Genomic DNA, 65230 nt, shown 5'->3' with positions numbered 1-65230 from the left:
TTTCCCTGTACACTTTTTCAGGACAGTGCTATGAGACTGTACTGGGCACCAAATGATGACATTTTGTGAGGGGCGCGACTAGCCCCTCCAATGCCTGGCTTCTGAAATTACATATGGCAGCCAAGTCTATGGACTTTTAATGTTTGTTTAGAGCACTTTTAACTAAAATCAAATGCCAGCCTTTTCATGTTTGTTTGGGGCAGCAGTTATACAAACACTGACGACGTGAGACAGCATGTGGCAAATATAAATACATCTTGTGACTATAAGGATGGAGCTCGATACCCGAAAAAAATCCGATAACAAGCTTATTGAGTACTCTTTATCAATAAGCTTTGGGCTTATTAAGCCTATTATTGAGCATAGTGGCCCATGACGTCATGTTTAAATAATCAAGACAAGAGGCGATCAAGAAATAAATGTAATCATCCATGTTGGCACAAACATGTCGGTCTAAAAGTGTATTTGATACCTGCCAAAATTACGCTTTTAAAGTGACGGTACACATGTTAACCAGTTAACAGTTTCTTTAATATTATTTTATTGGAAAAAAGGTCAATTGCCTTCCGTCTGTTAGAAAAGTACTGTATTTGAAGGCATTAGTAAAAGATACTGGTTCTGTTCAGAATGTATTGTCTCCTGTCTTTCCACAAAATAATAGAAAATGCTCGATAAGAACCCGGCTCGATAAGCCTGATTGATAAGGTGCTGATTATCAATAAGAATTAACAGGCTTCATATACTCATGTCTTGTAACGTAAGCAGACTCACTCCCAATCTTCCGCTGTAGTCTAAAAACGCACCTCTTGGCCTGGGCCGTGGCTCAGCGGTCCAGGCACCTTGGCTGGTAATCCAGTCTGGCAGTGTGCCGCGGGTTGGACTCCCGATCCCGACGGCCTTCACTGCATGCCTTCCCCCCATCTCTCTCCCCATTTCCTGTCAGCCTACTGTCTGTCCCTCCATAAAAATATAAAATAAAGGTGAAAGCCACAAAAAAAAAACATTAAAAAAAGAAAGAAAAACACACCTCTTCAGACTCCATCTTAGCCTGTAGTAGCACTTGCCGTAGCACTTGCACTAGCCTCAATGACCTTAAATTGTAACTATAATAATTACAACCTCTCAGAGATAACGTATAAGTGACAGTGAATCTGCAATGAATGAAAGTGACATATACGTGCAGGCTTCTAAAAGTCAAAATGATGCTTCATTTTAAAAAAATCACACCCGTGTAAAGTGATGGGCGCTCTTATCATCAGACATCATCATACATCATCTCATTCCGGCCAATAACAATTTGCGTCCTCACTTTTCTCTTCAGTGTTTGTGTTTACTAATGTGTGTGTTCACACAAACACTCAAAAATGGCCATTCATTTTCAATGGCATTTAATGTTTATGTTAGGACAATGTTTGTCTTTACACACCATCAAAGCTGGACATAGGAGGGGCTAGCGCCTAGCGCCCCTCAAAAACTCATGCCCCTCACAGTGAGGGGTGCCACAGTGGGCACCCCTCACTGCACATGCAAGTGTGATTTATATTTCCATAAAGACATTTAAGACAGTTCCCTGTTAGTTACAACTAGGATACGAAATTAAGTACCAGGCATGGTGATAATGATAAGTAAATAAGTAAGTACCATTGGGGAACCAACCGTTGTGGAGACATGTGGCCCAGGTCAGGAGCCTATCTCCTGTTTCCATAGCATGAGGCATCTTGATGACCTGATGCTAATACGTCAGAGAGACTTACCCTCATTCTAATCTGAGATCTTATTCAGTAAAAAAGGGGAGACACTGGGTAAAAAGAAATGTAGTCTTTGACTCTGCCAAGAATTGAACCTCAACCTCTTAGTTTCAGGGTGGATACTCTCACCACTAGGCCACTGGGCTGGTTAGGCATGGAGATATACCATTAAAAAGGGTTTTAGTCAAATACTGAAAAATCTGCCCCAATTTTAAAAGCAGATGTTTTGTAAATTAGACACACACTGCATTCACTTTTCTCAAGGTCACTCAAGAAAGCCCTTTTGAATAGGTTTAAAAACAAGATCAATGGACATGCAGGCCACGAGAATAGACAGGGAAGGATATGACATTAAACTTTTATTTTATTTTCAACATCTTATTACATAACTTCTTGTACAGCATGCTGATTCTATGGTTTACCAGTAGAGGTAGTGCTTTCCCTAATCATACTGACATGGTGTAATTGCTAAAACAGGTTACTCTACAAGAATTTGTTGTTGCTTCAATCCACAACAAACTTACTAGAAACACTGTTCAGGAGTCTGTAATGACAATATTACACCAGGGACCATTTGTGCTGCTCCCCACTAACTTTTAGGCTGTGTAGCGGAAAATCTAGTAACAAAAAGGGACAGCCCATCGTGGGCTGCCCACGATAGCTCACTGGGAGGTAGGCAAATGGGTCAAGAACCCCAACATTTCAACAGTAGGCTAAGCTTCTACAATTATGATTTAACATCCTGAAGAATGATCGGAAACGCAAATTAGAGTTTATTGTTCTAGCTCCAAAACTATGGATAATAGCTCCTTAGTATCCTGTTTTGGCGTTGTTTTTTGTCCAACTAAGACCTATGTCCTACATATTTCAAGATAGGATAAGATCTTGATTAATTGCCTATAGGCTATTTTTGCCTATCACAGAAAGACCTTGAGTAGGCTGTAAGACAACGGTCTAGCCAGAATACTATAGACAGAATGTGGCATGCGGTAGCCTTACTTAATTGAACAGCAAGCAGTTAAAAAATGGATATGAGTAACATTATTTGATAATGTTAATATTTGTAAGCAAATATCTCAGGCTTGCTATCAACCTAAATCTAGCACCATTTATCTGTTGTTGTTATTCAAATTGATATTTCAGGCCTATTATAGGCAATCATATAGTTTATTTACCTGGGCGTGACAATTACACCTTTTATCATCATACTGTCACTTTACAGATTATGTGATTTGTGGACAGGCTACAATGTGGTAGGTGTCATATGTAATTCCATACATTTTAGCGAGACAAATCTTTCATACCTAAAAAGAAACTATTTACATTCAGTTAAATGATGGTGCATAGGATAACTCCCCAGAGTTCATGTAGAGTACAATAATTGTATGACTCCATCGCACAGGTAGACCAACAACTTGATGGGACCTGTCGGTGTGAATCTTGCATTTGTCTTTGTGGCACATTACACATTTCAGCACACAATTTTGTACTGAAGTACAGATGATGAACCACAATTAGTTTTCAACTTTAATTCTGGAACAAGTGGGATTTGAACTAGCAACGTTCTGATGGTTAGGCATCCTTTTAACACATGAGCTATACGGACATCTGTGGAAAACTTCTTTTCCACAGGCAATTTCCATAAACTGATGGAGAAGTCAACCGAAATCGTTTAAAATGCTATTTAAATTGTTGTTATTCAAATTAATATTTCAGACCTTTTAAAGCTAATAATAGTGGACACTGGACAGGCTAAATCATGTGCATTTGATAACTCCATGGAGTTCTATTGTGACATTTTCAAATGTATTCTGTATCTTCCTGAAAAGCTCATGAGGCAGGAAGTAACCTAAATATGAAAGTTTAGGTGCTGGCAAGGAGATGCCTCCTGCCTCAGATTTTCCGCCATTTTGAGCAGTTTGAAAAATGCTTATAGGCGTATACCTGATTTTCTGCCTGGATTTTTGAGCAATTTGCGTGAAACATCCTAAACACAATCTATGGACCATTATCTGAAATCCCAACAAGAGAAGTTTGTACGTGAAAACATGAACATCCAACACACTGTAGAAATGGATAGTGACATGCCCAAGACGAGGACACACATACTTGTTACCAAAAACACTGAATGATGTTACTGTTTCCAATGGAACAAGTGATTGTGTTCAGCTAGCTCAGTCATTACAGCTCTTGACTTTGGACCACAAAGTCATGGGTTCAAATCTGGTTACCGACAACTCAGTGTATGAGTCTTCACAAACCCTGCCCCCCACAATAAAAACTGAACCTGGCTCAATAACATGGTCTTCTTTTTCTCAAATTCAGTCTTCAACGTTTATATGGCTAATTGTGCATATTGTTCTTATTGCTAATTTCCTTCTTTCTTGGTCCCGCCTTATCGCTGCTTGCAGCTATAGGCCTATATATTTTTTTCTTTCTTATGACAATTAGAATAATTCTTAGTTACAAATAGAAATGCAGATATGGTGATAGAAATCATACACCATTCAAAACGGGTTTAAGGCAGACTGTTGCACACAGGTCACCCTGAGGAAGTCCTTTGTGCCAGACAAGGATTGTACTGGTTAGTGCACCAACTACTAGTGAAGTCTATGAAATTAAATTAAATGAACTCGAAATATATAGGCCTTGGAATATACTATTCTAAACACACCAAACGTATTGTTCATTCTTCATCACAATCACTCCCTGAACAATGCCTAGCATATTTTACCGTTATTGTTCTCAAATCAAATTATGATTATCATCATCATCTTCTAAAACTTTCATAGATTTTTGTCTTCTACAGGATGCTGATTCGATTGATTTCCAGCAGAGGTAGCGCTTTCCCTAACCATGCTGTCCGGAAGACGAAAGTAATTTTCGTGACGTACTGTACCATCCAAGGATGGTACTGTCACATCCCTGATCCACCCATTAAGGGAATATCACTGCTGTCTGATAGACGATACTCATCATATGATATAGCACCACTTCGGTTATTTTTCTAGTAAATTCAGTTGCATTCATTTCATCCCAAATCTAGCCTCCCGAGTCCCGACGTGGGTTATTTTTCTGACTGCTCTCGGTCTCTGAATTTCCACCTCAGATTGTGAGAACATGCAGAAGAGGAGGAAACCAGAACCGATCCAACTTAACCCGATTCCCGATGGGAATACTATAAACGGCACCGGGGCCACGGAGTGAGTATTATTAATTTTCAGTAGGCCTATATATTTAATACTGTCTTGTGAATGCTAATATTCAGGCGGTAGCCAGTGCCACTAGCCAGCTATGCTGTAAAAGAGAACAATCTGTGACTGTGATATGAGTCTGACTGTCTGTGACATCTTTCAAACAAGATGTCTCACTATTAACATGCATGTACACCTGCGCGCGTGTGTCTTTGTGTGCGTGCTCTGCGCCCGTACGTGTGTGTGTGTGTGTGTGTGTGTGTGACTGTGTGTGTGTGTGTGTGTGTGTGTGTGTGGCGCGCGCAGGGGTGGCCAGGTGTGAGTGGCTGACTTCAATGACTGCCTACATGTAATAATAATAATAATAATAATAATAATAATAATAATAATAATAATAATAATAATAATAATAATAATAATAATAATTTCTATACCAACAATTGACCTTGGACTGGTTTCATTATATTGCTGAAATTTCCAATTTAACTGCCTATAACAGACAGAAAGTGACTGTTTATGTCTGAATGTTCTGCACTCAAAGTATCATGCGTGCAGCTGCAAAATATAGTCAGGTCGGATTCAGCTCACTCCACCAGCCAAGTGTGTGGTAACCTTCATGTACAAACTTTAGAATAATATACTGTGTTTTGTGTGCTGCCTTCACAATCCTCTGAATCACAGTAATGAAGATGATGAATTGTTGTGACACCGCGGTCTAGGTCTCAGAACGCAGTGAGCCCAACTGAAGAAATTCAAATTCAAATTATACACACACACACACACACACACACACACACACACGCACACACACACACACACACACACACACACACACACACACACACACACACACACACACACACACACAGGTTTCTATCCTATTCCTAGTCCTATTCCAATAACATTAGATAAGCCTCTCAAAATCACTTTCCCTACAAAGAAAACCATATTGTGCTCAATTGCTGTACTTAGCTTCTTCTATATAGGAAGTTCAGCAACGGAAAGCATGCTGCTATACATCTGGTAGATGATTTGCTCTCTTCCTTTGCTCTGGAGTTGTACTTGTACCACGCAGCATAATGTACTGTATGGCTGGAGCCATAGGTGCCGGAGGAGGGCTCATCTGGGTCTGAATGTCCCCGCACTATTGGGGGATGCCTGGTTTATTTATTTATCCCGACCGGCGCTGGTGCATGCCATAGTTTGCCATACTAGCACAGTTTTCATTTTGCTGCATAGTCGTCGTGTATTGGCTGCATACGTGCAGTGACTGCAGTTGCTCTTAGTCTCAACCCGATCAAGGTGTCAGACACAACAATGTGAATAATGACCCCCCCGCACACTTTTTCGTCCTGATGGCGCCACTGGCTGGAGCAGAATGCATTCCTTCTGTGCTGCCGGGCAGGCTGTGGCCGGCTGAGCAGCGGAATGTTACAACAGGAACTCTCTGATTCAGTCCTCTGGAAGTTGACACAGAACTTTCGGGAATCCCTCTTGCTCAATTTATATTCTGTCGTATGACGGTGTCGGTCGCCAAAAATAGCATATAGGCCTATCTACAAGCTCACAACACATCATACAACAAAGTTTAAATCAAAGTTTTACCGGCAGGAATAAAAGTAGAAGTCACAAACTTACACACAGTTACTACAGTACAGTAACTTTCTTGAACTAGTTAGTAAACCCTATTTTCCAGTCTACAGTGCAATCGTCTGAGAGGCTACTAAAAAAAGAGGTGTTTGTTTATTGTTGTTGATTGTTACACACATCAGAGATGACTCGTAGTGCTGAATTGCTTTGTGCATGTCGCACGCATGCACACATATTGCACGAGCGAGCATGCACGCACGCACGCACTTAAGCACACATGCACGCATGCACACACTCGCACACACGCACGCACTCGCACGCACACACTCGCACGCACACTCGCACGCACACACAGGCACATCAGTAAGCAGCTGTCTCAGCAGGCAATGCCAGGCAATATCTGAAGCAGGTTACTTGGACTGGGGGACCACTCTTCTGGGCTATGTCCTCCTCAGGGACTCTTAACAGCTCTGAGACACAAAAACACTGAGATACAAATGGACTACAACACATTCATCACAATGCTCCACATTACATATAGCCAGCCATCCCGGAACGGTGATGCCATTATTGTCTGGAGAAAGAGCTGATTTGCACTTGGCTAACTTGACAGATCACATCGTGAATGTATTATAATCTGTATCATTAGTAGTGGGGATGAAGAGTAATATTTCTCTTTGACAGATTTTAGTCCCAGCTCTCTTTGTTGGACCACACACAGCACTACCAGGGAGGGGTAAGGAAATCAACTAACCAATGATTAACCACAGATACTGTAGCCACAGTATCTGTAGCAACTACGTAGATTCTTACCAGTACACAAAGGAATGTATAGCAGTCATATTTTATTCAGAAAATAACATGTAAGCCATATCAAGTCAACACTAGGAATTTAATGATGGCTTTAAGGGCACTGGCACGAAGCTAAATGCTTATCTATGCCTGACACCAGTCCTACCTGTTTGCATTTAAATGCACTTTGTAGGCCCATACTTTTCACCAAAAGCTAAGGCTTCATCATCAGGAGTGTGGATGGCTCACAAACCACAAACCTTTACTTATGATTTTCGTTCTGGAGCTTTTTAGACGAGGCTGTGACAAGACTGTGGGAAAAGATTAACATATTGTGAGTTGAGATCGGCTGGATGTCCTTGGGCATTGATGGAACACAAATAAGGGCCTGCGTCATGCTCACTTCCTCGTGCACTTGTAAGAGTGGTGGCGGGGCAGCTATTGTATGCTCTGTGGAGAGGATGAGTGCTGCCAGGCAGCTATCTCTTGCCTCCTCTACGTCCAGCTCTGGTCCTCTAGAATAAACGCCTACACCACCCACCCCCCCCCCCCCCCCCCCCCTAAGCTCAGCACCTCGTCTCCATGGATATGCAGGCTCGCTGTAGAAAATAACAACACTTGTTAACCCTCTTGGCGAATGCAGAAAAGAGATGCATCCTCTCCTCCTCTACAGCAGCTCTCCACTGAGTTGTGGTAAGCTGCAAAGAGATTAAAAAAACATAATTACCACTAAACAGAGCAATGCTATTATCATCTAATGAGCAGAACATGTTACGATGCAAATACAGAACAGCAGCACTCAAATGGGTGAAAATTGGTTTTGCCTCTCTGTAGGCCTCTCGGAAGATGAGAGATTATCTTGGATGTTTTTGATGTGAATAATTCTTATCAGCATGCATGATTCTTCTGGGAAGTCGATTCGCAGCGAGAAGATTGCCATGTCACATCATGTCAGACTAGGCTTTTTAAAAGGTCATTCATCATTACTTTAGTAATGATTAATGACAGAGTTGGTGTCAAAGTGTCCTTGAGCAAAACCCTGAACCCCTAATTGGTCCCGATGTGCAGGTTGGTGCCTTGCATGGTTTCATCTGCCATCGGTGTATGAATGTGTGTGTGAATGGGTGAATGTAATGCACAATCTCTGAGAAGCGCTTTGGATAAAAGCGCTATATAAATTTACACAAACATTTACTATTTTACTTTCTACCTTTTTCAAGAATTCTTTGAGGGTCTTTATGAGATCAGTCTGCTGGAGTAGTCGAAATGTTAACAGTTAAGACTTGTTTGCTTGCTGATTGTCTCTGGGGATCTATCTGTTCAGCCAGCAGGACCTGCTCAGACCTGAGATTGGGATTGCGTTGTTAGTAATAAGCTCTGGGAGCCGTGGGAGGAGACAGAAAGGCAGGAGAGCAACAGGTCACATGAGATAATTCCGAGAGCAGCTTCTAAAGGAAATGCATCACCATGACAACAGCTTTGTCATGGTGATGACAACTTTAATAAAATGGAATTGAACAGCACCAGTGGTGTGGTGAGGCATCAGATCCAGGAGGATGAACTCCCAGCTTCCTCACACTGGGATCTGGAAAGGAACTCTGCACTTCCACCCCCCACCCCCAGATCCTGGGGGTGGGGGGTGGCCATCTACCCTTCTGTGGTACAGTATTCCTGTGGGTATATGCATTGACCTTTCAGTATAGTAGTACTTGTTCAGCAAGTTGTGCGTTTGCATAGTGTTTTATGTTATAGTATAGCTAATTAGTGTGGTGGAGAACGTATATGTATATGGTCAGTGCAAGTGACTCTAATGTCACTTGCACTGACCATATACAGTACATATACCAGTATACCAGTAAACCAGATGCTCACTCAACTTGAGTCTACTCATCCCTCAACAGTGAAGGGTTAGATTTGAGAGAAATAACTTGTTCTTTATGTACATCAGGAGAGCCAGAGACCCAGAAGAAGTTGTCAAGTTGTGTGCTTTTTGAATTTATGTAAGATTGTAAATTCACCCAAATACCAATAGTAACTTGAATGAATTTATCATCCTCCCTGCATCTGTCCGCCAGAACAAACTTGGAGGCTCTGCAGAAGAAGTTAGAGGAGCTGGAGTTGGACGAGCAGCAGAGGAAACGTCTGGAAGCCTTCCTGACACAGAAGCAGAAAGTGGGCGAGCTGAAGGATGATGACTTCGAGAAGATCTGTGAGCTGGGAGCAGGCAATGGAGGAGTGGTCTTCAAGGTCTCCCACAGACCATCTGGTCTCATCATGGCCAGGAAGGTGAGATACAGAGCTCCGGAACATATCAAAGTTCCCCATCTGAGGGGCGCCTGCTGGCCTAGTGGTCCAGGCGCCTGCCACATAGGCTCTGGCCTGACAGCACATTGCGTGTTCGAGTCCCGTTCATGACGACCTTTGCTGCATGTCTCCCCCGTCTCTCTTTCCTGTCATTCTTCACTTGTATCTATCCATAGAGACACACGGGGACTACAAATTTCATGCCCCCAAATGAGACAGCGGCCCCACTTCTGGTCCGTTAGAACGGTGTACTGCAGGCCAGCCCATAGAAGTCCATTGAAATTCAACTGTAGTTAGCCTACTTTTAAAATAATACCAAATGAACTGAAGACTATATTGATTTGAATAAAAATATGTTTCCAAATGTATGAAGTGTCTTTGTCAACATATATTGTTGTTTTCTCAATAGAGGATGTATTTCACATTTAATTTACCACTTGAATGAGTTACCCATAATGTTAACAGAGCAGAGGGGAGACGGCAGACAGAGAACCTGTCGCTTTTAAGGACGTCACTGCCTTTACGAGGCAACGAGCGCCGACTTTGAAGAGTGGAATTCTCAATAATACATCCCGATCCCGACTGACTTTGTTCATTCAGTCTATATTTTGAACATGTCACGGGCTTACTAATATGTTCTACCTACCTCAGAGCTCCGACGGTGTGTTTTACCGTTGTCAACTTGTTGTATAAAATTAACTTGACTGAATAGTTGGGAAAATAACCCAGCTAAATGGAGGAGTGATATATCCTGACATTTTCAACTACCTAGTGAATTCCCCAGATGAGTATTAATAATTATTTGCAAGATGCTGTTTAGATCATGTTCAAGAAATACATAGCATATAAAACGAAATACAACAAAATTAATATATCTGGGTATTGAAAACCTCAAGGGATGCGACCGTGACGTATATACCGTGCGACCACTTTGACTTGAGATTTACAATGCTAGCACTTTTCACAAACTGATGGAGTATATTATAGTACATTGTGGGTTGTATATTGAGATGGCAGGTATGTGACATTGAAAAGGACAAATCAAATATATGGGACACTTTATTGGAACACAAAAACAAATTGTAATGTTTTTGTGTAGTGAACCAGTGAAATTAGGGTATTTTATGATGCCTCTCATAGGGATTGCATTGGCAGCTGCAGTACACCATTGAAACGGACCAGAAGTGGGGCCGCTGTCTCATTTGGGGGAGTGAAATGTTAGTCCACACGTGTCTCTATAAAGGCAGAAAAGCCTAAAACAAATCTTTAAAAAATAATAATAATAATTAAAGAGTAAAACAATATTGAAGCATCAAAATTTTTGTTTTCAACATAACTTTTACAACGCCTCTCCCTCTATCTTGCTATTGATTTACAATTAACTATTGACCTGTCCAAATACAATATACAATATACGTACTGTAGATAAATTGTGAAATAATGCTTTTGTTGAAGAAACTTGTTTGAAGCCTGTTGTGAACAACCTACTACTACTGTACGGAAGCTTTGGAACAATCCTATACTCTCTAAGTCTAAGTAGATACAGTATATGTGTGTGTCTGTGTATCATAACTGTGTCCCAGCATCACTTATAAGTCTGCCCTGAGCTTCTTTCTGCAATAGCAGAGGCACAAGCATTGTTTCTATTTTATTGCACGGGATCCATTCTTTTTTAGAAGCACTGTTTAGATGATTTATCTACCTAGTTTTCCTCTCGAGTATGTTTGTGAATAGGGTGAAAATTAGGTTACTGGAACTACAGCATATATTCACTGTCTGACACAAAAAACTAAAACAAAGGGATTAATAACTTCCTTCATTGAATCCTTTTGGGGTTGTGTGTGTGTGTGTGTGTGTGTGTGTGTGTGTGTGTGTGTGTGTGTGTGTGTGTGTGTGTGTGTGTGCGTGTGCGTGTGCGTGTGTGTGTGTGTGTGTGCGTGTGCGTGTGCGTGTGCGTGTGCGTGTGCGTGTTCGTGTGCGTGTGCGTGTGTGTGTGTGTGTGTGTGTGTGTGTGTGTCTGGGTAATAATAGCCTTGTGTTTTCTCTGTTGTAGTTGATCCACCTGGAGATAAAACCAGCAATTAGGAACCAGATTATCAGAGAACTGCAAGTGCTCCATGAATGTAACTCCCCCTACATTGTGGGCTTCTACGGGGCCTTCTACAGTGATGGAGAAATCAGCATCTGTATGGAACACATGGTATGAGCAATTAACTACTTGAACTGATGTAGTTGATTTTAGTAGGCTACCGCTACACTATCTGTAGATACAAAGTAAGTACAATGATGAAATTAAATTAGCAATCATGGCATTACAATGGTTGGCAATGGAGTAGCAAAAAACATGCAAAACAGATGGTATGTAGTGCAAAGTTGAAAGAGCCTGCTTCTTGTCCTCTCTTTGTTATAAGGATGGTGGTTCTCTGGATCAGTCACTAAAGAAAGCAGGCGGCAAGATCCCAGAGCAGATACTTGGCAAAGTCAGCATTGCGGTGGGTAACTCTGATACCCCGCCCACCAGAAGTATACTGTATCATAGTCATACCCACAACATGAGAAATATATTTTTCAGTGTTTCTCATCTCTTTTGGACTTGTATATGGTGCATATGTTGTATGTAGTTTTAGGACCCCTGATAGCTGAGAAAGAATGCAAGGTGTTCTTATAGATCGCACTATATCCTATGTGGGCACTGATATGTAATATTTATCTTTCTAGGTCATTAAAGGGTTGGCATATCTGAGAGAGAAACATAAGATTATGCACAGAGGTTAGTAGTGATTTCAAGTACTGAAAGATACAGTATGACTACATAATGCAGTGGTGCCCTCTGGTAGTACAGGACTATTGGTACTGCTGGTTTTATGCTGGTTTATGGTTGTTAATTCCATATGGGCAGTTGACTTCCTGGTAAGATAGACAACCAACAGTATTAATAGGGCCCCTATTAATACTGTTGGTATTAATTACGGGTCCTCAGGCACCCCTAAGGGGTGCCTGAGGACCCGTGTTTTGGGAACTAGTGGAATAATTAAATGGGCTTTTTATCTCTAAAGGCCCTTTTATAAAACTGGTCAGCCTTTAGAAAGGCAACATTTAGAGCACCTTCACACCAGGATCTTTTACTGCGATTAAAACTAATCCTGCTGCGTATTGTAGGAAAGTGCGCTTCGTTTGGCAGGTGTGACTGTGAAGGCTCATTTGAATTCTGGAGCGCATCAAACAAGCGCATTCTAGTTCGCCAAACAACAGGGGTTTCGCTTCCCTTCCAAATTCCAAGCGCACCTGACTTCGATTCATGGCAGATGTGAATGCAATCCGCATTAAATAAAGGAAATGAAGCAAACTACAATGTGGGCTGGGCGTAACATGGATAGAGCGCTGTCACTGTGTGTGGGGAGTGAGGACTTTCTTCATATTGTTTAAATATAAATACTAAAATACTAAAAATTAAACAAACATGTTTAGCTCAGCATGATCTATGTAACTGTAGCTAACATGTCAAATGCATAATCATTTTATATGATGATCAGATCATCAATACAGTACATATTGTAAACGGCTGATTCATTTTTGCGCTGCCGTCTCCACTGTGCCTCTGACATGTGCCCAAAAGAACAGTGCGCACACACACATGCACGTACGCACGCAGTAACGCGCGTAAAGTATAATTGTAACCATAGATTTCACTTTGTTTATATTTCAGGCTTTAATTATACCTCAGTAACTACAACTTGATTCATATTCACCTTAATTCCCCTTTTACATGTATTTGAAATATAAATTTTCTCTACTCAAATATGAATGAGATTAAGATATGGCTGACTCGCACCGTATTCATGTGTTAGAATCTTGTTTCTATGGCGAAGGCTGTTGCACGCTGCCCATGTGATCTCCAAAATACTGTAAATGTATGTTCTTTTCAGATGTCAAACCCTCAAACATCCTAGTAAGCTCCCGTGGTGAGATCAAGCTGTGTGACTTTGGGGTGAGCGGACAGCTAATAGACTCCATGGCCAACTCCTTTGTGGGCACTCGGTCTTATATGTCTGTGAGTTTACACACACGCATGCACACACACACACACACACACACACACACACACACACACACACACACACACACACACAGTGCACCTTCTCCTTCTGCACTCAAACGCAACACCGTTTTCTGGTTTTGGTTTGTGTAGCAGCATGTAATGTACTGCTTCTGATGGTGTTGTTGAGGAGATGAATTGCTGCCCACTTGCTCATCTATTATGTAATGGTCCATAAATCACAGCTTCTGCGCTCTCAAACATGACAACACGTGCTGAATGCTCTCTGACTGTTATTGTTATTTTCCTGTATTAAGACTAATGTCTCATGTGATTGTGATGTCTCAAGGGGGCATGCTGTGCCCCCTTTGCTTGCCCATCCAAAATCTAATTTCTGGCACCACTAATGCCTCACATCACTGAGCAAATGGAAACACATTACCCAAAATACTGTTATAACGCCAAAGCAGGCATATATTGGAGTCATAGACTGACTTTTGCATCTTCAACTGAATTTATTTCACCAAGTGCATATTTGCTAGTGCATGTCCTTTCTCTGCCACTTTTCCTTACATTTATCAAGATGCAGAAATGTTCATCCACGTCTGTTGAAAAAAACTTTACTCCAACAAGGCTACATGTTGAAATGGACATTTAAAATAAGCTTGCTTCCTGTGTTACACAGCCAGAGCGCCTACAGGGTACACATTACTCTGTACAGTCAGACATCTGGAGCATGGGTCTATCCCTGGTGGAGATGGCCATTGGGCGGTTCCCCATCCCACCGCCTGATGCCAAGGAGCTGGAACAGATATTTGGCTTCCCAGTGGAGGGGGAAGCAGCCTCCAGTGAATCCTCTCCAAAGCCATGTCCCCCCGGGCGACCGGGCAGCTGTAAGTCTGCAAGCTCCAAATACAGTACATCGTTTATTGCTGTACATAGAAATTGCAAGCTCTATGAATTTCTGAAGACTTGACCATTGGCATCAATCATCTTTGGTGAATCACTTTAACAAAAAGCAAATATTATTGAGATTGATGTCTGTAGTGTGTTCTCCACCAGCGTATGGACCAGACAGCAGACCTCCTATGGCTATTTTTGAGCTGCTCGACTACATAGTCAATGAGGTGTGTAGATGTCCCTGCTGCATTTGCACATTAAGTCAGGATCGTGAGCTGAACTGAATTGATTTAGCCGTTTTTAGTTGCTTGTCAGCATGACATCAAAATCATGCTCTAGTTCTTGCTGATTGGAGCCTCTCTTTTTCAGCCCCCACCCAAGCTGCCTGGGATATTTGGCTCAGAGTTCCAAGACTTTGTGAATAAATGGTATGAATGATATAAAAATATAGTAACTTAATAGGCAGCACTCAATTGTAATGTTAAATCAAATACTCCAATTCACATGCCATCTAGTGGTGTCAACAAAGACTGCACTTTGCAGTAAATCTAATTTTACAGTTACTCTTTTACAGTTTGATAAAGAATCCAGCAGAACGGGCAGACTTGAAACAGCTGACGGTGGGTAAAGCCTAAGTTGGTCAATCAAATCATTTAATATTCTACATGCATAAAATGACTTAAGACTGTTTGTTTTAGGTCCACCCCTTCATCAAGCAATCCGAGGCAGAGGAAGTTGATTTTGCTGGCTGGTTGTGTATTACCATTGGACTCAACCAACCAGTAACCCCAACCCACAGTGGAGGCATGTGAACTGTCCATGTGCTCCATGTATAAACTGACCATTCAGTGGTTCTGCCAGTCAACTGCCTGCCAAAAATCATGTTCCTCCTAAAGACTGGATCCATTATGGGATAACAAATCCCAAGTACTCAACTGGATATTACCTCGTCTCCCTCTTGACAGAAATTTACATCTACTTCTAGTATCCAATCCACCATCTGCTTCCAATAATTTTAATCAACCACTCAGTGTTCTACCAGATACATACACCTGCCACAACTGCATAATTAGTCAGGAAATGTGAAAGTCTAAAATGCAAGCTCACAAGTTGAACTTTTAGATCTGCCATTTCCACTACTTCGCTTCAACCTTGTACAATAGCGTGTCAAACAAGTTGAAATATCAAAATGCAAGGTTCTGCCAATGGTTAACATGCTACAGACTAATAAGATTGGTCATCAAGATGTATTATTCATGAACAGTCCCAGACTAGCTGTACAATCACTTGGATTCAGTACGTTACCTACTTGCTAAGTGAATTCAATTTAGTATTGAACAATCGTATAGGCTGCACCACAGGCCTCTCTGAAAGCCATTTTTTCTAAATAGTGATCCTGTATTGCAACAACTGCCGTTGGCCTTTTGTTAAACACCATGCTGCTTTAGGGCAACCCAGGTCATGTCTTTGCTCGCTTTTGTGAAAATCTTGTGAATTAAACACTTTTGACAACTGAACTACCTGTATTTGAAACATGTTTTTATTTTTAAGCCAGTATTGAACCCAACAGTCTTTATGATCCAATTTATGCTTTGAAAGATGCAGCAGCTGACTTCTTGACTGGTTTCTTCTTGGGCTTCAGATTCTTGGCCTTGACCTGTGAAGATAGTTTGAGATTCTTAGAATATATAGTAGTATGATACACAACACAAGATCGCTTAAAGTATGTTTTTATACTGGCTGTTAACTTTATCAAGTATGTGCTCAGAATCAATGTTCATCAGCCATCTGTGCCAGCCTATGACAGCAGGCAATCTGTCACTGGTCACAGTGTAAGACGCAAATTACACCATCATAGCACAGGTTGTATAGATCTAATATTGCTGCGTGGGTACTTCCTTAATTACAGCCAACTGGAAACCGCTGCTCCTTGTTGAGGGTTATCGTATAGAAAACTTTTATACTTTTTTTTAATTCCTTTCCTCTTGCACATGAACATGCAGGTAGTTCAGGCCAATTAAGTCCATGGCACACTAGTCAGTTGAAACTGCCAGCTTCATTGGGGTCCAGTTGGCCTCATCTACAGGAAAGGAACTTAAAATATGTAAGTCTACTCTGGTTTGTCTACTGGCTGTTAACTTACACTAGGGTCGTGCTGGAGAATGCCACGGCGCCTGGCTGTCTTGGCATAGGGGTTCAGTTTCCACATGATTCTTGCGTTCTTCAGAGGGTTCTTCTTCAGAATTCTGCGGGCGATCTTCTTACTGCAATGCACATAGAACAACAGATCAGAATTTGACCTTTACTGCAATACATGTAAAATAAATTGGCTGCATGGCTCAGGACTTCCCAATAATCAGGATTCAGAAACACGGACCAACGTGATTGTGGAAACTCATCATTGCTTTAAATTGCGATTTTAACTAGAATTAACCCTCAATTTGTGCATGCTTACTTTGGTGCACGAAGTGCTTTCTGGATCTCCTCACTCTTCAGAATCCTGCTCAGGTCAGTGTTGGTCATCTTATGCATGGGGAGACTGAAATAAAAAAAAAAGGTTTTGACAACTTTTATACCTTTCAGCAAAAAAGGGGAAACAACAGGTGTCGCAGTACTGAAAGCCATTTGACTAAAACATGCACTGCATTTCCTCTGCATAAATAGCTCAGTACTTCCATTAAAATCAGGATTCAGAAACACGGACCAACGTGATTGTGGAAGATCATCATTGCTCATAATAAAAAGATCTCACAAGTTATCAAGTTCTATAACTTTCTGCAATACATTACAATGTACATCTTCCCCCACTCCAACACTCACTTGTAGTCCACCTTCAGGGAGGCAGCTTTGCGCCCAGTTCCATACAGCTCATCTAGCTTACGGAAAGCACTTTCTGTCCAGATGCAGAAGCGGCCCACATGTCCACCAGGTGCGAGCCTCAGGAGGTTCAGTTTGTTCACATTCTGAAGGTTGATCCCTAAGAAAATAAATGTGGCTATATTTATGAAGTCTAACACAAATCAAGTAATTTAGTCTAAGTACTTTTAGGTATTAAGGACAGGCACAAGCTTTCACATCTAAATAGCTCAGTAACTTCCATTAAGATCAGGATTCAGAAACACGGACCAACGTGATTGTGGAAGATCATCATTGCTCATAATGAAATTTGTATTTCCTCTGCTTAATAGGTATAACCATAGACAACTTCATCAAGTGGCGAGTTAGACCTAATTTATTTTATGCCACCGACGACTCGACAACGTGTATTGGCTTTGCCTTCCGATTAATGTAAACTTGACAGCTAAGTGGAAAATCATCATTGCTCATTAATAGTGCTAATGCTTACTGAAATTAGACAAACTTTACTTAAAACCCACCAGGGATATTTCGGAACGCTTTGGTGACACCGGCATCTTGGTTATAGATGATGCATGGTCCTCTGCGCTGGACTCTCCTGCGATTCCTCATTTTACCTTTACCGGCACGCATGCGCTGGGAGGCGTATACCTTGTGGGGAGAAAAACGAATTATAAACACTACTGTCACTGGAAAAAGATGGGACATTAATAAACACGGTCACATGGACACAGTCTGCACAAACAGCATTTATATCATCACTACTGCTCACAAGCTTTCACACCTAAATGGCTCAGATATCTTACTGCAATACATAAGTATGTGCTCAGAATCAATGTTCGTCAGCCATCTGTGCCAGCCTATGACAGACGGCAATCTGTCACTGGTCACAGCGTAAGACGCAAATTACACCATCATAGCACAGGTTGTATAGATCTAATATAGGTACCTACATGGCTCAGGTACAGAGTTCTCAAACTCTGCCCGACCAGACGTTTTAGGGCCGGGGCCGGGCCTAAAATCTATGCCAATTAGTCGGGCCGGGCCTCAAGCCTGATCAGTTAGGGCCGGGTCTTAATTTTCAGGCACTTTGAGAACTCTACTCAGGACTTCCTAATAATCAGGAGGATTCAGAAACATGGACCTCAAGTAGAAACTCATTAATCAAATTTGAACAACAGCTCCAACTTTGACTTACCCTCTTGATGTCATTCCAGGCCTTCAGCTTTTTAAGCAGAAGCACTGCATCCTTGGTCTTCTTGTACCCTTCAACTTTGTCATCAACCACCAGTGGGACCTCAGGGATCTCTTCAATACGGTGTCCTGATGACAGACAAGCTCATATGAACAACAGTCTTATTTAACTCGCAAGTGTAAAAATGTGTCCATGTGAAAACTAAAAGGCAAGAGTTTTGCAATTTCAGTAGAGCTTGCTCAGAATTCAATATCATCAACACCCTTTCACAGCTTTGAGACAGCAGGCAACTGTCACTGATCAGGGTCAGACGCAAATTACACCATCATTGCAAGTTCAGTGTTTGCACGCTACAGGACAACACGGTACTCCAACAATGAAGATTATACCAATACTGAGTTAAGATTTACCCTTTGCCATCACCAGGGCAGGCAGGGCAGAGGCTGCCAGAGCAGAGCAGATGGCATAGCGCTTCTGGGTTGTGTTGATCCTGCGGTGCCAACGACGCCAGGTCTTAGTGGGGGCAAACATGCGGCCTCCACGACACATCTTAATGTGAGGTTAAGGAAGCATATGACTCAAACCCATCACTCTGTAAAACCTTTATCAAGTATGTGCTCAGAATCAGTTTTCGTCAGCCATCTATGCCAGCCTATGACAGCAGGCAAGCAGTCACTGGTCACAGCGTAAGACGCAAATTACACCATCATAGCACAGGTTACTTACATGTTAGTGTTTGCACCGATTTTATTCTCTTGACAATAGTTTCACAATAACCATGTTCAAGGATACATTTCCAAAGGCTCCCTGGCCAGAACGGTGGGTTCCACCACCCCTCACACGAGGAATACGGGCCACAGCTCTTCCTGTACCCCAGGACTCAGCACTGGTCTGGTGACCTGGAAAATACAATTATGAGGAATTTCATTAGATTTACAAGAAATTGCACATTGTATTTATATATAGTATTACAAGGAAACAAAATTGACTCATTTGCTCACCTGCCAGCTCACTGACTGCATAGGGCTGACGGTTATTTTTGCGCATGTTAGTGTGCACAAAATTCACAATGTCAGGGCGAATTGGAGCTTTGAACACCGCTGGCATGAGAACATTCTTGCCTGAAGCTTCTCCTTTCTCGGAATAAACCGAGATCATCGGTCTGGCACAAGCCTAAGGAGAGACCAGATCACAGTACTGAAAGCCCCACTAAAAGTCAAACTGGCCTAAACATGCATTGTGCATTTCCTCTGCAGATCGCAATAGCTCAGTAACTTCCATTAAAATCAGGATTCAGAAACACGGACCAACGTGATTGTGGAAGATCATCATTGCGCATAATGAAAATTGTATTTCCTCTGCTTAATAGGTATAATAGACAACTTCATCAAGTGGCGAGTTAGACCCACTTTCTTTTATGCCACGACTCGACAACGTGTATTGGCTTTGCCTTCCGATGAATGTAAACTTGACAGCTAAGAGATGCTAACATTTACCACGAAGATATCGGGTTAAATTGTTGGCTTACATGCTCCGCAATGGCTTACATACTCGCAATGTCAGTGTTGAGCTACATATCGTATACATAGCGAACATGGAAACCGTAAGAGACTTGTAACAATTTCACAGTGCGTACTCTTGCTAACTACCATGCTAACAATGTACCATTATAACCACACGTGTAACGTTAGCTCAATTATTCCAAAATGGCTCCTCTAGTTAGCATTGCTCACCGCATCTCATGACGCTGTTAAACTAAATTATGAAGTAATGTTTTACTCAAAAAAAACACAAGAGTTGCTCGGTTTGAAACAAAAACAACCACAGACGGCATATGATATTTGAACGCCACATTTATATACATTCTCACCATTTTGGGTAGTTATTTTACGGCTCGCCGGGAACTACGCTCCTCACGCTATGGCGGCCACAGTAAAAAGGAAGTAAATGCTGCAACCTCAGTTCTATATGCATCCGCTGCGGCGAAGCACCACTTCCGACCAACGGAATAAACACAATTTTGTGTTTCAATACTATAATTACTTAATAGATAAATACACGTATGGTTTAAACATGATTGAAAAAAAATATAAGAGAAAAGTCCGAGCTCTAAAATGTCTGCACGTAATCCCTCTCTGTGGCACTAGTTTATCCCGTTGGCGGAGCGTGACGTGATGAAAAATAAATACCCCGAACTACTTTCGGTGCAGAGCAGAGCAATGTTTTCCTATAATAATAATAGTAATAATAATAATAATAATAATAATAATAATAATAATAATAATAATAATAATAATAATAATAATAATAATAAATATATAATATATATACAGGTATAATTTCTTGTCAAATGACCAAAAAAATTCAACAGTTAATAGTGTAATTTGTCCAGCATTATGTAATGTACTAATGATATTATAATTATGCATTTAATGTATTGTTTATTATTATTATTATTATTATTATTATTATTATTATTATTATTATTATTATTATTATTATTATTATTATTATTATTATTATTATTATCAGTAGTAGTAGTAGTAGTAGTAGTAGTAGTAGTAGTAGTATTGATTGATTGATTTCAAACGAAAGCACAAGCCAATACAAAAACTGTTACTGTGGACGATTTTACAACAGGGTCCACCATTTTCAATATCAGAGATGTAAAAAATTACAAATATACAAGTATTAGTACAAACTTACATTGAATACAAGCCCCCAGGGCTTTTTGTATTATTCTTTTCGCTTTTTGCATCATTGTATAATCGTACAATGTACTATTTGTACTATTTATAAGAAAGTATCAATCAAAATCTATTAGTATTATCATGTGAAGTAGTCCTCCTGTACATCAGATGGCAGAATGTCACATAGCAATGGTTGCAACGCGCACGCGTGCCTGAGAAGAAGGCAGACGAGAGTGACGTCACGTACTGACTGAGCGCGCGACTGTCAAAACCACAACAGCACAACTTTACAATTTTTATGTCAAAATCTGTCCGTTCACTAACGTTAAACCAGTTATTATCTAACCTTCATCTCCCGTAACGTTAACTGTTACTACATTATGTCTAAATTGATAGCCAATGGGAGGACGTTTTTTAATACGCTTCGGTGAGTTTACAGTGAGTCTGTTTTTGTTTTATCACAGTAGATGATGTGATCTAATTAACATGCATGCTATTTTTGTTCTAGGTCTCTACAAGATGATGAACATAGAACATCAATTTCATATGAGGTAGGCTAATACTGTGATGTTGATTGATTCTTTGATTGATTGAAATATGTATTAACAGTTTGCAGAATTACAGTACATTTCAAGCACAACTCAATACAAAGAATGTTAACTGTGAGTGGACGACTGTGAGTTGACGTTTTGATTGGCGTTTTGATTGGTTGATTGATTGATTGATTGAATACTTTAAAGTATTATATACAGTTTTCATGGACAAGCACAGGAATTGGGGTCTTTTTGTACTCAATTCATCAAAAACGTTAACCACTTTCAAGCTGGTGTCCTTCCTGTTGGGCATGTCACATTTAAAAAAGCTCAAAATATTTACAAAAAATGTATATATTTAATATCTGGATTGGAATATAGAGTTACAATATACCAATCATTGACAGCCAAGAATACATACAAACAGAAATCTTGGATTATCCTCCTTTATATCTACCATGGTTTTGTTTCATAATGAGCAACTTTCTGCCAATAAATTCCGTGCAGGTGATTATGTGCAAAATATTGAAACAGTTGGTGCGCAGTACCGCTGAGGGATTTCCAACAAGTGCCAACACTTGGCATGCAGGTGAAAAATAATCAACTGCATAGAATGAAGTAGTAGCTCATAATAAAATGACCACTCTATGGTGGGTGGATTTTTATGAAACAAAAATACAATCAAATCAGACTTTTACGTTTGAATGTATGGGCTGTCAAGGGTTGGTATTGCAACTCTAGATTCCAGATATAAAAAATTTGAGGCAGATTTTACACTCCATTGGTAAATTAGGGCCTAAGAGTTACTTGCGGTTTGAAGTAATCTATGGCTGTGTATCTGGAATACATTAAAATGTATGTAATATTACATCCAGGACTATAGGCATTGGTGCTATAATGACAATGTTTTGCATTTCAGGAAGACATTCAGATATTAAAGATCAACGGAGATTGCTCTACTGTGCTGAATATGTATTATGGCAATAACCCAGTCTTCGTTTGTGAAAAAATGGTAAGCACCTAAACTATCGAGACCAAATTGATGAAGCAGCGACCTGTTTGTTGGAATTTAATAATGCTAGCGATATTTGAAATTAATGACTGATTGGATTGGAGCTCCTTCTATTTCACTTTAGTAGGTACAGTATAAAAATGTGTAAAACACGCATCACATTTGGGAACCTTTTGTTGAACTCCACCAGCTGTGGCTTTCATTCCAAATCCCATTGTTGACAGAATAATGGAAAAATATATAGTACAAAAATTATAATTTACATGATTATGTTGTAATTTGTATGCGTTTCAAAATTTAAAAATGAAAGCATGTGCCATGCGTGACTGTGACATCAGACAGACACCTGATCAAACTGACCTTTGTTTTTCTCAAATACGTTTTATTTAGGTTATAACAGGTTATAAAATGTTGTACAATTTGTACAGTGAACATGTTTTTCTTTTTTTTTAATACTGTTTTTATTAGGCATTTTGTATATGACATAACTTCAGAATATCATTGACAGATAATGAGTAATTAAGTGATATAAAATGAAAAAAATACACAGGTAGTGTAAATGTTCCAAATACAATACATAATAAAAAAGGTATATAAATATGATAAACAAGAAAAACCAGTTAAACAGTGACAAATGTGAACAGACAAACAAAACAAAGACAACAGGACAGACACTCTTGCTCTCAAACTTTCCCAACACGTTGTAAATCAACTGAATTACAGACATTTTTCTTTTTAAATGAGAAAAAATAAAATAAAGAAAAAACACTTTTTTTGTTTGTTTTTTTCTTTCCTTTCCAATTTTCGATTATGTTATCTATTGTGTAGGAGGGGTTAGCGTGCACCTATTGAAATAGTCAATGAAGGGTTGCCATGTCTGGTAAAATCTATCTTCACTCCCTCTCAATTCAAACTTTATCTTTTCCAATTGCAAATAGTGCATAACATCTTTCATAAGTGTAGTGTGAGTCGGAACCTGTGCTTGCTTCCAATTCCAGTGTACATGTTTTATCATGTGAATCAATTATTTTGTTATGGTTCATCATCAATAGTTTATTTTTATTTGTTTCGTTTTGTTTAAGGTCACAAAAGTTGAAATTAATGATGAGAACGTGGATGAAACATCATCAGATCTTGACAATGAGGTTAATACCTCCCACATGGACTTAGGACCACAACCACTTACCATCATGAAAGCCAGGTAACATTTCGCACCCAATAGCAGATTTATTTGCAATCTGTCTTAGTTATAACCATTGGAAAGTATTTACATTTTTTTGTTTTTAATATAATTTTACAGACAACTCCTGTCATGGTACACAATATTACACAACAGTAATGTGTGTTCTGTGGACAACTCAGCCCTGCACCCTCTGTGGGTGCGCTGTGACATGTCTGACCCTGATAGAACATGCTGGCTAGGAGCGGAACCAGTTTGCAGTGGCAGTAAAGTGACCGGGGGCAAGTTATACTCTGTCACTTGCAAAGGTAAAACATGGACAGACACCGATTCATTTTGAATAACACATCCTTAAAAGATGCTTGACTGGCTCTAACCCCCTTAATTGCACTCACTATAAATATGAAACTATATTATATTATAATTAAGTATTCTGACATTAATTTTGTTAGGTCCAACTGTGGGCAGAGGATCCTTCGTTACTTTAGAGAAGCTAAAGCAAGAGCACAAGAAAAGGCATCATCCAAGCTTGGTATGTCATGACTCTTCCTCTCTTTGTACACTAAATGAAGTTAAGCTGAATTGACAAAATCATTGGTTTCTTTTCAAAACACTGTTTTAAAGTCACCTACACCTTCTTTCTTTTCAAAATCTTTTTATTTCCTTTTTATAACAGTATGGGTGGTCACAGGTTCATAGAAAAAATAAAAAATAAAATATCAGATTTTTGTATCAGTGACTGAGGTAAACAAACGTACTGTATAAATCACAGAGATCGTGGGCAGACATAATGAAAAGACTGTTAGTGCAAAACATGCCCCTTCAAGATAAAAGAAAAACATTTTCTCCCCTTCTAGTCCCAATTTAGTATAGCCAATTCCCAATTCCCCAGCCTCTCTACAAGTACTCCATCTCTGCTAACCCCCACAATCAGTCATTGGGAGGGTGAAGAGAGCCTCGGGTCTCCTCCGATACCCGGGCCATCAAGCCAACATCTTCTTTACACCCGACAGTGAAAGGTCTCACTAGGGGGGCGTAACGCATGTGGAGGTACACGCTATCCCCCCCACCTCCTCCCTCCCCTGAACAGGCGCCCTGACCTACACCTTCTATACACCTTTCTATATTGTCCTTAGTTTAATTGATTTATCTTTATCTTTCTGCCGTTGACCTTTGCACTGTATTAAACTCAAGTGTCCTTGAGCTTGAGAAAGGTGTTATACAAATTATTATTATCTTCACTTTTCTTATGTGTCCAGATGGTGATAAAAGGCAGTGCACAGTACAGCTTATTTGGTGCTGTTGTTGTTGAAAACACCACTATTGGGTCTCCGAACAGCGTGACTGCTGATTTTAAATGGAGCCATGTAGAGAGCATCCTTGAGATTCCACCTCTCTCCTCTACAGCAACTCTGGTAAGCAGCAATAAGAAGCACATCTAGCCTACATGTATACTATCGCATATTTACTTCAGGATGTCTGCATGTGATCAAGCTTTGCTTTACTTTTTCCCTTCACAATATTTTGATGATTACATACAATGATCATCATTTAATATTCATATACCACAAAACATGTTTTTCACTATTAAACACAAACTAAACATCACTAAACATCACTAAACATCACAATCACTAAACATCACTTTTATTTATTTTATTTTATTTTATTATTGTATTTATTAAACACAAACTAAACATCACTAAACATCACAATCACTAAACATCAGTTTTATACAATATGTATAAACACAATGTGTTATAAATACAATGTGTTTATACAGGAAATTATTGTTGCAACTGGTGTGCTGTGTAGATGACTCAACTTGAGGACATGTGGGACCTTGGATTCCTTCCATGTAGTGTAGTGCAACATGACTTTATAGGACATGCATAAAGAGTCCTATTCTCTTTGTGAAAATGTTACCAGGAAATGAAAATTACAAGGCACAATCATACTGTAGGAATCCATAACTGTATATCGGTATATCACACCCTAAAGCAACAGAGAGAGGAAGAAAATAAATTACTAAAGACATGAAGGGAGAAACTGAATATATAAGGTTACCCTTTTACAAAATAAAAGAGTCACTGTTCTTCATGTTTGTAATTATTGTATACTTGCAGAACATCAAGGTTGCCAGTGGAGATATGAAAAGTCCAATGTACCAGGTGTACCGAGAGCTGGAGTTCCTGCAGGTGGTTGTTCTACAGTAACAGTATTTGAATAAGTATAATAAATGGACAGAAATATTATTCCAAAAACATGGACACACAATATAGTATTTCACAGTACCATCAGTAAATGTTTATAAGCGATACAGAATATTTAAAACTAAGAACAAACTAAGAAATAGTGTGGTTGCCTATCTCAATAGGAAACCACACTATTATAGGCAAAAGAGTTTAACTTTGTTTGGTGTGTTTGCTATTCGTCCACTAGATGGCAGCTATGACAGATTGGATTGTACAAACTGTACTGATGGAAGCATAGGATTAGGAGACGATAAATTATACACAACTATCAGAGCTTGTACACACTCTGTTCTCCGCTGTAATTCCGCAGAGTTCTCGTCTGAACACCGCAGCCGCGGATTCTGGTGTCTGATAATCACCAAGGCTGGACTGGGTCGAAGATTCATCCCTGACATTTGGCCCAAAAACATATTAAAGCAATGGGGGCGGCCCATTCATTGGGCGGCCCACTGGACATAACGTCAAGTGGCCAGTCCAGGCCTGATAATCACAGACGAACGATGATGTCATGTTGTCCTGTTTAACTTTCAATGTGATTTATCCATGCCGATCGTGTTTACGTTTACAACAAGGGGAGATATCTCTCACCCTCCGTTGCTTAGTGCTTCTTGCGTCAATTACGTTCGACTCTGTAAGTGGTCACATGTGTGGGCAGCATGCATTCTCATGTCAATATCAACTTATTGTGTTCCGGCCTCGATGAATGGAACTAACATAACGATAAATTAAATCTAATTTCAAGGTTTTAAAGAAAAAAAAATCCTATGACAATTTGTTTTTACATTGTTTTTAATAGTAATGTTATATTATCATTCAAATCTTAGTGTTTTGTCAATTATTTGGGTCATCAACTTGCAATATCCTCACGGCCCACCAGTGGGCCGTGAGGATATTGCAACAGGTTGAGAAATGGTGTGTGACTGTGTGTACAGTGACTCAAAATGACCACCCTCTCTATGTTGGTCAGACTCTGGCTAATGGTTTGAGAACTGGTGAGACGGAGTGGATGGAACCATTGGAGACCACATCAGCTGTAGAGCTCATCAAGGACTACCTGGAAGGTTTGAACTCGCATAATTATTTCACCATCTAACCTCACCTTGGCTTACTGTTAACTGGTAGCATTAAAAAGACTCTTAATTAAAAATGCTCTCATACTCAGAACTCAAGGACATTGGAAAGACACTACAGGATCAGGCTGCAAAAACATCTGAGGTATGACTGTGTGTGTGAGTGCGTGCCTGCACCTGAGCATGGGTCCTGCAACTTTGTGTGCAAATCTCTGGAAAAGAGTTCCTATGGTTCCTCAGTGAAGCAAGGGTGAGGAACTGTCTTCTGTCTTCTTGTGAGGCAGCGGTGGCCGAACGGTTTGCGGAGCGGTCTTGATACCGGAAGGTCGCCAGTTCGAATCCCCGGACCGGCACGTTAAAATTACCACCGCTGAAGTGCCCTTGAGCAAGGCATTGAACCCCAACCATGAAATGTTCTATGAGCAGGGCGTGGCTGTAAACAAGCATCTCGAGCTTAGTCCACTTACCCTGGGTAAAGAAAGAACTTTGCTTTGCTTTGCTTTCCTTTGACTTCACCAGTCTCACGAAACTTGGCCATAAATTTGGAAATGGTACCAGAGCTGACACAAAATAATGCTGCTATTCTGCATAACGGAACATCAGCTTCCACTTGCTCTATTGCAATGCCACGTTTGCACGACAAATGTGGCATCTTTCCATGTAATGGGGGCAGTGTTGCTGCTTGGAGCATACACAAACTCAACAAATTTGCAGAACCCATGCTCAGGTGGCAGGTCGCTCAAAACTAGAGCGATTGCCAACAGAAGCATATTCAGTGATTGTGACAAATGTTTTAGGGGTGCCCAGCTTTGTGTGTCTGTGTAGTGATTATTTGATTGGCTGAGCAATGTGTGCACACCATAGCGATGATTTTATTGGCTGAGCAATGTGTGTACCCCATAGCGATGATATGATTGGCTGAGCACGGAATGTGATGTATGGTGATAAGAGCGTCCCTAACTTGTGTGTGATTTTTTTTTTACAGGCAACAAAGCAGAGACTTGAATCAGAGAACGTTCTTTTCAACTCTTTCATGCAACGAGGTGATCTGGATTTCGTTGAGCAGCTGTGGGTTCGGATGAGAAAGAGTGAGTCCAGATATGATGTGTGTGTATACCACACGTGCACACACACACACACACACACACACACACACACACACACACACACACACACACAGAGACTATTACCAGACATTGAAGATCATCATCCATCTGTTTCTATTCCAGGCGTGACTTCGTACCAAGACATCGGGGACTGTCTGAAACTGATTATCGGAGCTTTGAGATATGGTGATGTCAAACCGTGGGTATGTGTCCCACGCTTTGTGAAGAATAACTGTTAGCATTCATGATCAACTTCAGTTATTGCACCAGTCAGACAGTCCTACACAGAATGCAGGTTCACCGGCAGCTGTAGGATAGATTCTAATGTAGTGGGACACCCCGAGGCCATCAAGGGGAAGTGTAGTGCCCAAGTCCTATACTTGGGTGCTACTGGCTGCTGACGGCTAGGGGTTTAAGATTCAGACGTGTGCAGAAGAACTGATGTCCAAAACGTTTCCATAGAGTTGTATTAAATTATATTGATTCTCCGTCCAAATATTTCAGTAAAACAAATACAATAAAATAAACAAATACAGACAAACGCATACAGACCACCAGCCTAACAAACACAGTATAAAACTGTATGCCTCCCATCAGCAACACACACACACACACACACACACACACACACACAAAACAGTACAACCAAATCAGTTTCTCCTATTCACCACAGGCTGATCATAAACCACACAGTGAAAATGTCTTGACTTTATCAGTGAATGACGTGTAGGAATTGCGATAGTCTACCTGGTGGCTATTTCACTTCACATCATGTTTTCCTTCAAGATTCACAGGGACAGCAGTAGCTCACTCAGCAAGCTAATACTACAGTCCTACCGAGAGCAGATGGAACCCGTGTCTCTGACAGGTGTCACCCCGGTCCACATGCTGCTGGAAATGGGTCTGGATAAGATGAGGAAGGACTACATTAACTATCTTATTGGTACGCACATTAAATGTGACAGAGGAAAGAGAGAGAGAGACTCTTATGTTGCCACATTCACAATACCAGACATTTGCTTAAGATTATTAATTATTATGTTTAATGTGCTTATTGGTGCCTTTCATATCTTTGGCCGTGGTATGAAATGTGAAGGTCACCTCTGTTTTTATGTCTATTTCCAGGTGAAGAATTGACAACTCTAAACCACTTGGTAAGCTCAATACAATTCATTATAGAGTTGAAGATATTGATATTCACCTTAACAGACAAATTTGCAACTGTGTGTGTGTGTGTGCGTGACTGCGTGTGCGTGTGCGTGCACGCATGTTCAGAGTTATTTCCTCAGCACAGAGGTTGACTTGCAGGAGCAGGTGCTCAGAGTGAGGAAACTGCACCACCTGCTGGAAATGGTGGTGACCTGCAGTACCTTCCTCGAACTGCCTTATGATCGCCTCTTCTTCCTGACACAGTACGACCAACTTAACATGTTGCTCTCATACATCAATCCATTATGTCTAGTCTCGTCACTACTGACACTGAAATCATGTACTACTTTACTGTATAAGCTGGTTTCACCCCATCTCATAGGTCATGTCTGCAGTATTATAAGACGTGTCCATATGATGAAGATCATGAGTTTAAACTGCAGATCAAACCTACCCTCATCAGCCATTTCTACCAAAAGTAAGGAAAATGTCCCTTTGCCTACAGGAATAGATACCATATAGAAGAAATTGTACACAAGATGAACGTGACCTTAATGTGGCTTGGTTATTTCAGTTGTAGGAGGAACTTAAAGGAAGACTTCACCAATTTACAACCTATCTTCATATAAGTGGTTCACTAATGCTCATGATAATAATGGTACTATTTTTGTCTACTCGTCTCGGTCACATGTCTCAGAAGAGGGCTGTGGACAGTTCAGAAAACCACCTACCAGTGACATCATCGCGCGCGTGTGCGTGTGTGTGTGTGTGTGTGTGTGTGTGTGTGTGTGTGTGTGTGTGTGTGTGTGTGTGTGTGTGTGTGTGTGTGTGTGTGTGTGTGTGTGTGTGTGTGTGTGTGTGTGTGTGTGTGTGTGTGTGTGTGTGTGTGTGTGTGTGTGTGTGTGTGTGTTCGTTCCAGAGAGCACCCGGTGGTGTGGGGGGTGGAGGTATCCAGCGGTCACAGCCCCTGCGAGGTGCGGACGTCCCTTCAGCTCAGTGACAAACCTCTGGTCGATCACACAACCTCTGAAATGGGTATAGCTTCCTCTTAAATTCATGCCCCACATTAGACACATTCACTGCCGTTAACTGAGATCTCCGTCAAGTCTAATCCAACTCTTCACTGCCGATGATGGAGATCTCCCGCCATGGCTCCTTTTCTATGATAGATCCTGCTCTATGCCAACATATGAATGGTTTTAGGTTGCCAAGAAACGGATACAACCGGAAAAAAACCGGAAGTGAAAATGTCACCTGCCGTCAGCCTCCACATTATCAGATTTAGAAAAATGCATTTATCTCGAATTCCTTCACCAGATTGCATTTTTGGCCAAAACAAGCTTTATTCAACGACCCTGAATGCCACAGACGAATAACAGTCTAAGTCCACACTATTGATCCATAATGTATAAATGATAGATAAGGGGTCAGGACAACGAGGCCTTTTCGTGGAGGGGTCAGTCTGAAATTTGGACTTAGACTGTTTTTCGTCTGTGGTACTTACTAAAGAACCCATGTTAGACATTTTATTTTCCGGGTGAAATAAAAGGTCTTGGGTCCCGGTTGGCTTCAAAATAAGGGTTTCACTGAAAAACACTTTTTGGAAGAATTAATGAATTAATACCTGGCAATGAATGTGTTGAAAGTGATTATGCATACAATGAAGGACCCCCTCTAAAATGAGATGATGCAAGGGGTTTATCCTTCCAATAAAGGTACTGTAGTCATATTATTGTTCTGATTTTGTTTGCTCTTCAGACATTCAAAATGAGACCGTGAATGTGAGCTGCCTACTGGACAAAAAAGAAGAAGGGACCGTGAATGGGGACCACGAGGAGGAGCCATCTTATTTCAGCACTATGGTGTCCTGCAGCCTTGTGAGCTTTACATGAACACCGCTCGAAATCAAACCAAACTGTTTTATTGACGCGGTTGCATGGCATTAAAAATTGTTAACAATTAAATCAGGTTTTAACATGACACTTTATTTTCATGGATTATATTCTTCATCATTAAAAATAAATCTTGGATTGAACGGCGTCTTTTAATTTAGAGGTAAATTAATAATGTACTTTTTAAGACCATGTCTGATCCCCTCTGTGTATCTGGTTGTACAGCAAACCCTTCCAGCTGGAGTAATAGTCAAATTATTTGCTTCCACGCTAGACATTAAAGTTGTGTGTGTGTGTGTGTGTGTGTGTGTGTGTGTGTGTGTGTGTGTGTGTGTGTGTGTGTGTGTGTGTGTGTGTGTGTGTGTGTGTGTGTGTGTGTGTGTGTGTGTGTGTGTGTGTGTGTGTGTGTGTGTGTGATATAGATATGTTTGTGTGGTACTCTAAACATGCACACTTTGAGAGCTGTTTTCTAGTTCCTCCTCCTCAGCAGGAACATAAGAAAGACGGCACTGAGCAGAATACACAGGGTACACACAGTGGGGACGACTATCTCCGTCACCATCTCCATGTGGCTGGTCAGGGGGTCTGAAAATACACAAACAAACAAACACAGTAATGTAATAATGCATGACTCACTGTGTACTCATGAAGCAGGCTAGTTATGCTCAAGCACAGCACTCAAAGGGTTAATCATATATTCTTTACCACTACACTTGTTTTATCAGATTAATGACGAGGGATATCTTACCATGTATAAGTCTTAGAATATTGGCAGCAGTACTCCGCTGTTCCTCTAATAATGAAGAGAGAGAAGATACTCAGAGTTGAACCCAAGGCATATTAACCCTTTGAGAACTGCATGCACGTATGGCACAGACGATACTGTATTTTTAAGGTGGCCTTACACTAGCCAATAATTGGGCATTTTTGACGCTTGGGGGGTGCCCGACCGCTCAAAGTGCGATCGGGATCGGCCCGATCAACATCAAGAATGTTTGATATTTGCTCTGCCCCGCTCCGATTATCCTGTAGTGTGTGTGGTGCTATCAGATTTCAGATTGAAAAAAATGGGCTAGTGTAAGGCCACCTTTAATGCGTGTATGTATGCTGATAGTCGTCATGGCAAAGCTGCTGCCGGGGGTGAAAAGCACAGCTGAAGGTGGCAAACTGAATTTAAGGCACACTACGAAGTTGTTGAGTCAGGAAAGAAAAAAGCTGTAGCACAATGTTAATGTACATAAGAGGTATACAAAGACGCAACATTGTGTTAAGTTCAGATACCAACACTTCACCCCAGTATCTTAAAGCCACACAATAATTTACAGTAGCAGAAAAACAGGCAAGACAAGGCAAAAGATCTTCCATACCCAAGATAGGTCAATGAAAGACATGCAGCCCTTAAGTTCCTAAACTTCATCATGCACAGGCCAAACCTTTGGCATTTCTGCATGTTCCTTGGACCTTCTTCTAGCTGGAGGGGCAAACAAAGAAATATCCTGTTAGAGATTTTGGTAACTTTAGTTTTTCTTTCTTTTTTCAGCCTTGCCTTCGCACAATTTGTCCATTGTGTTCTAAGAAGGGACATGAACACCTATTACTGATAATTGTATTCATATGATATGATTTGATTTAATGATTTGATCAATTTCTGTTATGAATGTTTTGAGTCAGAATCTTTATTTGTTTACCCCAGCTAGTTACCTCCTTTTCCTGCTGAAGAGCAAAGATATTAAAGAATGAGATACTAGATAGTTGCACTGACCTGCAGCTAGGAGCTGGTTGCTAGAGGAGCATGCCTCAGTAGCCTTCCTCCTCCAGTTCTCAACCTGGAAGGAGTTCAAAGCAGTTTAGACTCATTTAAACGTTTAATCAGAACGAAGTTACTCATCATTTCATGCAACGTATGGAAGGTCCTAATTTTCAGGAAATACATTACGTGTACACATGTTCTAAGTGTAGATAGAAAGTTAATTCCAATAAATAAGGACAAAGTAAAGAGAGGGAATACTATAACCTCTTACCTCTCTCTGATTGGGGAATCCGTTTGAGCTGATGATGCGCTTGTAGTACTGGACAGAGGCCTTTGGGTAGCGGGGCTTGCTCTTGTCCCTGAAATCCACGTAGTACAGGCCAAACCTCTCGGAGTAGCCCTCGTCCCACTCAAACTTGTCCAGCAGGGACCACGCAGTGTAGCCTCTCACATTGACACCATCTTTGATGGCTGAGAAGAAGCAGAGCGAAGAATAGCTGCGATGACATTTCAATAGCCAAATAACGTCAATACTTAAACGTATTTCTTTTCATGTATCACTCAATCTCAGTATAATTAGAATGCTTTGATATCTGCAGGAACATTTCGAATCGCATTAGTAATACAAATTGCATCCAGTGCAAAGTGCAAACTGTTGATACATTCAGACAAATAGATCAGCCTTTTTTTGTCTAGCTGGAGAGATTCATTTGGGATTGTGTTTAAATAAATGAAGTAAAACCCTTTGTTTTAAATATTCTTCATGAAGTATTAAAATATTGACACATTGCATTTGTGTCAAATCCCACTATGGCGTTAACTCACCTTTAAGCATCTCATTGATGTAGTCTTTATAGTACGTTATTCTCCAGTCATCACAGAGCTCTGTGCACACCATCTTCTCTGACACTCCGTTCTCTGTCACATAGATCATTGGGTTCCCATACTGAGTCTACAGAGAGGAACACATCGCAGCATACTGTTAACTCATCTTATATTCTATATTCATGACATTGGTTGGGAATGATCAGTAGACTGCTCGAAATAGATTGTGGGGTCGGTCAAAAATAATCAGGCGTCAAGAACAGAATCGTGAGATGTAGAACAAGAGATGTTGTTTTGTTTTGTTTGTAATTGTATCTATATCTTTAGATGGAGCCCACTTTCTTAATTAAAGTTGTACATGGAGTGGGGTGGAATCAGATTTTCACCCTCCCCACCTTGACAAAGTTGAGCAGGCGCCTGAATCCCCAGGGCACGGCGTACAGCCACTCAGAGCCTGGGTCTGGCCAACGCGGGTCCACCAACTCTGCCAGGTCACGGTCTGTGAAGTAACTGCTGCCGCTGCGACCTGAAGGGTAGTTCTTCTGTGTGATGTAACGGGTGGTAAAATGACCAATGCCGAGGAAATCGCAGGTCCCTTTGATGTAGCCCTTTTCTTGGGAAGAGAACGTGGGCAGACGAGACGTCCCCAGGCCCTGCTGAGCACTCTTTCTTCCTGGACAAGCCAAAGGAATACACATTAGTTAATGATAGGTTCTTGATATTATAACTAATGCCACTGTTCAATGATGTAATTAATCTCTGACAGGCTGCAGCCTGCATGCAATGTATCTTGCCAATAAAGTCTTTCATGACTTGAGGGTAGTCTCCATGGAAGATGGGTGTGGCAAACCAGCCCAGGTAGAACTGGACGTATCTCTCAGCTGCCTCAATGTCTTTCTGGTTGGTGAGATCCACTGGCTCTCCCCAGTCCCCGGACAGAGAGATACCGAGCAGACCTGCAAACACGCAGGCAGTAGCTCTTTAAAGTACCCATATACCATATACAGGGTATATTCATATTGTACTGCTGATAGGAAAATACAGTACCAAAGAATGCATACTCTCTGAATGCAGTTGTCTTGGTTTACCTTTTTGTTTGCCCCTCCACTGTGTATCGTATGAATGCCAAACTTTAGCATGTGCCTTTTGAGAAAATAAATAAATCAAATATTTTGTATCAATAGCATTTCCATTTCAATGTAATATGAGTTATTATTGAATTATTATTATTAGCAGTTTTTTTTAAGGTATAGAATCAATTTCAAGTGTCCTACCTTGATCATGTGATGAGCTGCCCTGTAGGCCCCAGTTCCTCTAAGCTTCATTCCAGGAGCATGCTCTCCAGTCTCATAGCCTTCAACAGCTACTGACTGAAGTGGAATGGAATGTCATTGCATTACAACATTAAAATACTTGCAATTATAACCGTGTGTGTGTGTGTGTGTGTGTGTGTGTGTGTGTGTGTGTGTGTGTGTGTGTGTGTGTGTGTGTGTGTGTGTGTGTGTGTGTGTGTGTGTGTGTGTGTGTGTGTGTGTGTGTGTGTGTGTGTGCGTGCGTGCGTGCGTGCGTGTGTGTGTGTGTGTGTGTAAAAACTATCTGTCCTAATGTAATTTCTCAAGATTCAGATTCAGAGCTCTGCAAAAACAAAATAGTTTTTTCTTTTTTGTCAATGGGTTCCCAGATTGGTCCTAATGTTACAGAATGAGAATGTGAAGTGTACATACCCACGGGTTGTTGAAGGTAATCCAGTATTTCACTCTGTTGCCAAATCTTTCAAAGCACAGGTTAGCAAAGTCATTGAAATGATTGACCATGCTGATATTCTGCCAGCCACCATATTTCTCTTGCAAGAACTAGAAAAAGGATCAGGAGAAAGACATGTCAGTCAACGACAAATGAATTATGATGCAACAGTATAAGTCAAATAGGCTGGGGTTATTGAGTTATTTTTTTACAGCAAAAAACTGCTCCTGATGAGCAGGTTGGTGCCTTGCATGGTTTCTGCCACCATCAGTGTGTCGTGTGTGAATGTTAATGTGACTGGGTGAATGTAATTGCAAAGTGCCTTGGATAAAGGTGCTACAGTATATGTGTGCGCAATTTACCATTTTCTCGCCTGAGGGCGAGAAGCGACCTCGTCCTTTAGGGCGAGGTCACGTGCACGCATCCGCCTGGGTGACAGCAGACTGCTGGGCGAGCGCTGGCACTTTGGAATGGGGGGTCAGATCAACATATCCACACTAATAACTTTGGGGCAGGCCCGTCTAGAGTTTAAATGGACAGGTATCAGTCAAAAGGGAGACGAAGAGGAAGGATGGATGGGGTCAGCTCCATATATGGAGATCTAAGGGTTTGAGGTCAGATGTGGAGTTGCTGGCCAATATTGATGACATCAGGGATCTTCATAATTGCGCTTAATATTGATGACATCAGGGCCCGACCAACCAACAAACCAACACACACACTGACGGGAAATGCACGATTCCATATAACTGCGACCTTCGGCCGCAATGATGTTGAAGTGTCCAAACATTTGTCAAATAAATAATAAACATTTATATATATTTTTTTACTGTATGGGATATGCCCACCTGTGGAAGATCCCAGTGGTACAGGGTGACAATGGGAGTGATTTTATTCTCCAGCAGATTGTCAATCAGCTCATCATAGTACCTAATTCCCTTTTCATTCACATGGTCAGCTGAAAAAGAAGTCACAATGTAGAGTACACTTAAACATCAAGCTACAGATAAATAACTGTAAGACAGTGTATTGATGTATTCTATAAAGACTTGGTCAGTCATCGGTCACTCACACTTGATCCCAGTGGGAATAAGCCTGGGCCAGGAAATGGAGAAACGATAGTGGTTCAGCTTCAGCTCCCTTATCAAAGACACATCATCCTATACAGCAGACAGACACACAGAGCAGTGGTTTACACTTACAGAAGAGAAGCTTTACTTTATTTTAACCCCCACCCTCTCTTCTCTATCTGACACATACACGCAGGGCATACATTTAAAAAGTACGGTAAAAAAGTGTCTGTCCAGTGTTTGCATAGTTTGTTTGTGTAGTCATGATTGCACCTTGAGTTTGTAGTAGCCCTCACAAGAGGAGTCTCCAGTGTCATTCCGTTGAACTTTGCCTTTCTTGTGTGAGAAAACGTCCCAGATGCTCAGTCCTTTTCCATCTTTGTCCCAGGCTCCTTCTGTTTGATAGGCTGAACTGCCGGCACCCCACGAAAATCCTAATAACATCAGCAGCAAAATTAATGTTAGCAGCAGCAACAGAGTTAGAAGACTTTATTGAACAGTGGTTCCCAGGGAGGACATTTCAAAGTACATTTTTCACATATCTGGGAACCTAAGTAGTCACTATTCAGACCAGTGGGCACTGGGCAGCTCCTGTGCTGTGCCTGGGGAGCAGTTAGGCGCTTATTAACAGGTGGCTGCCATAACTTTTCAACCACTGCTGTGTGGTGCCTTAGTTGCATTAACCAGCATAAACAACTAGAATGACAAGGAGACTGTAAGTGAATGCAGTTACCTGTTAGGACAAGCCCTAACCCTAACCCAATTTTTGTTCACATTTTCAAAGTTTCTAGCCTAAAGATCGCTATTTACTTGTGGTAAAACAAAGCAGACATGGGCCTTGGACTTGGGACTCGACTTGGACACAGTCACAAATTTGATGACTTTAGACTTGCTTGATCAAAAAAAGAATTGGACTCGACTGGGACTTGAATGCGAGTGACTCATGACTTGCCTTGGACTTCAACCCCAATGACTTGTGACTTGAGCGCTGAAAGTCTTTTCAAGAATTCAATACCTTCCAACAAGCCCAAATATTAAAATGTTTAAAATGTGGACTGAAAGGAACCTAGTTTAAAAATGAATACAAATTGTGATTTATATATTTATAATTAAATAATATGTAAAGATCACATGTGATCTATACATATTATTTAATTGGCATTGTGACTTGTTTGGCACTCAAAATAAAAGATTTAGGACTTGTTTGTGACTCGAAACAAAAGGTTTAGGACTTTATGTTGTTTTAGTGTACGACTTGATGGTCTTTTTGATTTTGTAACCCTTTTTTTCAACCTGTGCCAATTGCCTAAACTGTAATCCTGGGTGCTATACTCTCCCTGCCAACCTGGGGAGAGCCTCGAGTGAGCAGGCCGCTTCTTATCACCTGACAGGGAGGGAGTTTCCACGGTAGGACGTAGCGCGTGGAAGGAACACGTTATTCCAACCAGTTATCACTTGCTATCACTTGCTCAGAACTTTCTTGTGTGTGTCATACCAGTTGGAAAAGTGCCATAATAGAAGGAGCCTCGTTCGTTCTTTGTCCAGTCGAACTCCTCAGCCGCAGACAGACACAGCACCAACACAAGCACATGGCACACCGTGGCCGCACAGCGGGGCAGCATGGTACTCCTGAGCTTGCAGCACAGTCACTGTGTCGTTCTCCAGTAAATCACTGACCTTCACATACAGAGGAAAACATCTCAGCATCACCACAACTACACCTTATAATAATGGCCTGTATAACAAGCCTGGCCTGGGACTAAAACATATTAATGTATGTTATTTCAAAGAGTGTACATACTGTATATAGGCAAGGCACATGCCTGCAATGCCCTGCATGCATGCAGAGTAGACTCAAATATTATATTGGAACTACGTATAACTGAGCTGGTTCATGTATAGACGCACAGACATGCAGGTGTACACACAGTCAGTCAGTCACTCACACTCTCTTAGTCTCTCTCTCGCTTAACAGAAAATCACACTTGCGTGAAGGGAGGGGGGCCCAGATTCCTGGGGACATGTTGATGTTCTCATGCAACACACGCACGCACGCATATACTTAGTCTGTATACTTGGCTGGCACGAATTACATCAAAATTTACCCTAAACAAACATTAAAGTCCATAGACTTGGCTGGCCTATGACATAATTTCAGTAAGACATGCATTGGAGGGGCTAGCAATCCCAAATTTGGCTGAACTGCCATCAAACAGCCTAGAAGCATCTAGCGTAGTTGACTATACAGTGGGTCTCATGTTCATAATGCAGAGCTAAATGCTCCTATTCAGACTCAATGGACTGTGAGTTAATTTTGCTGAGGTGGACAGATCCTTTACAAAGTACGGTTTCACTTCTGTAAGCAAAGTTAATGTTGGAGAGGCCGATATGTTTATTGTATACTAGCACATAAACAATGGAGGAATAAAGTCAGATTTATACTTAGATGAGCGACACCATCGTACGACTGAGTATAAATTAAGCTCAACTGCACAACAGTACACTGTCACTGAATTACTCGGATAGGACAATTAGTCGTGAAGTTGCCAACATAGGCTCATCTGTTGGCAGCAAGCTGATCTATTTTCTATGCTCAACAAATGTGAATGGAAATGCAAATTATTTAATCTATGAATCACAAATCCATGAGTGTAATTTCTAAATGAAAAAAATCTACTTTTGGAAGCAAAACCTATATATTTCATATATTGAAAAGATATACTGTATATAGGTATGTGCGTCATTTCAATTAAAATTCATATAATCAGTTATACTAATGGTTAAGTCCTAGAATAGAGACACAAGTGTAGATACTGTAGAATTAATTTGATACATTTTGGAATCATTTAGCAGAGCTCTGGTAAGTTTGAGGCCATTCATCAGAAACCAATTGAAAATGTGCAAAATTATGGTTAAATTAGTACTGTACAATGAAAGTTGACCAAACAGTATTGCCACTTGTTTACAATCGTAAAGCCACACAATCACAGCAAGGCAAGGCAGAAAAGGGCACTTCATTCATGAGATGTACCCTTTTCTCTCTTAACTAATATTTTGTCTGTTTTGTCAGCTCTTCTTAGACTCTCTTTATTACTGAAAGGCAAACTTCCACTACATGCAAACACAAACTCTAGAGAAGCAGCCCTACAGTAAGAGAAAAAAAGGAAAGTAAAAGTCTTGCTATCAACAATACTGTGAATGCCAATCACACAATTTCTTTTCAGCTATAGTGAATAAGTCATCAAGAAGAGTTGTTACCCAGTTAGCTGTGTGCCTTATGAGGTGTTGACGAGCAGGAGTCCAACGTATACACTGAAGTCCCTGGGTTAACCTCAGGACAATGTGGAAAGCTGTGTATATCAATTGGTGGAATCTCTATTGTACATCACCTGCTGCACCACCCTTCCACAGAGCCGTCAAAGCAAATCTCATTGTGAGGCTCTCTGCATTGTTTTGGCTGTTTAGAAAATGCTGAACGGTTTGCTGGTGGAAAGTGTTTGCACTGCATTATGCATTTGCAAAACATGGTGGCTAGGCCACGTTAGGGGAGGAATATCACACAAGTATAACACAGATTTTAGTAACTGTGGAAAGGAAGCTGCGATTTGTCTTCTTAGCCTGCTTGCCCCATGATGCATCATTTATGCATTGTAAATTATTATGTGCCATAATGTTGCTGTCGGACAGAAACCTTATATCCCATTTATTTAATTATTCTAATTCATTATTTATTTATTCAGATACTACAAAAGAAACATAATATCTAATATGAACTGATACCATTGTCACAATATGTGGTCAATATTGGGTAAGACTTTATACTATGGTCGGGTCTATAATGCATTAAAATGATTCATAACACTAAACAATAAACAATCAACTGAACCCAAGGTAAAACATTTTATTTTGTGCTTATGAATATCACTAATTACATAAGGCAGATTCCCTGCTTTCGTAAATATGGCCCTGCCATACACTTTCATGCTCGGAGACACATTCATGCTCAGAGACACATATCAGGCTCTTTGCTGTTCAAAATTCCCATTTGTCAGAATCAAGAACAGGCTACAAGCACTGCATAACACTGTCTTATGGCATACCAGTGAGAGACACTATATAACAAGAAAATGGGCACATCGACTACCACGTGGCGGTATGCAACAGACTACCACGTGGCGGTATGCAACAGACATGACATGCCTTAATGGGCACATGGACTACCACGTGGCGGTATGCAACAGACATGACATGCCTTGACTTCTGCAAAGGAGAAAAACACTACTTCCACCTACGTACTTCATCACACTGTGACAGTTACCATGTATTTGGGTGGTATTCTCTTACATACCATGGAGGTACCAGCACATTGTGGCACTCATTCTGACACTATATCAGCTGATTCCACCAGTTAGGTCTCTGGTTGACAGTGTGCTGAATGGTGAAATCAGCTGGTGTAATGAAATGAATGAATACTGCATGAACTCCATGACAGATAATGGAACACCACTGCACTGGTATATAAATTCCACTTACCATCAGCTTATCATATGGAACCGCTATCACTTCCACCTGAATAAATTAAACCTCTTTAAGTGACATACAAAATAAATCAACAAGAAAAGAATAGTCTGTTAATGTGTGGTTCTTTGTTGGTGCAAATGTCAGAGTGCTACTGTCTCAATAATCCTCTTCATCTCCCTCCTCCTCATCATCATACCCGCCAGGCAACTCATCGATCAACTCATCGTTGTCTTCTTCGTCGCCCTCATCATCCTCATCCTCCTCTTCCTCTTCCATATCGTAATCTGTGGGTGCACTCAGCAGCAGTTTGGTCTGGTTGATCTCACTTTCATTGTCCAGACTTACACGAACCTGGTATAACAATAACAATCAATTAATCAGGCTTTGCATTAAACAACGATTTCATCTACACAATTATGTTAACTACGGTATTAGAAGTTCATTCATTTGACATTGGCAAGATAAATAAACATCACAGTGATGTAAATAGGTGTTCAATGTAATGGGTCCCGGGACCCAGGGGTGGTCTTTTAGATGGGTTCTACTTCAACGACATTAGAGTACAGTACTGAGTAAAGTATTGCATCCTAGGACCCCTGGAGGGTGACATGATTGCATCCATTCTCAATTTAGTGAGTCTAGGTATGCCTTCTGCTCAGTGCTAACACTAAATACAATTTGCAAATAATGCTATATTTGTTTTTAATATTGTTGAATTCCAACACCAACCATTGACAGCCCATACCGGTCATTTTGAAACACAACCTCCTGCATTATGTGCAATCTCAGGTGGTACACAGGGCTGTTGAGTGATTTCCGAGCACATCCAACTCGAACACTTAATTTATCACCGGCACAGAATTTCTTGACAGAAAATAGCTCATAACATGTCTAGACTCTACACACTTTAGTCCATGTTGAGTACACCGTCACCAACGTTTATGTTAGATGTTGAGTATGGGTCCCCAGCATGTAGAAACTGCCGGATGCTAACTTGCATATGTTGAGCAATTTTCATAATTGGCATATGTGACCATACCATTAACAACCTATAATTTCCAGCAACGTCTCGTCATAGAGAGCCCCCTCTCTCTGATCTCCGCCCCCTCGCCGTGTTGTGGGGCAAACTGAACCATAGCTGAACGGTGTGAATGACAATTCACACGCTTTACGTTTGTAAAATTACTCATTTGCCGACTAAAGATTGAACGGAAAACTAATGGAAAGACGAGGTACAAGCTATTAGGAAGAGAGCTTTAACTCCACAAAATCGGGGATATTATGAACACTCGTCACTCACACACAGAATGGAAAGATTTGACAGCTACTGCCCCACTATCAAGGCTACAACTGATGCGCAGCGCAAACTCTAGTTGTGAGAAATCATTTTCGGACGGAACAAATAATTAGAAAGAAGAAAACAGCAGGTTACAACACTTTTTTTCTTGTTTTTCTTCTTTGTAATTATTTGTTTGGTCCAAAATATTGTGTTTATTGTATTGTCATGATTTGTCACAACTCGAGTTGGCTTTGTACGACACTTAAAAGGTCTTTAAATAAATACTTTTTGAAATGTCTATGGGAAAAATGCATTGGGAATTATTTCCTGGGCCTGGCGTCGTCATGAAAGGGGGTGGGACTGCGACGCTCTATAGGGCCCAATGTATAATAGTTATTACATATTATACATATTATGAGCTACTTTCTGACAAGAAATTCTGTGCAAGTGATTATTTTTGTGTTATTATTTTTCATTTTTATTAAGGGGTCGCGCTGCTGCCTCCTGCATTATGTGCAAATGCGAAACAGATGGCATGCAGGGCCGTTCAGTGACTTACGACGAGCGCTTCCAAACTCCAGCACTTAGAAAAATAATCACTTGCACAGAATTTCTTGACAGAAAGTAGCTCATAACATGTCTACGGTGGATTTTTATGAAAAACAAGCTCGGCAGATTGAAAGAGGATAATTCAAGCTTGGTCTACAGCTGCAATGTTGGTGAATTTAACGTCAATTAAGACAAGCAGATCGCAAACGCAATTTGGATGAGTGGGGAGTCAAATAGTCAATGGAGGGTATTGCAACTCTAGATTCACCACATTATAAAAAATCTAGAGTTGCAAATTGCGGCTAGGGGTTTTCATGATGCTGAATCCATTCCAAGCATTAGTTTTGCACAAAAAAACTCCTTGGGCTAAAACCGGGCATATCCGTCATCACAAATTGGCTATGGCCGTTTTTAGCTCAAGGAGTGTTTTTTCCCAATATTTTTGCAGGATAATTCAAGCTTTCTGTTCAGCTGCAATGTTGGTGAGTTTAATGTTGTTACAATCAGATAAGACTTTTCTGTTTGGATGTATGGGCTGGGGTGTCAATGGTTGGTATTACAACTCTAGATTAAAAAAGATCCAGTGTTGCAAACATTCTGACAAAACTACAAATGGAATCTTTAAAAATATATGTTAAAAGTATTCAATTTACATTTTACACTAATCTTTAATTTATTTATTTTGTATTGTTACCTCAGTTTCTGGGGAAGAGGGCTGAGAGGCACCTTCATCTGCTTGAGCGTTAATGATCGATTTCAAGGCACCTTCTTCGAACTGAAACACAAGTGAAGAGCAGAATATGAGGTCATATTATGATATGAGGCACAGAAAGCCCAAAAACATGAACCACCCAACAGAACTCGCACCTTCAGCCTGTTCAGCTGGTCCTGTAGCATCACTTTGATTTTGAGAAGCGTTTCCTCTTCTTTTCTCAGCTCCTGTAGGCGACTGTGCATGTTTACAAGGTAACGTCACGGCCAGACCATTCCTCGATACTGAATGCGGAAAAAAATTATGTCTGAAATTAAAAGAACCAGTCTATTGGCTATAAGCACCCTGTATATCACCACAAAGACGGTAACGTTACATGTGTACACGCCGGGTATTGATGCTTGCTAGGCGAGGAACGTAGCTTCATTCACAAAAACACGTGCAAAGCAAAATAGGTGATAGCTTTCGCTTGCTATCTCGGTTTATATTATGGGTACTGTAACATATCAATGTATGCGTTGATAGTGCAATAACTGATGTGCTACTCTCGGCTAGTGTTGTTTATAACAAGCATTTGTTTTCAGTAGCAGATGCTAAACTATAATAACCACTTGTGGTCCCAAATGTTTTGCTGGCTGCCATCTAGTCACGTGTTTCCGACTTCCGACCGGAGAACATTGCGCACGCCCTCTGTTGCTCAATGTTTGCCATGCTTGTGTAGGTTTTTTATCTTTTATACATAATGGCTACAAATCGATGCATTACTTTTAACCCCGAATGCCATTTAAAGTAATGGAATATACTATCTGAAGGGTAGTTTCACAACGTTGCCCATTTTTCTTTATATTTAACTTTATTATTTGCTATTAAAGGCAGCAAACGGCCGGGGGAGGCCATCTCGACTAATAACAAACAGCGAAATCAAGTTATTTTGGCATTGCACATTTTGCCAGGTAAAATCAATGTGCTTGACAGAAAAATAAAAGAATGATTCAAATTATATCATCATACAATGATATAAAAATGCTAATGTCACAATTTAAATGTAATCATTTAGATGGTTAAATCACACAATATAGTGGTACCGTGTTATTATTTTGTGTTTATACCTTTTACAGTCTATGGTTTGGTTTGTACTTAGATGCTGATGTGGAGAGTCCCTGGACCTGGTCCCGGGTCCCACTGAAGACCACCAGGCTGATTTATACCTTTTGTTTTAGCGACATCTTGTGGCATGACTGGGCATCTTCAGTGTGCCTCACTAAATATGGTGAGTTTCAGTGTTAAAGCTGAAAAACACACACACACACACACACACACACATACACACACACACACACACACACACACACACACACACACACACACACACACACACACACACACACACACAGACTGTCTGTCTGTCTGTCTGTCTGTCTGTCTGTCTGTCTGTCTATCTGCAGTATGTATCTTAATCAGTTTAAGCACAAGACCAGAGACTTCTGTGTATCATCAATTTGTCATGTGTCTGTTTTGTATTAATTATACTGTGATTTGTTGCCTTATATTGACCTATTTATTTTCTGTTGTATTTATTTTTTCTAAGTTGTGCACTCGGCCCCACCAGAAATGAGGCTCTCCTTCAATGAGCTCAGGGTTAAAGTTACGTTTAAATAAATGCTCCGGGGGGGCAGGGGCGGCATAAAACAATCTTTTATACAACACTGAATTATATTAGTTAAGCTAATCTCTGTTTTGGCCCAGTTCTCAATGCTCTCTCCTCCCCTCCAAGAGGTTTGAAGTGGCAGGTGTCAACTTTATGGCACTGGGAAGTCTAATTTGTAACAAATGTAGTTCATGGTGTTAGTCTCCCCCATAAAACATAAAGGTCACTCTATTGGAAGACAAATAGGCCCTAAAGAAGGCCTGCTTGCTATTTCAGCAGACAATATGCTGGCCATGATTTAACAAATAGTAGGTGCTACTTTTTACAATTTAAGTGAAACGTGCACGCACGCACGCATGCATGCACGGCACGCACACACAAACACACACCTTTTATGTGCCAGCCGAAGCATTATGGCACCAATGGATTTCAAAACAAAATTGTCTGTAAAACATGCTCAAATGAAATGAAAGTTGAATCTATTAGACAGATATTCAGGCCCTTTCACGCAGTTTCACCCAAACATGTTTTGAATTACTTTGAACCTGGGATCACTTACACAGCACAACAGGAGAACACTTGTATGATCTGCATGTACACTTCTTTCACCATCAAGTGGACTGGCCCATTGCTTGTCTGTCCAATTGTCCAAATTAACCCCCAAAAGCAAACATGCAACGGTGGCCGCATACGCAAAAAGAAAAAAAAGCTTCCCCCACCATCACTACCACCACCACCACCACCATCACTGCCACTAATATTATAAGGCAGCGAGTAAAGTAGATAACGAATTCAGTGAAAACTCAAATAAATCACAGAAGGAACTCATTGATGTGAACCAGATCTGAAGCGGCTCTTAATCAGTCTTCAGAAAATGTTAGAAGAGCCCATTAGGGTCTTTATAGGATTCCTTGACTAAGTCCATCCAGATGTGTGCATTGATAATCACAGCATGCAGGCACGACAGGAGACTAACAATGGAGCCGGGCCAAAAGCAGAGACATTACCTGTCTGTGTTCACACACATGAACAAAGGCTGCTGTAACATGTACGCTCCTCAAATTTCCTGAACTAGATACCCTCTATTGTCTTACTAGACAATCAATTCATTATAAGAAATGTTTTAGAATGGAAAGTGGAATGGCAAAAAGTAATTTAGGCTTTGTATTTAAGAACTACAGTAATGTGTTCCCATCCTCTTCATCCGTAAATACATTTACCTTATTCTAAATATCCTGTAACCAAAATATATGTTTCTTACTATAGGGTAAACACAGGATCATTCATAGCCCTATCCTTTGTTTAATGAGTTTAGGATACTGCCTACTTGCCCTAAGGCCCCTTTGTGGCCTTCCTGTATGTGAATCGACGTACCTTTTTCTATGCACAACTATGTCCGCTTACATGATGTCATTTTGTACCGGATTCCAGCTCTCTACTGATCCATGATCTGCTCTGCTCTCATCATCTTTTGTCTCTGCATGCAATCTGTCTTGGTGGAGAGATATATGTTCACTCTGCCTAAGGTGGAAAAACAACAGCCTGCCAGTGTTGCGCAGTGCTCAGCAGCGCAGACCGAGCAGTACCCACAGATAACGCCCCACAGAGCTTGTCTGGGAACAGTTATGGGACTGCAGATATAGCTCTTGATATCCAGCCTGTCTGATAAGATCACTCTGGAGCTAGCCTGAAGTCCAATTTATACTTTGGCGTAGGACTGCACCGCTCCCCAAAACATTTGACACATTTTTAAGTTGAAAATCTGTTATTTCTGGTAAGCAACACAGTCCTATGATGAAGTATAAATTAGGCTTAAGTCAGGCTATCAAATGTGCCTTGATGTGGTATGTGACCCCCCATCATAGAGTTTTAATGTTTGAAGAGCAGAGCACCCAGGAGCCTTGGGAGGCTGAAACTGGAGCTGTCTGTCAGTAAAGGGGAGACCTTCAGGCTTTGGGGGTCAGGGGAAAGGTACTCTGGGGCCTGTGCCCCAGTAACACAGCTGCCAGCCTCCCAGCACAGACATGAGAGGCCCCCGTAGTGGCGGGAGGGGGCTTAACTTAGAGCTGGTTTCAGCAGCATGAAGGGGGCTAATGCGCTACAGATATCACTCTGCTCCTTCATAGCCTGCAGTTGCTTTCTCCTTGTCATCACACAAGCCGTGTTGCTGCTGCTCTGTATTTTCTCCCAATCACAGCTCTCCTCTGCAGGGCCCGGGGCCCGGCGCTGAGGCCTGGTGGCAGCTGAGGTTGGGGTTCGGTTGCTCTCCCTGCCTCAGTGCCTGCCACTGCAAGTGGTGGTCTGGCCTGCTGGGTGGAGAGATTGAAGGTGCTCCCACTGTCTGTGGAATGCGGTGTGGGGTGTGTTGGAAGAGGGGCCTCACAAAGGGAGAGGAGAGGAAAAGGGAGGGTGGGGAGTATGGGAGGGGGCTGACCTTTGAACAGCGCCATCAGGAAGTTATGACTCAATTTTCAACCAGAACGGTGAAGGAGAAGAGCAAGAGTATGAGGGAAACAAAAAGGACTAAACGAAAGATGGAGAGAAGGAAAGAGTATGGCGATGTGGTAAACCACAAGAGAGGCCCTGGCGAGATAAGATTGTGAGAAAGCAGGGAAGGGTTCGTGGAGTCAATGGGGGTAGGCGAGCCACTTGGGAGTTGTAGGTTCCCAGCAATCACAGTTGAGGAAAGCCAGATCACAGTCGCTGCTGCAGGTCATGTGGCTCCAGAGCCAGAGGACCAGGCTGAGAGAAAGAGCCTTTCTCTCAATGTTGTTTTTGAGTAATGAAACATTCTATTGGTGGTCAATATGACTGTCATCCACTTGGTCAGCCTATGTATAGAATATGGAGGGGAGGTGGCGGCCATGGCTCCAGGATGTTCCCCCTTAAGCAGTTCAGTGATGTTGGGAGAGAAGCCCCGGGCGCCTAGGAAAGGAAAGGGCTTGCATGGAGAATGAGATGCCGGAGCCTTTTGTTTCCAAGGAACTACCTCAACCTTTACCTTTCCTGTCTGGCCTCCCACACACATATGCATGCAAATTGGCACGCACACACAACTCGCACAGTGGGACAAACACACTGGAACGCATGTACAGCAATCACTTCCATCTCCTGCACGTACACAGAGCTGCAGAGATCTGCATGCATACCTTTTAGTTTTAGCCGGTGAATGGTTGGATGTTTACAGTACATGATAACGCTGGCTGATATGGATCCATGTGTGCATAAATGTAGTCTACATACATAATAGTTTATGAATAGCACTGTAGACATTCAAATCCCTGCATGCTGTGCACCGAAGAAAAAACAAATGCGTCCATATTTCACATAATGTAACATGATCTATTGTATCCAGGGGGAGAGTTGCTTTCACTGGTATATGTAAAGATATAGTTATGGCCTGGTGTGTGCCTACCTCTGTAAGACATCAGAGATTGAAGACCTTAGAGAATTTATACATTGGAACCTTTCACACTAAATCAATCATCTGCTTAATCCCACTGGGCACTGCTGTCATTGAATCAAAGGAGATGATTGATCATAGCCCTAATGATCAGATTAGCCGCAGAAATGTGGTTTGGCCTACAGAGTGGCCTGTGTCTATCAACACTGTGTGTGTGTGTGTGTGTGTGTGTGTGTGTGTGTGTGTGTGTGTGTGTGTGTGTGTGTGTGTGTGTGTGTGTGTGTGTGTGTGTGTGTGTGTGTGTGTGTGTGTGTGTGTGTGTGTGTGTGTGTGTGTGTGCGCGCGCGCGCGCGCGTGTGCGCACATGCAACATGTGTGTCCATGTTTATCTGTATGCCAAATGCCTGTTTTTATGTGTACAGTGACAGTCGGCTTCGTCAGCCTTTTATGACTTTATGCACTAATGGGATATCTCAGTTTCCCTATTCTAGGGAAGCATAGACAATAATTCAGTACTGTATGTACTATTTCCTATTCAGATTTAATTTCAGTCAGCTGATATGGCCCGTCCAGTTTCTGGTAACAACCATTACTTATATTGTGTCAGTGGTAGTTGCACTAGACTCTCTGGATAGGTGTATTTAGTCAAATGGGACAGGATGCTGCTTAGGTTGTAGTAATCCCAGGGAAGCCAGAGGCTTGTAAAGTGACACATTCTTGGAGGTCTGACTTTCAGAAGTACAGTGAAGGGATGGAAAATTGAAAAGGACTAAAAACCATGGATGTACGGGAATCCAGTGTAACCACAGTAAAAGCTGTTGATTTAGGTTGGGCTAAATGGAGTGGGCTTCTTTATGCTCCAGCCTGGGGAATGCCTTAGATCACGGCATGCGGTTTGGACCCTGATATGATGTGGTTTGGTCGGGGTGATGGGGAGGGACTCTGGGGCTGGGGCTGGGGAGAGCTGCCTCTGTCACAGCTGAACTCTGTAAACTAATTGACCACCCATATACAACATTCCTGTTCCACTGGCCTCTCTCGGGACCAGCAACCAGACCCCAAACTCAAGCCCACCTCCCCCCCAGACCTGGCCCACTGTAGTGTGATTAATTACACTTATTCCCTCTCTCTCTCCTCTCTCTCTCTCTCTCTCTCTCTCTCTCTCTCTCTCTCTCTCTCTCTCTCTCTCTCTCTCTCTCTCTCTCTCTCCCTCCCCAGGGCCTGGTGTGTAGTATGTATAGGTCTGTCTAGTTCACCTCCCTTAGCACTCTAAGTTAAACATCCTTGTAATGTCAGCGCAGCCAAGAGGAAATCCAAAGTGTTTTCTTTTTCTACTGTCTTTTTTCATTTTCACAATAATTCGTTAAGAGTATGGCTGTAAACCATAGGCTAATTTTTCTCCTTTCTTGTGTGAGCCTTTTTAGTCTCAAACAACCTACTGCATAGCTGAGTAATCTGCAGAAATATAAGAAGAAGAAGAATACATGAATAATTCTCCTCGCTATAACCCAAAAGAGTGAAGAATGCAGGGATTGTAAATTACCAGGCAAATGAGCATCAATAGGCTAGTGATTTCAAGACCAATGAAGAAGTTAGGTCAACTCCCTGCATGATCAGCCAAGGTTACTCCCAGTGAAAGTATATTACACCTTAGGTAGCAGTTAGTGATGGTCGCTAACTCCAGTACAACGCTCGTTGCACTGGAGTTCTAGGCAAACTGACTGCAATTGGCCAGTAGTCGCTGTAATTTACAATTCTTCCTTGAGTCCATCTTCTTCCTGGCATGGAAGCCAGTTGGAGTCGGGGTCGGTTTGCCAGGTTTGCCTACAGCTCCAGTAAATTTTTCACAGTTTTGTTTATTCAAGATTTCAGGGTATACAGTAAATCAAATCAAATAACATACCACAATATATGTGACATACCAAAGATGATGATATGTTTACATATATAAATATATGACCACCATATGCAAAATAGTGTGGTAGCATAATAAAAAAAAAATTATAGTCCTACACTAACAGGCAAGTGACAGTTACAAACAGCATATCCAAGTTTTGAAACAAAACAAACAAGACAAACATACAATATGGCATGGTCAGCCCTCAAAAACATATAATGGTCGTAGCAGTGCACCCACACATAGTTCCTCATAATACATATATTTGGATAACCTCACTTTAGTGAAATGTACACAATGGATAATTTATCTTCCCAAACATCCGAGATTTCTTCTCCCAAATCCTCTTCCCATTTATTCTTAATATTTTGTATTGAAGTAGGCCACAAAGAGAAGATACAATTGTACATACTAGATATTAGGCCCTTTGTGCTCAACAATGGAGTTAAAAGGAATCAGCCTTTGTGACCTATGGAAGGTTTGGAAATGCAGGGTTAAGGCTGCGCACCAAACTGCAAATCTGAAGATATCGAAAGAAGTGTTGATTTGAAAGGGAATATTTTTTAGATAGCTGTTGAAAGGAGGCAAATACATTGTCAATACAGATCCCTGAGATTTGCTATACCAAGTCATGACCATAAAGAGATGGCACTACCATTCAAAGATGGATGGAATAAAGGTTTTGCTGCTATTGGGGCCAAGAAGGACTGAGTTTGTAGACCAAAGTGGCATCTGAATTGATTCCAAACTTTTTGTGTGGATTTGACAATAATATTCTTGGGGGGGTAATATAAGGGGGGTAATATAAGAGCAAAACTAATGGGGTAATGGACAAGAGCAGTTAACGAGGCGGCCTAAATGAGGAAGATTCCATGTTAATCCACGTTGGACGATGTGACACCATACATTTGTAAATTATTATATCAATATTGTCATATAGGATGATTTTAAATGTAGGCTGACCGTGGATACCTATGGGCTGGCTAAATAATACCCTATGGAAATAGGCCTACCCGTGTCGTGTGTAGCTATTCCATCCGATATTAGGCTGTATGTTCTCTACTAGAGATTCTGGCCCTCGCATAGAGTTTGGAGTAAGAGAGACTCGATAGGACAGATTCAACAACAGTGACACAGATGCAGAGAAGGCTATACCTTCACTCAAATACACCACCAGATTAAGGCCAAGTGTGGACAAGGACGGATGCATGCACACCGCACAGACAGTCTGGTGAGACGTAGGAGGACCCTCGTCAGGAAGCAAACCATAGTCCTAGAGACCTCTGTCTGCAATCCCCCAAAAATACACAAGGCAGAGAGAGCCTCCAGTTGGCTCTGGCATGAGACAAAGGACAATAGACAGGTCCGAGGGGCGGGGGGGTGCCCTGGGCGCGGCAGTTGCTGGTGTGTGGTCAGCACTGGCTGGCTGCACCTGGCCGGCAGGGCACTGCTCCATGATTGCGCTGCCCTGTTGGTCAGGTGTGGCTGATGCTATAGCTGGTGCTGGATGCAGCTCAGTGATGGCTGCACGCCTGCACCCAGGGCGCCCCTCCGTTGATTCGTCTATAGCTGGAAACCTGGATGAGAGGGGCAGTGATTTGGCCAATCACTGCTTGACCCGCCAACTGGAGAGTGTAGTGGTTGAGGGTTGAAACACTCTAAGAAGGTTGGAGACCACCTGATGACCTCTCCAGGCCAAGGCTTCATCCATTAGAAATGGAATATAATCGCATCGCATGTCTTTACAAACTTTACACACTTACACACCGCCGATCCGACCAATATGCCTCACCGTGGAGGTGAGGCACCCAGGAGACAAATCGCTGTTGTTCATTGTCATCATAATTTTCTTGTTGTGTCTGACATCAGTGCATGTTGAAAAACTGCACATTGTGTGTGTGTGTGTGTGTGTGTGTGTGTGTGTGTGTGTGTGTGTGTGTGTGTGTGTGTGTGTGTGTGTGTGTGTGTGTGTGTGTGTGTGTGTGTGTGTGTGTGTGTGTGTGTGTGTGTGTGTGTGTGTGTGTGTGTGTGTGTGTGTGTGTGTGTGTGTCAGACTGCCACACCAGCTTCGTTCGCTTCCCGCGTTTACGCGTCTTACTTGTTATTTATCATCAGTGCATGTTGATCTCTCTCATTATGTGCATGTGTGGGGGCTATATGTGCATTAGCACATTTGACATTTGATGGTGGGATGTCACGTTACAGGGTTGACCACGCTGCTTAATGCACTCTGTGTCTGATGTGCACGCGTCTGATGTCATGATTGATTGCTTGGGTCTGATGACACCCATAATTGGGTGTAGCTGCAGTGGGAACTCTGTGGTTATGCAATCTGGGGGTACCCATTGGCAAAACAAAGGAAAAACAGCACCCTAGTGGTTATGCACTAGGGTTTCTCTGCACTTTTTTTCTTTTTCATAATGAACTCTGCGGTTCAGGACAAATTAGCCATTGGGCCAGTGGGGCCGTGGCCCAGGGGCCCTTGGCTCTCAGGGGCCCTTCAGGAAAATTGGACCGCGCGGTACTGGGTTTGACGCCCTGAAAAGGGCTCCTGTGGCCCTTCATTGGCCATTGATTTTGTTAAATTTAGGTCAAAAAGATGATAAAAACACGGAAAAACACAACAAATAAAAAATAAAATAAATGGTACATACAAATAAGACACATTCACATTGATTTGGCAAGTGCATTTGATTTTTTGCACACACGCAGGACGTTGAGTGCAATGAATCAAAACGGGTGTCAACTTAGCCATAACGAGAGTTCCCACCTATGAACAAACACTCCCAGCAACGATTACTATCAGAACACAACAACAACAAAATATGCTACAGTAGAACCTCACTGGCTACTACCACTACTGGGTGTGCTATGCATCACATGCTATGCATCACATCACCATCATGAAAAGGAAAACGGAGAAAAGACTAGAAAAAGAAAGCCTAAATGCATAAGTATGCAGGTATACAATATTGTTTAATTTAAATTCACATTCAATTAAATCACATTATTGATCATGATATTAACACAGTAGTCAGTTAGTTGGCAAAAATCCTCCTCTAATAGTAGCAACAATATCACAGACAGAAATGTAATACTGGACTTTCACGCGGGAGACCCGAGTTCGAATCCCGGGTGTTACATAACATTGTTTTCTCGTGGGAGGAGGTCAAAAGGAGGGTGAGTGTAGCAGAGTGGATATCCCTTTGGTCTAGTGGTTAAGATGTTGGACTTTCACACGCGAGACCCGAGTTCGAATCTCAGGCTTTACATGAACAAACTATCAACAAAAGCTATAATGTAGCACCCCTGGTCAAATAGCTTATGATAAAGCATGAGAACTAAGGTTGGCGTTTAGTGCCCAGTGGATTTCAAACTACTTTAGGCTAGGCTATACATGTTAAAATGTTTTTATCCATCCATCCATTTACGTTTTTTTATGTATTTATTTTGAACCAAATTGCTATCTCACATGAGGGCCAGACCCATGGGCTCAAATATCTGATATATGTTTGGGAAGAACTGTTCCTATATATAATTTAATTTATCAAATATTGACTGAGGATGCTTTCTTCCTCAAGGGAAGACAGGATAGCTTCTGAGCTCCATGCAGTGTTTCTACCCTCCTAGATGTAAAATAATGTAATCTGCATTGCACACAGCGTGGCAGTGCACTGATATTCATCAATTAGTAAGTTGACGGCACAAATCTTGAATGTATTAAGATTTCCCATGGGTTTCGATAATGAACACAAATGAGAGCACAATGCCAAAGATTACCATTTGTGTCGATGTTCATCTTAAGTTATAAATGTCTTCTCCACAACACTTCCAATTTTCCCAGCTGACCTGCACGAGTGTGATGTCTAGTAAGCTGTATAAGGACGGTAGACTGCAGGCGACATGCACGCCAAGTAGTATGACTGGAGGAATGTGTGAACACAGTGACAAAACCATTTATTTACAGTCACTTCCACCGTGAGGTCTAGCACCCGCAGCCCAAGTGCAACCCTGGGGAAGACACAGCTGTGTGAGAACGGTGTTACACCAGCGACGCCGACTTTGATCGCTGGACACACAGGCAGCCATGATCTGCAGCAACACCACACATCTTGTCTGATATTCCGAGTGTACAAACTGAGACATTCCAGACGTGCGAACTGCCCATGACAAATGATCGCCCTTTGGATTTTCGGTTTTCACATGCCGTGGGCTCTTGGCAGAGCCAAGAGGTACTAGGCCTGAGAGTTTTCCATTCTCACCAGCTCCAGTGACTAGAGCAGCAGCATAGAGTTTGTAGTAGTCCTGGTGTGTATTATTAACATTAGTGAAAACCTCCTGGGTGGGGCTATGATTTAATACTGACCTTTTTCAACACTGAACAGCCTGGACTGGGCATAGACCTGCCAAGGCAGCAGGAAACTGTCATTCAGCGTACTGTGTTGACTGGATATAAATGTGAATAATATACGGATCCGAGGCACAGCACAAAACAAAGTTGTTGTTTTTGTTTGAGTTTCAAGCCATGGCTCTCAGAGAAGCGAGAAGTGAAAACAATATATTACTGCCAGATTAGTCACTACACATTAGCAGGTGATGTTGGTTTTGATTGGACTCCAGCCCCACTCCGATTTCTCCTGCAATTGCATGAAATATGTCCTTTTTCAATTCACAAGCGCAAGTCTCAAAGTGTGCTGCATGTTTTTAAAAGGGCACTATAGAAGCCCATTGATTTCTCCAGTTCATTAAACAGGCCCCGCACTGTGCCATAACTGATGTCATTCTACTGTTTCCTGTCATTTTCCAGCCCAGGCACCATTCCACATACCTTCCTGTTAAGAAAAAAATAAAGAAACTTACACTACAGTCACATTCAGCCATGATTGATTATTTTACACTTCATTTCTAACAATCGTCAAACTTCCACTGAACCATGAAAACTCGGCTGACTACTATCCAAATTGAACCACAGTAGTAGAAATGCTATGCTGTTCTTGTTGACGTAGCTCCATAATGAATTAATTTCATTTTGCAAGTATGCAAAACATCAGACCAGTCCATCCAAATTCATAACTTTGTAGAGCTGCAGCTATCGATTCATGTTATTTTTTTTAGATTATTCGGTTACTTTTCTGATTAATAGAATAATCAAGAAGTGTGTTTTGTTAAATAAAAGTTTTTATCGACATGGAAAACATATTTTCCATGTCGATAAAATGGCTATAAAATAGCCAATCTCACAACCCGGCACATTGTAATACATTGAGTTTGTAGACCTGGATTTGTTCAAAGTTTTCATTGAAGTTCCACCCCAAAATAGATTTGATTAGAATCGATTTTATTTTATAATGGATTAATGATTACTTCAATTAACTGTTGCACCCATAGGGCCTTATTTTGCGCTCCGCCTTCCCCCTTATACTTATCCCTAAACGTCTTTGCCTGTTTTACTATTTTGAAAAACATTTTAAAATTGTTTTACTAGCGGCACTAGCCCATCTACATCGACACGTTGCGAGCTTGTAGATCGGCGATTTGAACAAAATTTGTTTTTCAAAATAGTAACACATGGCAAAGAAGTTTAGGGATAAGGGGTAAGACACTGCACTGACGAAAATAGGGCCCCGTCTCTTTGCTCAAGGGAAATTAGTAGGCCTAGGATTTTCATGCTATCAAGGAGATTTTCCCCCCTGATGTTCTACATCTGAGTGTCCCTGTTTTGCTGTTGAAGACACATCCAAGGTTCTGCAAGTAAGTCCCCGGACCACCCCCACCTCCGCTACAGTCTAGTGCCGATGGTGATCACTGCCAGAAAAAGACGGCAGTAGAGTTTACAAGAATGCTTTCAAGATCTTAACAACTCCTGTGAGTGAGTGAGTGTGTGTGTGTGTGTGTGTGTGTGTGTGTGTGTGTGTGTGTGTGTGTGTGTGTGTGTGTGTGTGTGTGTGTGTGTGTGTGCGTGCGCGTGCGCGCGTGCGCGTGCGTGTGCGTGCGTGCGTGCGATGCTGTTATCAGACAGATCTCAATCACACAAGTTATGTATGACTTCCAGTCCTGGCATGTCTGTGAGAGAACCAGAAGAAAATGCAGTAAACACACTGACCACGGATCGAGGGGAAGTGGACTGGATACTGAATTGCTTCACTTACTTCTCTGTATAATTTCCCAGTACAGTAACTAATGACATAGAACCAATGATTCTGTGATATAAAACGCTCTCTAGGTGACTATGATATGAAACAGTGTCTTTGCTGGCCTTTGCTGGCCTGACACTAAACTATTGGATGCAGAATGTAGAATGTAGCCACAAAAGACGAATTGTTTCACACATTCCGGCAGTTTTGGAAAATAAAAGATGATGGATTATTACTCTGAGAAAGCTGTGTCATATTTTAGGTTTTGAGGCCCGAGAGGTAGTTGTGCTTTAATCCCGTTTGCTATCAGTGAGCTGTGTAGAAGTCCACAACCGAGGGGTGTATATTTGTGGGACCAGGGAGGAAGTGTTGTGAAGGGGGCTGTGAGGGCGTTGCTAGGCGACGGGACGGGCAGCTTGGGCGTAATGAGTGCGGGTGCTCGGGAGCTGTCTGTTCAGTGTTCCGGGTCCTGACGAGAACGGACAGGCTGGCCTGGGACGGCCTGCGTGGAGCTGCCACCACGGCCACCTGCTCACAGCAATCATCACCAGCGCTCTGGCCAGCCACTGATACAGCATACAGACCCAATTAAGAGCTCTGCATGTCCCCCTCCAGCCAGCCATCACTAACACTCCTGCAAGTCTGACAAGGCTGCCTTTTTTCCCCCCTAGCAAATCTCTAATTAACAACAGTGGTAGTGGTGAGGCCCGGGCAACGCGGGCCTGCTGAAAGGGCCCGGGACCGTGGTCGGGTAATCAGCTTAAATACAGGTTTATTTCCTGCCCCCCGTGCTCTTCTGCTTCCAGCAGAGATCGCATTCTTTTATCTGTTTATCTCCAATTTCCTCCGACTTGTAACGTGTCTCTCAGACACACTGTCACCTCCACTTAGGGCAGGCCAGGGAACACTCCCGTGATCAGATGGTTTCGGAGCAGTGATCAGAGTTGGTTTTGGCAGGGCACAGCTCTCAACAATATCTCTGTCCATTCTGTTACAGCCTCACCACCTCCTCTTCCGCCCCTAGCCCCCCCCCGCCCCCCCCACCCCTCCTGCTGAAGGCCTCTGATCTTAGCAGCAGAAAACACCAGCACAGATCCCAAGGATTAGAGATGCAGATGCTCATATGGATTGGAAATATGCTGTTTTCATCAGATGGGACTTGACTGTTTTATGATCTTTGTATAAAAGCGTGCTGTGAAATGAAGGATAATCAGTCGCACACAGCATATTTCGTCATTTGTGAACTAAAGTAAAAAAGTAGTAAATTAAAGCAGCAAATTACATTTTGAAATGACCTCATTACCAGAGTAGGATTAAGAGAGCTGTGTGCTCCAGCCGAGAGCGGAGGAGATGGAGGAATTTCCTTTTGGTGGGGACTGGGGAGGTGTTATTGTTGGAGCCCTGCACATGGCCGCTGGATGAAGTCTCCTATTCCCCAGTGTGGGATTGACTCTTGATTCAGGGCCGCCAGTCTTGATTGTGGAGAATTATGACCAATCATCTTTTCTGGAGTAATTTGCAATAATACAAAGACCTATGTTTAATCAATAAGACAAATGTTATTGAAGAAATCTTTCCCTGACATGTCCATCACTGTTTTATTTTTCAGCCATTCATCAGATAATCTCTGCAACATGGCAGCTAGGACTTTTATTTTAAGGTGTAAGTTTCCACCTGACAGTTTTTCAGGTTCAGGAGATTGTTTAATACACAGCATTTATATGTAGCCTATTTAATTTTGTCGTTTCATAGTAATCATAACGGATGACAAATTCATAACGGTGGCAATGTTTTTTTGACGGTTTTAAACATAGATGTGCATTTGAGAAAACCTTTTTAATTGCAAGTTATGTATCTGCATCTCCTGAAAAGTAGTGTCTCAACCAGTGGCAGGGCTGCCTTCCCCCAAGATAGTACTGAGCAAGAGCAGCAGAGGGCACTGTTTATCAAAGGGGTTAGCACTCTTGCAGTACAGGGCTGGCCAACCAATACAAACAGCTAGAATGGTCTGAAGTTCTGATACTTTTGTATCAGAACAGTAACTTTCTTTTTAAAGAAAGGTTGGCAGAATCACCCATCTATATATTTCTATATTCCATGTTATGATATTGCTGTAAGAGTACGCTGAGCATCAATCCAGATACACAGATATTTCTTTTTTTAACGTCAGCTAAGCAATCAGTGTTCATTACAAAATACCTACAGACTTAGTTTCTGTCTGGTGAGCCTATAACAATAACAACTAAGATTAATTGTCTCCGCCAGGCAGAAGGAGTGGCAGAGAGACTATGTTTTGCACCTGTGTGTGTGTGTGTGTGTGTGTGTGTGTGTGTGTGTGTGTGTGTGTGTGTGTGTATGTGTGTGTGCGTGCGTGCGTGCGTGCGTGCGTGCGTCATAGACCACTGCCAAAGGAGTGGTCTATGAATATGGCGTGCGATTGCCATGAAACTTTTCACGTACATTAATGGCATGCTACACTTTTCAAATCGGCCTTATGGTGGGGCTATAATAGGCTTTGAGTTTTTACCTAAAAATGTACTCGTCTGCGTGAAACTTTGCAGGGATGCACACGCAGACACACCAACGGACCGACATGCGGAAACAACGGTCGGACATGCACTGCTCCGTGCTTGCGGTTAAGTTAGGTTAGGCCTCATTCACACGTACCAAACACCAATCAAGCAATTTTTTGGTCGTTTTTTTGGGCCACCACAATGCTTTTCCAATGGGAGTCACATGGTTTGACCAAACATTCGTGTTTGATGCCTGTGTTCTGCCCATCAAACACAAATGTTTGGTCAAACCACGTGATTCCCATTGGAATTCCATTGTGGCGGCCCTTAAACACAGACAGAACACAGAAAATGCATTTGATATGTTTGTATGAGGCCCTACACATTTTGTCCACACATCATGGATGTGATCAGATGTTTTCATAATCCATCCTGATTGGCTAAGATTGACCTGATCTAAAGTTTGCAGGAGGGGCTTGCTTTAAACAAAATGCCTCAAATCATAAACGCAGCCAGCGTCCAATTACTGCATGTGAAACTTTGCACGCACATTCCCACTCGGCCGAAGAAGACATGCCACCTTTTTCACATTGTCCTGTTATAGCGCCTCGCCGCCACCGGGAAGGAGATTTTTGCTAAACATTTTGTCCAAACATCATGCAATCGGTACACATTATCTCTATAGTCATGTGATCAAGACAGATTTTGAGCAGCGATAGCCCCTCCTATGTCTAGCTTTTAGCGTGTGTGCAAACACAAACTTTGTCCGACTCCTACACAAACATTAAATGCCATTGACAATGAATGGACAATTTTGAGTGTTTGTGTTTACATTGCGTAACAAACATTGAAGACGAAGGTGAGGAGGTAAATTCTGATTGGCCTGAATGAGATGATGTATGATGATGTGCGATGATAAGAGCGCCCCTCACTTCACACGGGTGTGATTTTTCATATTCCACCCTGATTGGTGAATTTTGAACATTAGGCCTGCTGGCTTACCTACCTGAGGAGCACTGTTTCTAGTTACTGATGTGCTGCTGGGAGCGTGGGGGGGGGGGGGGTGCTGGGGGGGAGGGGGTGTCAGAACAGAGGAGGCCACTTCAGCAGTACCTGGAAACTGCTCTCAGGAGTGAAGTCCATGCAAACACCTGCTTTCCTGTTCTGCTGCAAGTCTCACAACCGGCCAGCTTGTCTGCCTCACGGTGTCCATCTCTGCATCATTACCTTTTCCATTCACCAATGGCCTCTCATGATTTCCATCGCTAATGTTGTTGATCTTGCACAGAGATTCCCATATTAGTGTACGTGGATGATTTCCACATATTTGTGTCACAAGTGACAAACAAGCAATAGGTTGTATTCTACACATCTGAGAGGTCATACAAACTTATATTGGAGGTTATGAGTTGTCAGTCGGATCCATCGCATATGATGATCGCAGTTCACTGTCATTCAAACGGACCGGGTTAGATGGCCATCCTTCGACTGTGAAACATTGCTGGGTACTCTAGACAGTTGCTTTTAATAAAGTAACGCTCATGGAATTGGGCGGGCTGCACTGGCTTGCTGAGCTTTCCTTTCATTGCCTACCATGCATGGAAAGTTGTGCACCGCCCAACACCCAATCTGTTCCTCCACAGGCAGCGGTTTCATTGCAGGAGGTTCAACAAATATCCAGACAGGCGGGGAAAGATTTTGGGTGCAAGGCTGAGGAGCCTCACTCTTTACCTGCATGAGGTCATAACGGGGGGGGACCTCAGTCGTCACTTGCATACTGAGCATGCTGATTATTTCAGTAGCGAACAATGAACTGAGGAGTCCCCGGTTCATATCGAGTCTGGACAAAATGACGGGAGGGCAAGGAGGTTGGGGGTGAGAGAGTGCCTGGCGTTTCTCAGACTGCCCCTGGACTGGCAGGGTCTGCTCCAGTAAGCCTGGTCTCCAGGGCCCTCCTTGCCTTGCTCAGACCCCCCCTTCACCCCCCCCCCACCCTCTCCCTCTCTGTGGGGCCAGGACTCCTCTGGATGAAATTTCAGCAGGGGTATGAGGGAATGGTTCACAGAGTTTAGCACCTTCTTTAACATAGGCAAAATAAATGACTTCTCCCTAATGCTCTAATTGGTGGCGGTTTGATGATCAGGTATCATGGCCTTCGGGGCTCAAGAACCTCGTTGTTTTTGCTGTAGCCCACTGAAAGAACCGGTCTGTACCTGTTGGATTCTAAGCCTTTTTTTTTCTTCTTCAAGAAAGGGATGAAAAAAAGAGTGCTTAGTGGCATGGGGACCATATTGGAATCAACTCTTCTGAAGCCAAAGTAAGGCGGTTGACATTTTAAGTTAAGCCTGGCTACTGATCTGTCCGCCTCCAAATGTCTGCCCGCTGGCTGGGATCTGTGTGTGAATAATTGTGAATCAAGATGAGTGGGTTAAAATGGTTCAGGCGTGCGTGCGTGCGTGCGTGCGTGCGTGCGTGCGTGCGTGCGTGCGTGCGTGCGTGCGTGCGTGCGCGCGTGTGTGTGTGCGTGCGTGCGTGCATAATATACGTGTGTGATTGGGGCAGGTAAGTGTTTGGGGCTGGAGGCTCCTTCTGGTCCTCCCACGTGTTAAAGACACGGAGAACTGAAAGCGCCTTTGGTGGAAAGAAGCACCTCTGAGCCTCACCAGTGCCTGCTGCTCAGTTTTCTATAGAACTCTGGTACTTTCCACAGACCAGAGCCAAACGTCAGGCCCAGACCCTTGCTGTGCAGCAAGGAGGCCCACACTGACTAGTAGAGACCAGACCCAGACCAGAGTTGACGATGTGTGTGTTAATCCTGGCTGATCAAATAGTCACTGCCGGGAGACAACATATCATTTTACACAAATAACTGAATTGCCTGCCTGGCAATGACTGGCCCCCGAATGACTGGCCCCCGAATGACTGGCCCCCGAATGACTGGCCCCCGAATGACTGGCCCCCGAATGACTGGCCCCCGAATGAGCAGAAGTCAAGCAGTTCGTATCATCCACCAAAATAGTTCTTTGATTTACCCTGCAGCCTCCCCACACACATGCACACACGCACACCACGCGCGCGCGCGCACACACACACACACACACACACACACACACACACACACACACACACACACACACACACACACACACACACACACACCGCGCACTCCCTCTGCAGGAAGACATGGCTTCCATGCCAAACCTTTTAACCCATGCCAGAGGCGGCCCGTGACAATGCCTTGTGTACAAATCAGTGAGTGAGCAAAGGGAATTAGTGATCAATAAATCAAACGGTTCACTGACAGGCTGGGTCCATGCCCAAGCTGATTTACAGAGCAGTGTCTCATGCAACTCTCAGCTTCAAAACAACTGTTTGCTTTATGTCTATGGCGGAGAAGAAGATCTACAGTAGGCCTGTGTGAATGTGCTGCGAGGGAAAGTTGGATCAGAGTTATTCAAGGCTTGCGTGTTGAGGTATCTTTATCCCAGTGGTTCTCAAACCTTTTCATGTCAAGGACCCCCAAATTGACACTCATTAGCCCGCGGACCCCCCATTTGAAAATATATGGTAAGGAGGACCGGGACCCCCATAAGAGAAGATTTGTTATGGCTCTAGCAGTGATTTTCAACCATTTTCACTTCAAGGGCCCCCGGTTTAACCTGAATTAGGCTACGGTCCCCTATTTAATGGCATTTCTATCTGTGGGACCTCAATGTATATTGTAAAGTCAAAGTTAATTTAACTCTGAAGGCAGTATTATGCGTGTCTTACAGTAAGTACCAGGTCTTATTACTTAACTTAAGACCTGGAGGCGTGATCAATGCCATTTGGCTATTCTGAGTGGCCAAACAGCATTGACCACGCCTCCAGGTCTTAAGTTAAGTAATAAGACCTGGTACTTAAGACACGCATAATACTGCCCTGAGAGTGTACTGTACCAATGGAACCAAATGGACCAGTTAGGGTCAATTTGGTTCCATTTGTACACTCTCTGAGTTACAGACCCATAAGGGTCCATTCGGTTCCTAACTATCATTTAGCTGGGGACCCCCTGGAACTCAAGGACCCCTAGGGGTCTCCGGACCCCACTTTGTGAACCACTGCTTTTTCCGAGGTGACATTGGCTCATTCCATGTACCGTATGTTTATATTCTGTAGTTCCTTTGTCTCCCCTAAAAAACATCCTTTCTATTGTTTAGTGTTGTGAAAGAGGGCCATACGAAGGTTGAAATGTTAAACGTGTTTAAAACTTTGAAAAGAAGCTTGAACCACAATGTTTTGTTACTTAACCCTGTTCTTCCTATGCTGAGTTTTTTGGAGAATGTTTTTGCGCCATAAACCGCATGATCTAAATCTCAGAGATGTCAAATAGAGCGTCGCAGTCCCGCCCGTCCGAGGCTTAAATGTCTTTAAATAAATACTTTTTGAAACGCCTAAGGGAAAAATGAATGGGGAATTATTTCCTGGTGCCTCGTCGTTCTGAAAGGGGGCTGGACTACGACGCTCTATGGAGGACATGCTACAGCGGTGTCCCATTTGTTATTGCTCAGGGTGCCTCCTGGCTGTAGCTATGTCACTTTCCATCACTTTTCCCAGGTTAGCCCTAGTGTAAGGCTTCAGGCTCACTGGCTCACTGTTTACAATACCTCCCATTCAGCCTGCTGCTCCTCAATGAAACCTGCTATTTATAGTGCCACTGCCGTGCAGAGAGAGTCATCCGCTTGTTCTGAATGAGGCCTGGCGCGGTTTTGACAAGGTTAGCTGGATTAAAGAGGTCGGAGTGGGGGGGCTGAAGGACAGGTCACAGGGGCTGGTTGGGGTGAGAAGGCCACCAAGAGAAGACTGGCTCCCTTTATTATGTGCAATGCTCAGTGTCAGCACGCTATTTGGTTAAATGCCGGACATGTGATGAAGCTCAGTTAACCAAACATTTACTCAAATCCCAAGCTCCAGTTTTTGCTCCTTTAATGTGGGTCTGACCCGCGCCTACACTGACGCCAAGTATGCATAGGTCGCTGTTCTTCTGACGGGAAGTCAACATGCACGTACAGTAAGGACTGTTAGTCAGGGGTGTCATGCACAATGATGTAATAACTATAAGACAACAGTGCCTTATAGATTGCTCCACCCATTCAGCCAACCAATGGACAGTTGGGAAAAGAGGCACTATCCAGTCAGGGGCGGGCCTTCACGGGGGCCAAGGGGTTTCATGGCCTGGAAAATCTATTTGACTGACAGGAGACAATGTGTTCAGTGCCACACCAGTCAGTCAAAAATAACTCTGTGTTCAGCTTCCTCAAGATTCATTATTGTGTCACGGTTCCTTTTGGCTAATATCCTTCAGCTGACTGTTAAAGGAAATGTTTTTTTTTTTTTTTACAGAACTCAACGTGGCGAAATTTCCTTCCATCCTCGCTGTGTTTTTTTTCTTCATCCTCGTTTTTCCGCTCTTGCGTCTTTGTTTTGATTCTGTGTGCTGTGTGGCAGTGTTTCCCACGCACCGCTGCTGCGGCCAACTCGCACTGCTCCATTGTGCTGCTGGCCCCTCTTTGAACCTGTGTGGCTATAAACATGGCTAAGTGCTCTCCATCAGTGGCAGGCTTATAAGAGGACAATACTGTGACAGGAAGGGGCTCTACACTGTCCCCAGCCGCGAGTGACTAATTCTCGTACCAGTTGCCGTG

The 65230-nt window shown here is 42.1% G+C and overlaps 5 protein-coding genes across 7 annotated transcripts; 2 read left to right on the top strand and 3 right to left on the bottom strand.

Annotated features, from left to right (window-relative positions):
• The first annotated feature begins 4700 nt into the window (after nucleotides 1-4700).
• map2k1 (mitogen-activated protein kinase kinase 1) lies at nucleotides 4701-16089 on the top strand. The gene is made up of 11 exons (XM_079502030.1): nucleotides 4701-4951; nucleotides 9400-9610; nucleotides 11682-11828; nucleotides 12040-12120; nucleotides 12347-12398; nucleotides 13555-13679; nucleotides 14350-14557; nucleotides 14727-14791; nucleotides 14934-14992; nucleotides 15139-15184; nucleotides 15263-16089. The coding sequence occupies exons 1-11, from the start codon at nucleotides 4869-4871 to the stop codon at nucleotides 15374-15376; spliced, it is 1191 nt and encodes a 396-aa protein (XP_079358156.1). The 5' UTR covers nucleotides 4701-4868; the 3' UTR covers nucleotides 15377-16089.
• Nucleotides 16083-20639, bottom strand: rpl4 (ribosomal protein L4). The gene is made up of 10 exons (XM_079502031.1): nucleotides 20486-20639; nucleotides 19617-19788; nucleotides 19408-19514; nucleotides 19026-19164; nucleotides 18619-18743; nucleotides 17942-18071; nucleotides 17385-17541; nucleotides 17020-17103; nucleotides 16708-16828; nucleotides 16083-16221 (listed from the first exon to the last, which is right to left on the bottom strand). Exons 1-10 carry the CDS (start codon nucleotides 20486-20488, stop codon nucleotides 16150-16152), a joined length of 1110 nt encoding a protein of 369 aa, XP_079358157.1. The 5' UTR covers nucleotides 20489-20639; the 3' UTR covers nucleotides 16083-16149.
• Nucleotides 20640-21465: 826 nt separating this feature from the next.
• zwilch (zwilch kinetochore protein) lies at nucleotides 21466-31639 on the top strand. 2 transcript variants are annotated; one of them, XM_079500765.1, is made up of 18 exons: nucleotides 21467-21732; nucleotides 21814-21856; nucleotides 22758-22850; nucleotides 23933-24051; nucleotides 24151-24338; nucleotides 24483-24562; nucleotides 25290-25445; nucleotides 26157-26228; nucleotides 27253-27346; nucleotides 27448-27500; nucleotides 28341-28443; nucleotides 28585-28664; nucleotides 29248-29404; nucleotides 29587-29615; nucleotides 29737-29873; nucleotides 29993-30088; nucleotides 30530-30645; nucleotides 31369-31639. In XM_079500765.1, the coding sequence occupies exons 1-18, from the start codon at nucleotides 21686-21688 to the stop codon at nucleotides 31500-31502; spliced, it is 1797 nt and encodes a 598-aa protein (XP_079356891.1). In that variant the 5' UTR covers nucleotides 21467-21685; the 3' UTR covers nucleotides 31503-31639. The 2 variants fall into 2 exon arrangements, with proteins under 2 accessions (XP_079356892.1, XP_079356891.1); XM_079500766.1 differs by lacking the exon at nucleotides 30530-30645 and having other exon boundaries at nucleotides 21466-21732.
• Nucleotides 31640-31971: 332 nt separating this feature from the next.
• lctlb (lactase-like b) lies at nucleotides 31972-38512 on the bottom strand (the record flags this gene model as incomplete). The annotated part of the gene is made up of 14 exons (XM_079500759.1): nucleotides 31972-32087; nucleotides 32251-32295; nucleotides 33265-33328; nucleotides 33524-33723; nucleotides 34078-34204; nucleotides 34473-34750; nucleotides 34872-35033; nucleotides 35166-35220; nucleotides 35352-35447; nucleotides 35802-35930; nucleotides 36669-36778; nucleotides 36893-36980; nucleotides 37164-37324; nucleotides 38386-38512. 14 exons carry the CDS (start codon nucleotides 38510-38512, stop codon nucleotides 31972-31974), a joined length of 1758 nt encoding a protein of 585 aa, XP_079356885.1.
• Nucleotides 38513-40776: 2264 nt separating this feature from the next.
• Nucleotides 40777-45121, bottom strand: snapc5 (small nuclear RNA activating complex, polypeptide 5). Of its 2 annotated transcripts, XM_079500734.1 has the most exons (4): nucleotides 45061-45121; nucleotides 44107-44235; nucleotides 43934-44014; nucleotides 40777-41762 (listed from the first exon to the last, which is right to left on the bottom strand). In XM_079500734.1, exons 2-4 carry the CDS (start codon nucleotides 44194-44196, stop codon nucleotides 41568-41570), a joined length of 366 nt encoding a protein of 121 aa, XP_079356860.1. In that variant the 5' UTR covers nucleotides 44197-44235; nucleotides 45061-45121; the 3' UTR covers nucleotides 40777-41567. The 2 variants fall into 2 exon arrangements, with proteins under 2 accessions (XP_079356860.1, XP_079356859.1); XM_079500733.1 differs by lacking the exon at nucleotides 45061-45121 and having other exon boundaries at nucleotides 44107-44643.
• Nucleotides 45122-65230: the final 20109 nt, after the last annotated feature.

Source organism: Electrona antarctica, assembly GCF_951216825.1.
Source record: "Electrona antarctica genome assembly, chromosome: 5".
Taxonomy (NCBI): Eukaryota; Metazoa; Chordata; class Actinopteri; order Myctophiformes; family Myctophidae; genus Electrona; species Electrona antarctica.
This window is presented reverse-complemented; position numbering and strand designations above follow the sequence as displayed.

Excerpts from the sequence above, each read along its gene's own strand:
- map2k1 (XM_079502030.1), top strand. The coding sequence starts at position 4,869 with ATGCAGAAGAGGAGGAAACCAGAACCGATCCAACTTAACCCGATTCCC. Across the intron at positions 4,952-9,399 it reads AACGGCACCGGGGCCACGGA|AACAAACTTGGAGGCTCTGC; the intron begins GTGAGTATTATT and ends TCTGTCCGCCAG. Across the intron at positions 14,792-14,933 it reads TCGACTACATAGTCAATGAG|CCCCCACCCAAGCTGCCTGG; the intron begins GTGTGTAGATGT and ends TCTCTTTTTCAG.
- rpl4 (XM_079502031.1), bottom strand. Across the intron at positions 17,542-17,941 it reads AGCGTTCCGAAATATCCCTG|GGATCAACCTTCAGAATGTG; the intron begins GTGGGTTTTAAG and ends TTATTTTCTTAG. Across the intron at positions 16,222-16,707 it reads TTCTCCAGCACGACCCTAGT|GTCAAGGCCAAGAATCTGAA; the intron begins GTAAGTTAACAG and ends CTATCTTCACAG.
- zwilch (XM_079500765.1), top strand. The coding sequence starts at position 21,686 with ATGTCTAAATTGATAGCCAATGGGAGGACGTTTTTTAATACGCTTCG. Across the intron at positions 22,851-23,932 it reads TCTTCGTTTGTGAAAAAATG|GTCACAAAAGTTGAAATTAA; the intron begins GTAAGCACCTAA and ends GTTTTGTTTAAG. Across the intron at positions 30,646-31,368 it reads TCACACAACCTCTGAAATGG|ACATTCAAAATGAGACCGTG; the intron begins GTATAGCTTCCT and ends TTTGCTCTTCAG.
- snapc5 (XM_079500734.1), bottom strand. The coding sequence starts at position 44,196 with ATGCACAGTCGCCTACAGGAGCTGAGAAAAGAAGAGGAAACGCTTCTC. Across the intron at positions 44,015-44,106 it reads ACCAGCTGAACAGGCTGAAG|TTCGAAGAAGGTGCCTTGAA; the intron begins GTGCGAGTTCTG and ends CTTGTGTTTCAG. Across the intron at positions 41,763-43,933 it reads CCTCTTCCCCAGAAACTGAG|GTTCGTGTAAGTCTGGACAA; the intron begins GTAACAATACAA and ends TTGTTATACCAG.